Genomic DNA, 58,958 nt, shown 5'->3' with positions numbered 1-58,958 from the left:
ACCCCAGTACCATGCAAACTGTGGGCCTTAGGACTCCGATCTGAAGCAGGGACTCTGATCTGACGGAGGGACTCTGATGTGAAGGAGGGACTCTGATGTGAAGGAGGGAATCTGATGTGAAGGAGGGACTCTGATCTGATGGAGGGACTCTAATCTGAAGGAGGGACTCTGATCTGAAGGAGGGACGCTCATCTAAAGTAGGGACTCTGATGTGAAGGTGGGGCTCTGATGTGAGGGGGAACACTGATGTGAAAGGGGATATATGAGGGAGGGGTTCTGATGTGATGGGATAGTTTGATGTGGGTGGGGGTCTGATGTGAAGGGGACTCTGATTAGAAGAGAGGGATCTGATGTGAAGGGAGGACTTTGATTTGAAGAGGGGCTCTACTGTGAAAGGGAAACTCTGATGTTACATAGTTAGCCAGGTTCTAGTTGAACCAATATAAAAATAAAAAATCATCCAATGCCATATACACACCCCTCCTCTTCCCTCAGCAGACGGGGTAGCCTCGGTTAGGGGGGGACTATGTGGTTCGGGGGTCAGGTCATCACGTATGACAATCTCCAGGCCCTTTCTCATGGCGTAGTTGTGCAGCACGCAACATGCACCGATGATCTGGCACACTAAGTTTGGGGAATACAACAGGGTCCCCCCGGAATTAGCCAGGCATCGGAAACGGGACTTCAGGATGCCAAATGTGCGTTCCACCACTGCACGGGTGCGTATGTGTGCATCATTGTATTCTCTCTCTCCTCTGGTTTCTGGATTCCCGAATGGAGTCATGAGATGGGGCCCAAGGGCATATGCAGAGTCACCTGGAAGGGAAAAGACAGGAGGATGTTAGTCATGCATGTGCCCCTCGTGATGTCTGCATCATGGGGTCGGACAATCATGCCTGACACCCATGTCACTCACCAACCAGCCAGCTGTTCCCGTACACGTTCTGTTCGAATTCTGTTGGGATGGTGCTTTGACGGTATATGTAGCTGTCGTTGCTGGTACATGGGTGTTTGGCACGGACGTGCCATATAAGGCATTGGGCATCAGCTATCACCTATACATTGATGGAATGTCACTGCTTCCGATTGCGGAATATGTGCTCTGTGTCTCAGGGGGGCCGTAGTGCCACATGGGTGCAATCAATGGCCCCCACGGTGCGTGGGAATCCTGCAATTTCGTAGAAATCCCGCATTGCCTTCTGCCGCAGGTGCTTCTGGGTGGGTTTGATGAAGTGGTAGGACATGCGTCGGAGGATTGCGGGGACAACCTGGTGCACACATCTGCTCATGGTGGATTGTGACATCCCAGCCACGACTTGTACGCTGAAATGATCCACTTGCAAGGAAATGGAGTATTGCCAGTACCTTGACCAGTGGCTGCACTGCATGTGAGGGTTGTGTCTTGCTGGTGATGTCATCATGCAGGGTTGTGGCTATTTCCAGGATGGCTTCAGCGCTGAATCTGAAAATGCGATACACCTCCAAATCACCCATGCCAAAGACGTTCATGCGCGTGCGGTATGTCCTCTCCCGTGCCCTCCTACGTGGCGGTGGACCCATTAGTAGTGCTAGGACCACGGCTGCCATGTGTTGTCCTGCAAGTGTGGTTGCTCAGCTCGTCCTTAACGGTGCTGCTGAAGCTACTCTCCAGCTGACTTGTGCAAGTCTGGTGCAAAGTTACCCCTGCTTTATGAGGGGTAACTTTAGGCCGGGCATACAGCTTACGTGCACCGCACGTAGCCTGCACCGGACGTGCGTATGTACGTGAATCGGCATATCTCCCTCATTTGCATAGGAAATCAATGGGTGCGCCACATACGTTCGGCGTAAATATGCGCCTTACGGAAAGTTACATCGGTCAGGAGAAGCCTATTTTCAGGCGTGTCTAGTTCTGTGAGTACGGCGCAAAGATACGACGGCGCACATTTACATGGCGTATCTAGAGATACGTCGGCGTAAGTCCTACCTGAATCTGGCCCATTGTCTATGGACATTGCTATGTTTCAGTTTTTGGAGCCATCTAGTGACCAAATACTGGTAATGAGATATATATTTTTTTCCTGAGAGAAGCACAAAAGGACTAGAGAGGAAGTGACTGTTGTTTGGAGGAGAAGGTTGACCCTTTTTACCCAGGAGGTTTTGTGACCTACCCATGAACACTTCTTAAGCAGTGCATACTGGGTAGGAGATAAAAAGGAGCGGCCATTTTTAAGGGGCTTGGGATCGCGTGGACTGCCGGAGAGGACCTGTGGGGAGGTTCATTGGAGACAGCGGCACACAGAAATTGGGAGCGCGATCCTGGTTGTTTGGGAAGTAATCTGAGGGTGCCCCGGAGACGGTGGCCGGATTGCAGAGACCCAGAGACACTCATCCGAGCATTGGAGGACCGGATCCATCCAGCGGAGCTGAACGGAGCGACTGGCCCAGCTGATGGAGAAGCAAGTTGCAGTCACCGGACAAAAGTTACTACACAGAGCTCCGATCCAGTGGGTGAGCGGGTCACGGCCCACAGTTTGTTAAGTTTCACACGCAGTTACTCATATACAGGCCTCACTGGAATTTATAGTTACACAGAGGAGCAGAGCAACTGACATTGAGAAGGCTTGAGGCCTATCTACCGTGACGTCTCAAGCAATGTTAAAATAGTTGTTACAGCTACACCAGGAGCACTTTCACTTCAATTTAACTCACCAAAACTGTGGATTACAAATCACAAGGAGCTACTTTAGCTAGCGAAGAACATTATTGGAACATGTGACACCTCCGCACAGACTTATGGGGAAGGTTACTTAAGGAAAGGGAGGGGCTGATCTCGCTCTCTCTGGACCAGTGTTGTAAGTAACGGCGTTAAAATAAACTACGTTACCTAACGATGCACCTTTTGAGGGGAACGAGTAATCTACCTGATTACTCTTCCCCTCACGGTAACGCCGTTCCCATTACTTGGGCGGCGTTACCGCAATTACTTCTACCACCACTAGATGGCAGCAGACTGGGTCACGGCGGGTTATGTGGCCACAGGCCTGAGCTGGCCTGTGATTGGGTCATGGTGGGTCATGTGGCCACAGGCCTGAGCTGGCCTGTGATTGGGTCACGTATGAAGATTTGGCCCTGTATCATCACAACCTTCATATACATTCAGCTATATTGACCCTCTAGGCGTAGGCTCATTAGGGTTCAATTCATTCGGTAAGCCTCTGCTCTATTGGTGGCGGGTATTATACTGGTGTGCATCACGTTAAAGAATGTATCACTACTGATCTAGAATCATTCATCCAGTCTTACACATCCATCAAGTTTTTTTCACCATTCAAAATTTTGGACTACATATTCTTTATTTGTCCCTTTCTTTTCTGTTTACACATCCGTCACTGGACTTATTTGATATTAATATTTTATCACTATTCAGCGCTACTTGTATGTTTTGTCTGTTATCCACCTTTGTTCACTGATTTTTGTAGCTGCTCACTTATCAGATAGCGTGGATTTATTTTGTTTTGTAAGCACTACATAATGAGCTAGTGTTTTTTTTGACCAGGTCTATCTATTCCCATTGCTATTTGCATTCTGTTTACATGTAAACTGGATCTGTAAGCTTGACTATCTCAGATATTTATGGTCCTTGTAGATATATTGAACCACCACAAGATGGAGCCTGTATGCCATTATGGCTGTATTATATCAACTAACATAGAGGGCCAGATTCACGTAGCGCAGCGGATCTATAGATCTGCTCGTTCTACGTGAATTTAGATCCGCTCCCGCAAGTTTAGGAGGCAAGTGGCTAATTCACAAACCACTTACCTCCAAACTTGCGACGGCGGACCCTAAATCCCCCGGCGGAATTCAAATTCCGCGGCTAGGGGAGTGTACTATTTAAATCAGGCGCGTTCCCGTGCCGATTTAAATGCGCATGCGCCGTCCGGGGAATTTCCCGGCGTGCATTGCTCCCACTGACGTCGCTAGGACGTCAGTGGTTGCGACGCTTACGTAAACGACGTCCATCCGTATTCTAGAACGACTTACGCAAACGACGTTAAAAAAATTTAATTCGACGCGGGAACGTCGGCTATACTTAACATTGGCTGCGCCTGATGAAATCAGGGGTAAGTATACGACGGGTACGCCGCTACGGAAACGTCGTAAGAAGACTGCGTCGGGTCCGCGTACGTTCGTGAATTTGCGTATCTCGCTGATTTACATATTATTTATCGTAAATCAGCGGGAACGCCCCCGGCGCCATTTTTAAATCGAAAAAAAGATCCGACAGTGTAACACAGTTACACCTGTCAGATCTAAGCCCTATCTATGCGTATCTGATTCTATGAATCGGGCGCATAGATAGGACCAGTTTACGTCAGAGATACCATGGTGTATCTGTAGATACACCGTCGTATCTCTTTGTGAATCTGGCCCATACTTTCCATAATGAATTTATATATGATGGAGCCGTTTATTTATCTTTGATATTTTATTACAAGTTTTGTATATGTTTATACCTATGTTTGTATATATATATATATATATATATATATATATATATATATATATATATATATATATATATATATATACACACAGATTCAATGTGATGCTGTTTTAATTGTTTATTTATATTAGTATTTTTATGTGTTAATGTGAATTGCCGTGAAATAAGAGGCCGTTTTGCATTATATAATCATATCTGTGCGATGCCCGCAATCACCTCACAGTCTGCCGGCATTGGCAGCTGTGCTGATTGTTGCATATGGCATACGAATATGTGGAGCCCTATTTTGCCCGTTTCCATACATTGTCGGCTATCAGCGGTAGGGCGGGACAGGCACCTTGGCCCGCCCTCTGCTGCACACTGATTGGAGCGGAGCCGAATGGTCGGCGTATTTAAATTTGCGTCTGCCGTCGTATAGCCACGCCCTCTGTCGAAGTCCTATGATGAAACGCGTCAGGGCGTGGCTTCTACGACGCTAAGAAAGTGACACCTGCGCTCCACCAGAGCCCCTGTAGTGTCACCGTTTGCTCCCTATCGCAGAATGCAGCCTAAGTCACGTGGCGTCGAACTGTGCATGCGCAATGCGTTCCAACGGCAAATGCGATGCGTTCCAGGGGATTCACGACACTACCGTTCAGTGAACCCATCACAATTTGGGACGGAAGTGACGAGGAAGCATACACAGAGCGGGGGGGGGTGGCCGGAGAGAAACACATACAGATGTAATGAGAACCATACAAACCGCGGGGGGGCGGGGGCATGGCGGGAAAAAAAGAGACATGCAGATATAATGAGAACAATACACGGAGCGGGGGGAGAGATAAAGAGACATGCAGATACAGTATGGTTCTCATTACATCTGTATGTCTCTTTCTCTCCCGCCCCCCCGCTCTGTGTATGGTTCTCGTTACATCTGTATGTCTCTTTCTCTCCCGCCCCGCTGCTCTGTGTATGGTTCCTCGTCACTTCCGTGACAAATTGTGATGGTTCACTGAAGGGTAGTGTCGTAAATCCCATGGAACGCATCGCATTTGCCATTGGAACGCATTGCACATGCGCAGTTGGCCGCCACGTGACTTCCGCAGCATTCTGCGATAGGGAGCAGAATATGACACTGCACCTCATCTGGAACCAGGAACTACTGTCTTCCATTGGAATACACCCAGCCAGTACGACTCTCCTCCGGTTGTTGGAGTTGGTGATTATATGCGCTTTTTATCTTATTTGAATGTACGTGCACACATTGAAGGGAATCTTATTTGTGGGGTATCTTTTTCATTCATTAAAAACGGAATTACGCTATTGCTTCTCCCTGTGTTTTTTTGCTTGATTTGGAGATCCATGACAGATGATTCAGATTGCCCTTCATGAAGAGTAGTATCAGTCTGGAGTTACTCATACATCGCTTTGTTTTTTCTGCTTTTCGGTGAGTGTGTACCCCAGAGGGGGCTTATTTTGTCCCACGCGGTGTCTTTAAGGAATCCAGGTGGAAGGTGCTTGCTATCTGTTTACTTCTGGACCCTACTATCAATGGACTTTTTCTCCTATCATACTGATACACTCTATCACTGATGTTGCACTAAGTGTAGAAGTGGTGCCTTTTTTGGGATCTACGCTAAAAACTTTCCACTATTAGCGCTGTTTGTGGTTTTACTGGACATTTTATATGCTTTTATAGTGTTTTACCATTTTTTTACATGTTTGATTTTTATTTAAACGGCTGCTTTTGTTTATATCTCTGACTGTGGTTCACGGTCTTATATGTTATCTGTAGATATCTGTTACCCATTTTTTTTTGCAGATTTTGCCCATTCAGGCGCCGGGAGGTGTATTATAGGCCTACGATACACCTGTTCTTTATAATGAGCTAGTATGCTATGCATACTAGCTTATTATGCCTTTGTCTTGCAGGGTCTTTTTTTTTTTCTTGAGGAGGGTTTACTTCCTCTTAAAGTCAATGTCTGTGACCGAACTGAAAGGCATTGGCTAAAGGAAATAGGATTTACATACAGAAAACCAAACAAAAGCCATCATTAATACCTAATCAGAAAACAACAAGGTTACAGTGGGCTAGGGGTGCAACGGATTAAAAAACTCACGGTTCAGATCGTTTCTCGGTTTAGAGTCACGGATCGGATCATTTTTCAGATCAGCAAAAAACAAAAAAAAAGACAAGACAGGGGATTTGAATGACAGGGCGTTCAAGTTCCTCCGCTCGCCATGACCATGCTGTGTGTGAACTGATTCCTTCCCCAAAGTAGAGGTAGGATGTGGAGGCGCTTCGGTAGCCGTCACAGGCAGCCTGGAGGCCGTTCCAGGGGAGGATGGAACACTGGGCACTGTGGGCAGTCAGGAAAGGCAGTGGAGCTGACCTAGGCCACCGCTGGGTGGAGCAAGATGGCCGCCGCTCCAAAAGGTAGGCCGATGCTGTGGCCTGTCCCAAGACAGGTGTATGCTGCGGATGTGCTGCGGGAGCACTCTCAGGCGCTCCGGAGGCTGATCCAGGACCAGGAGGGGAGTGAACTCCAGGCAAATCAGGCCAGGAAAGCTTGTTGCGACTGCCAAGATGGCCACCACTCCGGGAGCTAGGCCGAAGCCGCGGCCTTTCCTATGGGCGATGCAGGACCGGGAGGCCCGCGGATCACGTGTGCCGAATCGAAGGTGTTGATCCGTATGGATCATGGATCAATGAGGATCCTTTGCACCCCTACCGTGCGTGGGCCAAAGAAAAGCAATTGTGGATGACTGGATGAAACTGATATTCAGTGATTAATTACCAATCTGCATTGGGCAGGGTGATGATGCTGGAACTTTTGTTTCGCGTTGTTCCAATGAAATGTATAAAGATGACTGCCTGAAAAAAAATGCAAATTTTCACAATCATTGATGATATGGGGTTGCATGTCAGGTACGGCGGAGATTAGTCACTAAAACGAATACTCGTATGGCATTTTTTGTGTTTTACTTGTCTTCTGATATCAAGCAAAATGAATTGATTATTCCATCTATCAACATAGGTCTGAAACCAATGTAACTTTATATCATGCCACTTTATGCACAGAAGAACGTTGGACATATAATGTATCCCTGCAATTTCGAAAGAAATAAAATATATAAAAAAAATACTACATTGTCCGAACCCAGAGGTTAGAGAAATGTTTTATTCTGGAAGTTCAGTCATTCTGGACTGACAGACTAAAGTGCACAGCTTTGCCATTTGTGTCCAGCGATGACAAGACTGGGAATGTGTTTGCTATTAATAGTCCGGTGTATGAGGGCCTGCATGCTGGATCAGATTACAGATTAATGTTTCTGCAGGTTACATGTCCTATAGTCCTATCGCTAGTCCTCAGAGAATGCATCAGAACGTCCTATTCGAGAACGTGAAGTTAGGAAGACTTTTGTGTTCCTTCATATACCTGGCAATAAAATTCTGAAGGAATAAAATTGCACTGGGTTAGTCAATACATTATAAACATTTATTTTGAGGGTTCCTGAAGAGTATCACAGTCTGTGAATTAAATGCCACAGCACTGAAGGTGTACACCATAATTATCCGAAATATTATATTAAATCAGCAAAAGACAAGAGACATTCCATCCTGTTATATTGCCTAGACATCCTCATCCTGATGATGATCAAATGAGGAGAGCAATGACGGAATGTCCAAACAGCAAGGTGTCATTTTCTGTGCTTTTATTCTTGCCCAACACGGCAAACAGTAACTTGAGGCAGATAGAGAAAGCTGGGTGAAAAGGAGAAGTTGCAGATTCAGGCTTGGATAGATCAGAAGCAGTCCTGCTTCAAATAACACTCTCACTTTCGTCGCCCATCAGCCGAGGGGGTATAGTGTACCTGGACAGGCCTCTTACACCGACCTGGCAGCCAGGGTATCACTCGTAACCTTGAGAAGGAACAAGTCTATGCCACAGACTTGGCTGAAATGAAATTAGGAGCGGAACCTCTGCCACAGGCCCTTGCTCTAAAACATAGATAATGGAGCGAGTCCTTCTCAATGATAATGGTGCCTGAATCTCCCTCAGGTAGCTTTTAGTTTGCTGGTCACCGACTGACAGGTTGCCAAAAGACAAACTCCCAATGTCCGGTCACCTCGATCCCCGATGGATTGTCTAGGCCTTATTGGATTGCCTGCCTCCGGGCTCTCCTCAGACTGACTCCCCACCGAACAGCACAACTCGCTTGGGATCTTCCTCAGAAAGTTGGGAGCCCAGTGGATTACTGGGGTCCCAATACATCAATTGCTCCGGCCATCATGGTCCCGGAACCAAGGACATCTCGTAGCACGTGCGCCCCAGCCTGGTAGGCCATATCGCCGGGGCATGTGATGTGCGCACACCCTGAAGGTGGGTGCCGCACCCGGAACCAAACAGGAACTCCCCTCACAAAATGGCATCTGCCCTAGAAGTACCCTCCCCAGCATGCCCCGCGAGGGAGAAACTCCTCTGATTGGCTGCTGGCAGGAAGGCGCCTCCGCCTGGACCCCTCCGGCGCCACCTGTCACCCAGAGATGGAAAGGCATCTCTGGAACACAGAATGAAACCACAGGGTTGTCCAGCCTGGCAGAGACCCAATTTACATGAATTAACCGGATGAGAGCAAGGTAACTCTCTCATCCCCCTCTAAATGTGAAATAGCACCTGGACTGAAAGTAAACAGGCGCTACACTGTGATGATTGGGAGTTCTTAGCTGCAAGCACCCTTTTATTGTTGTACTGGTTGCTGAACCCTACCCTATATCTTATGTATCCTTCTTATTTTTAGCATCATAGAACTTAATATAATATAAGACTCAGTGTGTGTATTTTACTACTGTAATCACCACAGAGGTCAATGAAAGATGGTGCACTCACAGTGCATTGGTGAAATGTGCTAAAGTGGGTGTCGAGCTGTGTACAACAGTGCTAATCTATGAGTTGTTTATATAGTACATGCCATTAACATGCCATTGCTTCAGTGCACATTTGCCGATGACGTCGGCACATGCAGATACAGGGGATGTCTCCTAAGCCACGTTTTGGAGATATCTGGGGTAGCTACAGGTAAGCCTTATAATAGGTTTACCTGTAGTCAAAAGTGGACTGTAATGGTTTACAACCACTTTAAAACAAAGTCCTCCAGCATCGCGCTCTCACTGCTGACAGGGCTTCCATCGTCACCCGGTCTTCATTTTGAATCGGCGGTCCTTTGATTGGACCAGCTGCAATGACGTCACTCCCGCGTGCAAGCTGCTCAGGGCACAGAACTCTGAAGGAACAGCGCGGGCAATGCCGTTCATTCAGAGTGCATATGCCGGGGATGTCACCAGCCCATTCAAGTAAATATCTCCTAAACAGTGCACATTTAAGAGATATTTACTGTACCTATAGGTAAGTCTTATTGCAGGCTTACTTGTAGGCAAAAATCAACCATGGGAGTTTACTCCCACTTTAGGCTGGGTTCCCTGCATCCAATTTTACAATAACAGGAGATTTTGACAGGTTCTCTATGGAGCAAGTTCACATATTCCCGCGGCAGTATCCGGTGCATTTTGCATAAAAAAGATGTGCGTCTTTTGGTCCGTTTCAGGTCCTAATTCAGTCCAAAACGCACCGGACCCCTGCTGTGAGAAGGATGTGGGGATGGTGTGAATCCAGCCTGAAGATCTGGTTCTAAAGATCCATTTGCACTATGTTGTTTTAGTAACATACATAATTCTGTGTGCTTTAGAAACAAGAAACAAGTATTGCAATATGCGTGAACTAAAACGACCTGTTTTTTTTTTATTGCAAAGTTTGCTAGAAAGGTATATAGCAGTGTGCAGAGGGTTTATCCAGAATTTATGGGTCCGCTTTTACAGCACCCCATCCTGCTTTTATTTCTTTGCACGTGTTTTTATGACTTTTATATTCAAATAAAACCTTTCATGGTTTAATTTGACCTGCACCATTTGGAGCACTCTTTTTCTTTTTTCTTCCATTTTGTGTTTATCCTTGCCCTACAAATCCATCAGGGCTTCCCATACGATCTGCATTGGAAGTTGCATCCATCCGGTTCCCGTGATTTGTGGTATTCGTCTCATTGGATTCATACAACCATCGCCGCCCGGAGGGGCCATCTATGCAGAGATCCAGGTCCGCTGAGACCACCACGCCTTTTAGACTTGCTGTTAATACTAACAGTGGAGTCCACACCTTTTGGTAAGAGTATCCATTTACTTACCTTTCCAGTTGATGTTTTGTGATGATGATCCCTTCAGACAACTGTATACTTCACGTTTTTTACATCCACCTGTCACTTTTTCGTTGGACTGTGAATTCATTTATACACTGGTGTGTTTCAATTATTCACCTAGCATTACGAGCTTCCCAGGCTCTCACATGGACTTTATTTACATCTTTGTATATTCATTATTTGTGTTTACCATCAGTGACCACAATTTATTAGCGCTGCACTTTTGTTTCACTACTTATCCAGAATTTATACTGCGTACATTACATGTGGTGCACTGTCGATCATTTGAACACACACCTTGATGAAAAATCCCTGCAATGAGAACACAAATCGTAGCAAAATAAAAATAAAAAATCGGTAAAATGAGAAAGGGTTACTATTATGGTCTGTTTTTATTTCTGTCTCACTCACCTAATTTCTTGTTCTGCTGTTACAGGGATGAAAAGTGAGGAAGAATCTCCTCAACAGTGTTACGGGTAGGTATAAAAACATAACAGATGCATTTATTATTCCTAAGTCTATCCAAAAACAAAACAAAAAATTGTTGAAGTTGGACTTTAATACAAACATTTTTCCTTTAAAGTCTTGATATATAGTGTGACACATTGAACACAATGAGATAAACATTCCCCAGTAAACTATTTGTTCAAATTCCGAACCCAGCACTTGTAATGCTGCTGACTCCTGCTGTCTTGGAGGCGCTTTCCTGAAATTCAAGTCTTTACAGGAAAGATTTAACAGTGTAGAGTGCAGTCTCAATGAGGCTATGAGGCTGTGTGTTCCTATTGATGCACACAGTGTATGGAGACACAATCCCTGCATGCAAGGGCGGCTTTGTAAGATGCAGCAAGAGAAATCAGCTACCTTGAAATGAAATCACTAGGGCAACGCACATAGCACAACCCCAAACTGGAGCATAGACAAGGATTAAAAGATGAAGAAGTAAAGGCCACCCCCCACCCCCCCCCCACACACACACACACACTGTGGTGCGTGTGTGTGTTTTGTTTTTGTTTTTTTGTGTCCCCCCCCCCTTTTTTTTTTATTCACTTTCTCTCCCCATTCTGCGGACAGCTCCGCTAGCCCTTGGGTCTCAAGGCTCGGGCATAACGCACTGACCCCCGGCCTCGGCTTGAGGGTCAGTGTCAGTTTATAATCTATACCCTCATAATATAATTTTTTTTATTATGTATTTTTAACTCATGATTCTCAGTGTGGCATTCCAAAAGGACCAACCTCCATTGGCACTGCACCCACACACTGATGGGCAACAGCTCTAGTGCAAACATGATTGCAAATAAACCTGTCACCAGGCCATTCATTTTAACAGCAATCTTCCCATAAGATTATCCGTATGCATTTAACTTATTTTATGCCTATTATTTACATTTAAAAGTATACCTTGTGTAGACATTCAAAAGCCCTGAGACTGATGCTCGGCACCACTATCTTGGATGTGATGTCAGCTGACTCAGATATGACACTCTATAGCAGAGGTGTCAAGCTGTATCCCTCCAGCTGTTGCCAAACTACAAGTCCCATGATGCATTGCAAGGCTGAGAGTTACAAGCATGATTGTCAAAGGCAGAGCCATGGTGGGACTTTTAGTTCTGCAACAGCTGGAGGGCCACAGTTTGACACCCTGCTCTATAGTATTCCACTTTACCTCTTTCGCTGGCAGCTACATAATAGGATAAGTAGGGTAATGAAGCGAGGGGTGGAGGAGCTGGGCCAGCTTAGACAGTAATTAGACATTCCCAGAGAAAGAGAGGGCTATGGCACAGGGAGAGGGAGAGGCTGTGCAAAGGCAAATTGCAAGTGAATATAAAATAATTTATGAAAAAGAAAAACACTGCAAAAAAAGCATTTCAAATACTTAATTTTCCTGTACTTTTACCAGCATTTTGGTTGGTGGCAAGGTCTCCTTAAAACCATTTACTCAAGTAATCAAAATATCTATTGTGTAAAAATAAAGTCTTTGAATGTCATAGCTTTAGAACATACACCTGCGGCTTATGCTGCTGCGCAAAAAGACAGTTTTAAAGTTCAAACTTAATTTGTAGTCTTTTTTTTTTTTTTTTTAGATGAGGCAATTTTTTTTTTATTGATATAATGTCTTACAGGTACCTGTTTTTTATTTTTTGTTATGAAGATTTACTATGTGTATATTTTCGTAAACCTATGTTTCATATTATTTTGGGTTTATCATTATATTAATGGATTGAGATAGGTTAGACACTCTCAAACTTTCTTAACCCCTTTCCTATTGCTGTTTTTTTATGTTTAACTAAAATTAAGCACATATAAAATCACCATACATTTTACAGGCTGACTGTACAATCTGACTGTAGAATTAGATATACTAAAACTGTCATCATATGATGACCTACCTAAACTAAACTCCATCTGTATCCAATTAGGCACAGCATAGGTGTACACTGGTAGATCTAAGGGCAATTGTACAGTCAATGTGTAATGTGTGGTAGGAAATACACAGAAAATGCTATATTTTTAACAGGAAATCATGTGACTGCACATAAATGTAGAGTTCAATCCAGCCGCAGATCTGATCCAGATGAGTGATAAACTAGCAGCGATGGACTGGCCATTGGGACTACAGGAAGTTTCCCGGTGGGCCGATGGCTCAGTGGGCCGGCTTCAGTGACAGCGGCCTGGGAGTTTCTCACATTCTGCCTAATCTTGTCCCATGAGGGGGGCACCAAACTGATTCTTTGCCCCGGGAGAAATAATGTCTAGCTTCCCCAACTGGTACTGCCTTAAGAGTACCAGCCGTTCTACTCTAATAAAGTAAAACGGCTAATGGCTAGTGAAGGGGGAGAGGTGGCTTGGGTGGCCGGGGGGTGCGGGAGTTGTCCGGCCGCTGTGGGAGAAACCTGTCAAAGTGGGCCAGTCTGGATGAAGTCCAGGGCCAAATTTTTGTCCCAGTCCAGCCCTGTAAACTAGTAGCATTGGCACATAGGTTTATACACTTCATGTGCATCCACAAGCATATCCTACACAGGCTTAGCTACACACCTAGGAAAGTCCACTTTTCATTCATTGTCACAGTATGGGTGCTAGGAAGCCATGGTCATTTTACTCCCAGTAACTGCCATTTTTGTTTAGAGATCTTTTGACATTGCCTCTAAGATCAGAATGTCTCCGATCTCCATGAACATGAAGGCCCCATGAACCCCACTTAGGTTAATGCACACAAAGGACACACTTTTCCTAACACATGAAGGTTAAGTGGCTCCAATAGGACTGGCTACAAAGTACTGAGGTGACTAGGTATAGCTTGACCTCAAGAAAAAGGCTAATTTGGGGCATGTCCCGCTTGCTCCAAAGAGATTCAACTATCACAAGCGTTAACCACCCTCCTGCCCGTTGTGATGTTTTGTCACAGCTTTCTTGGCGGTTTTCACCTTGCCAGAAAATGATGTTGCTTTATGGGTTATGCCGTCAAGTTAATTTCTGGGGTCAGCATAAAACCTGTCTGGCACTGATGGTAAAGACAGGCCTCCTAGACTATGTGAGTTTGTTATATGGATGCTCAGAGTATAACTGGGACTGGCATTGGAAAGTTGTTACATTTGGAAAGTTTAATAAAGCTATGGACTTGCACTTTTTCCAACTTAAAGAGTAAGGTATTGGTTAGTCATAAATGAGCCTATGCTTCTCAGAAGTCATGCATTTCAAGTAAAAATCCCTTTCTTTCCTGTTAGGGTGGTTCATATCTATTTTTTGCAGTTTTGTGTGAAAAGTAAAGGGAAACTATATGGGCTCATTCAAGCACATGCGCATTACCAAATTTACTACAATGCGCACAGAAAAGTGTGAATCCAGTCTCAAGTATTAAAGATACCTTAAAAGACCCAATTTTATAAATGTGAGGAACCTGTGTAGAACGCAAAGCAGCTTAAGAAAAGTCACGATAACCCTGTAAAAACACGTTGTTCCTTATGCTTTAATGATATGACAGTTTTGTACGGTGTTAGTTTACTTAATTTTTCCAAGCACCAACGTGGTTTATTGTTTTCACAGAGGAAAATATTCAAAAAACATTATTTAATAAATAAAACAAAAACCTAGAACCTTCCATGTGGTCAGAACAGGAACTGATATGGTAGGTACTATAAGCTTCCACATCAAAAGGAATTGCGTTCATTTTAATGGAACACCTTCAAGTGAAGTAACCACATTGCCACCTAGTTTATCTGCAAGGTTGCTTCGGTCTTTAATATCATCCATGCCATTCACTTGCCACTCGTGTTTGATGCCTAGGAATAATAAAGATGACACTGTTCATCGATCAACAAGGGTTATACAACAAAAACACTGTAAGTATTAAAGCAGAACTAAACCCTTTTATCTATTACATCCATAGATGTTTCCATTTTAAGCCGGCCATACTTGGATCGAAATTCAGCCGGTTCAGTAGGGACCAGCCAAGTTTGATCCATGTATCGGCTAGCTGGTTGTACAAAAATCATTTTATCAATCGACTTGTGTACTGTACAACAAGCCTGTTGGGTTTTTGCCAGACGATCGGTGCCACCGAGTATAGCTGAAAACACAGATGCTGGTGACAGAGTACAATAGGTCAGCGGGAGTGAACCACCCCCCTATCCACATTGGGGGAATCGGGTCTTTTCTTTTTTTCATTCAACCTGGTTGAAAAAAAAATTAATCATGTATGGCCTACCTTATGCCACCAGCACTTCGAGGGCTTGAAGGGTCAGTTGAGAACTGACATAAGCACACTGGCAGCTGTGGCTGTTACCACCAGAGGCATGTCCTGAATGTAACTGGGAACAATTAAATCAGTGGGTTTAGTTTTGCTTAAATTACTAAATGAGCATTTAATTTAAAAGAGAAGTATGGGTTTAATTTTTATTCATACTTACCTTGGTGGATGGAGCATCAGACCATCTGTCCCCCGGCGTCTCTGCACTGAGAACCGAGCCACCGAACATCGCCGATGGCTCGGTTCTCACAGATCTCCGAGAGGAAAGCTGCTGACTGTCAGTCAGCGTCTTTCCTCTCTGCTTCTCCACGCTCATTGGACTGCTGAGCCGTGGAGGGGTGGGGTCCGGAGAGTGGCTGTCTCATCGCTTCGCTGAGACTGCCATCAATCAGGGCAACTGGCGGATCCCGACTTGGAAGCCATGATGACACGCTGCCCGGACTGATGGCAGTGATGTCAGCGGAGAGTGGACTTCAGACTGCTCTCCACTGAAAACGGGTCACAGGAGTGCAAAAGGAATTGCACTGCTGTGACCCTTAGGAGAAGCCCAGCCTAAAAAGCTCAGGTTGGACTTCTCCTTTAAATCTTCCAAACACTTTCCAGGTGCATCATAAGGGATTTGCATAGCCTTAGGCCCCATACACACGATAGAATCCATCCGCAGATAAATCCCAGCAAATGGGTTTCTGCGGATAGATCCTATGGTGTGTACACGCCAGCGGATCTGTTTCCGCGGAGAAATCTCCTCTGGGATGGATTCCAGCAGATCGGATATTTGCTGACATGCACAACAAATCCATCTGCTGGAATCCATTCCAACGGATGGATCCGCTCGTCTGTACAGACTTACCGGATCCATCCGTCCAAAGGGATTCCCCGCACGCGTCGTAATGATTTGACGCATGCGTGGAATTCCTTATATGACAGCGTCGCGCCCGTCGCCACGTCATAATCGCGGCGACGGCGCGACACGTCATCGCCAGAGGATTTCCGCGCGGATTTCAATGCGATGGTGTGTAGACTCCATCGCATAGAAATCTGCGGAAATCTTTGAGAGGATTTATCCGTGGAAACGGTCTGCTGGACCGTATCCGCGGATAAATTCTCTCGTGTGTATGGGGCCTTACAGTTTGCTGTTGTTTAGATCTGTGGTTCTCAAACTCAGTTCTCAAGTACCCCCAACAGCCCATGTTTGCAGGTTTTCCTTTATCTTGCACAGGTGCTTTAAATCAGAGTCAATTGCTTTTTGAATAGCTATTTTATCTAAGAGAAATTCCTAAAAGATGGCCTGTTGGGGGTACTTGAGGACTGAGGTTGAGATTGAACCACTGGTTTAGATTGCAACCCCAGTCTAAAAAGAAGAGGCCTGCGCCAGGAGGCTTCAGAAAAGGACCTATCATGCCTCCTGTTGAGTCAGACAAAAAATTACCTCTCACTTCCTGTTGTCTTTACTGGGAAAACGGTAAAGGGAAATTACCATAGTGAGACACAGATGACCAAAAAAATCCTAACAAAGGTTTTAACTCTTCCCTACCTAAAAAAAATAAATAACAAAAAATATTTATACTTTATAAGGGTGAAGAGTAAAAACTTCAAACCTGTGAACTTCTTCTTAATGGCATCTTTGGAACTGGCATAGATCATTTTGCTTTTCAGTGGCGCGTTGTCAGGAGCCCTAGGAGATAAAAAGGCAATAGTTTCATTATAGATTACTTCATAATTACAGGTTATTAATATTACTATTATAAAGTAAGAAAATAGGAATGTAAAAAGATGACACTAAATAATGCAATAATATGGCATCATCAATTAAGTCACGTAATGTGTTTTTTACAGCTGTCAGTGCTGGATTTCAGATATGTATACACCCTCTATGTCACTTTTGTTGTTAGACATACAGTATATTCCCAAAACCTCCAAATATGACAAATATATGCACACTGTGGCCTAGTTTGCATAAGCAGTTGTGGGACAGTAAAAACAGGTGGTCACAGCAAGCCACGTTCTTATCACCTACCAACCATTCCGCAAGCTGCAAAGGCAGCTATATGGGGTATACACATGCTGCTACTATGGAAAAAATGATCTCCCTTGTCCAGTGGCGGCTAGTGGACTTTTCTTCTGGGGGGGGGGGCAAACAACCAGCACTACCCCCCCCCCCCACTCTCCTCTGGGCAGCTTGCTGCACTGTCAGCTAGCTTTGGCTAAATGGGAAACAGGTCTCACTGACCTGCCTCCTGATTGGCAGGGAGTAACTGTAGTGTGAAAATAGTGAAAATTCATTCGCTATGGTCATACAATTTGGTGGGATCAGGGGGGTGCACTCTCTGCACCCCCGAGCCCACCCTTGTTCGAAGCCTATTAGAGCCTCTGGCTCTAATCTGCTGCTTCAAAAAAAACACCCCCGTGATAGGAATTCATGTGCCTGGCTTCGTGAAAGGGGCCGGGCACATGTATAGAAAGGACGGCGGAGGTGTTAGGGAGGGCGGTGCTCGTGCACCCACAATGCACGGGCCGCCCCTGTCCTTGTCCCTTTTAGTGGGCATTACCGCCAGCCAAACCTGGCCCATTCAAATGAAATGCATGCAATTGTGCGGTGGTGCAGGCTTTTAGGAGTTAAAACAGTCAGTGAGGAGGTGACATAACGCCTCCTCACTGCCTGTCAAAATATCTCTGAAAAGCAATTTACTGTGGCTCGCTCTTCAGAGGGTTACAGTGTGTGTGTGTGTGTGTGTGTAAACGAGCCTGAAAGATGAAATATTATTTATGTCACCTGGATGTTGAACAGAAGGAATGAGCTTAGACTTGCTCTCATCCTAGTCCAAACCCACCTGAGCACTTCCTCTAGGAAGCTGTCACTGTACTTGATCAATCATAAGGGGCTGAGGCATTCGCTGCCCCATAGCTTCATGCATAAACACCCCTGGCGAGGAATCCCTCAGCTGCTTATGATTGACATAGATGTAAGCACTTATCTCATGTGAGTGTTCCCTGCAGTGTTAACCATGATTTTTTTTATAATAAGCATATTATAATATGAGAGGCCTCTTTTCTGAGCAATGTACAATTATATTCTTGTACAATGACCCAAGTGATGGGAAAATCTTCATTCATGCTTTAGCAACCTTTGGTACTAGATCAATGGTTTGCAAATCTTTATTGAATTGATTCCCACTGGCCAACTGTAGCTTACCTTCGATAAAATTACAACTGAATGTTTTTTGGCTGCCTCCTCCAAGGTGAGTGAATCTTTGCTGTCCATGTGAACAAGCACAAACCGTGCTAAGTGCAAAAGTGCTAGGGGCAATATACTACTTTGCTCTTCATTTCCCACAGCTGTTTCTTGGGTTGACTTCAGTTTGGAGTCTTGCTATCTTAAAGTGGAGGTTCACCCAAAAACCTTTTTTTTTTACATTAGATTGAGGCTCGTTTTGTCAAGGGGAATCGGGTGTTTTTTTTTACAATCGAAGCAGTACTTACCGTTTTAGAGATAGATCTTCTCCACCGCTTCCGTGTATGGGCTGCGGGACTGGGCATTCCTACTTGATTGACAGGCTTCCGACGGTCGCATACATCGCGTCACGATTTTCTGAAAGTAGCCGAACGTCGATGCGCAGGCGCCGTATAGAGCCGCACCGACGTTCGGCTTCTTTCGGCTACTCGTGACAAGATGTATGCGACCGTCGGAAGCCTGTTGGAAGACTGTCAATCAAATAGGAACGCCCAGTCCCGAAGACCATACCCGGAAGCGGCGGAGAAGATCGCTCTCTAAAACGGTAAGTACTGCTTCGATTTAAAAAAAACTACCGATTCCCCTAGAAAAAATGAGCATCAATCTAATGTTAAAAAACTTTTTCGGGTGAACTCCCGAACTTAACTGATATACCGTACTTGTTGCTTGTCCGCAGCCTGATCTTCTCTTATAGATGACACAACTATGGGCTTTTGCCAGCTGCACCTGCCTTACCCTTCTATTTTGCAGTGAGAAGTGGCTTATATTATTAATATACACTTGTGTCCACAAAAACTGTGCGAAGCAAAACATTCAAGGGTGAGCTGCAATTGACAGACCACTAGTGACCAATATTAATGCTCAGAAGAAGAGAGCGGTGCGAAACCCATAAATTGTGTACTATCAAACAATGGAAAACTATAATATGGTCCGATGAATAAAGCTACACACTGTTCCCAACTATGGGATGTGTTTACGTGTGGCGCACATTATCCCAAGCTTATGACTAGGACTAAATTGTGCTGAAGGTAAAGCATAGTGGCACAGAAATCATGGTTTGGGCAGCCATATCTTGATATTCTGCAAGCCCCATCATCACTGTGAAAGGTAGAGGCACTGCCAGCGTCTATGTACAAATTTTGGCCGACCATGTGCACCCCATGGCGCAGGCATTGTTTTCTGAAGACCGCTCCATTTACCAGGACCATAATGCTCCGATAAACACAGCTGGTGTTGCCAAATCGTGGTTTGATGAGCATGCAGATGAAGTCTCACACCTTCCCTGGGTGCCGCAGTCACCAGACCTCAATATTATAGAGCCACTATGGTAAATATTTGAGAACAAGTTTTGGGCTTGTTTTCTGCCTCTGCCATCTGTGCGAGAACTGGAACAATTTTTGCAATTGAAAAGAGGTATCAGATTCAATTGATTCAATTATCCATTATCCAAGACTTATATTTGTCAGTTCCCAGGGAAATTCAGTTTGTCTTGGATGACAAAGGCGGTCCAACACCATATGAGGTAATGATTTCATTCTTTTACCTGGTGTTTCCATATTTTTGTCCAACCCCTACATACAGGAAATAGACAAATACTGCTCAGTGTGTTATTCTTGCCACAGTAGAAGTTTTAATTCAATACTACACCCTTGCCAATGGTGAATAAAGGAAACTATAATTTCATCTATAAGGGTTATCCAGGAAATGATGTGTGTTTTTATGTCACTCATGACGTGAAAGGCATTTCCACACCCACATTCGAGGAGAATCTTAAAAAAAAAAGGAGGCAGAAAGGATCTTGAAAGGGGAGAAGATCTTGAGACGGAGAGAGGAGAGGAGAAAAAGAGTAAGGAAGGATGTAGGAATGAGGATCAAAAAAGGCCTTTGGACATCCAGTTAATACTTCTCAAAACAAGAGTCTTAAAGGATCACTAAAGGAATTTTTTTTTTTTAGCTAAATAGCTTCCTTTATCTTACTGCAGCACTGGTTTCATGTCCTCATTGCTCGTTTTTGCTTTGATGTTGCTGTAAAACTGCTCTAAACTCCACACTACCTGGTTGTCTGTTTCCTTATAACCATCATACTGGGAGCTTTTCACGATGGTCTAAGCTGTCATTACTGTGTGCCTAAAACTTAACAGAACCAATCAGATTCATTTTAAAAACAAAACACTGCCCTGGATTTGTTTTGTTTTTGTTTTGTGTGTCTCTCTAGTTCACAGGAACATGAAACCAGTTTAAAAGTGAAACTAAACTGCAGGCACATTATATGATTGATTTGTATCTATTTGTAATCATTTTTAAAAGGAATCAGTTAACTTTTATGTCTCTATACCTTGTAAACAGTCATTTCAGCAAAAACATTTTTTTCCTTTAGTGACACTTTAAGCCATGGTAAAGTATTCATGTTTGTTTTACCTTATGGGTAATTGAAGTTGTTTGAGCATATGATTAACCAAAACTAATCAATGTTGGTAGTGTCGGTTTTGGGAGTGAGTTGAATTCTAACTGTAGTATGAGTTCTACTCCCTTTTAAACAAAGAGATAAATACTGTATCTTGTTATATCTCAACAAAACTGACTTCAAAATATTATGGTTGGATTAGTTATAGTATGTGTTGAACCATAAATGTATTCTAAATGTATTTTTATTTAAAAAAGAGTCTTGGTTAAACTATCAAGTTTGTATGTGGTTAACAAAATTGTCCATATACTATAAAAGAAGTTTAAGCTGGAAGGTCTCTTTGTTTAGAGAAGGGATCACATGTGTTTTTTGTATTATCACCAAAAAAACATTTGATATTATTATACGCTGAATTTTTAGTTAATAAATATATATATATTAGCACATTGATGTATTCATGGATGAAGAAACTTGAATTGGTTGTATTGTGGAAAGATGTAAAAATCTCCTAAACCATGAACTGGCGGATCCAGGGGGGGGGGGCAACAGGGAAATTGCCCCCCCCCCCCCCAAGACAATCACGTCACACTTGCTTGCTCCTGTGTTTTTTTTTTTTTTTGGGGGCTTTTTTAAACTGTGGGCCTTAGGGAGGCTGCTACACACAGAAGGTTTTTTTATCTTAATGCATAGATTGCATCAAGATAAATAAACCTTTTGCCTTCACAACCACTTTAAGTAGCTATATGAATGTGTGGTGATATATGTCATACCATCTGATATGGGAAGGGCTACGCATAGCCGCCCCGTATTATTGTTGATATGTTTTTTGCAAACTGTTGTTGAGTTTATGTTTTGGTCTCTTTGAGTTTATTTGTTGTATTTTTTTTATAGGTGTAATGGAAACAAAAGAGAAAAATAAAAGAGTATATATAAAAACAAAACAAAAAAAACCCTCTCTATATATTCATTTATTTTTATCCCCTTGCCTCAAAACTGTACATATTAAAATGATCCTTTTCCCCCTTTCACTAAAAATTACAGCAGCATATCACTCTGCATGCAGATATGAAATCACTTTAGTTTCATTGGTTAAACATTTCTAAGTTTCCTTACAATGACTGTTTTTCCACTTCCTGGTTGAGTAAGGCAATGGTGATGTAACCTTGGCCTCACAGATGCATCCTGGAAAGTTCCTGTAACATGTTCCCATAGTTCTAGACAAATTTCCAGGAAGGAGATGGATTCCATCTGCCCTTAGTAAAAATGGCCACAATGAGAAGAATGGAGAGGAAAAGAAAAATAAGGTATAGAAAAAAGCTCTAGGGGCGCTTCCATTTATTTACGCGTTGAATACACCGATTCATGAACGTACTTACGCCCGTCGCTGTAATCTACGCCGTTTACGTAAGGCGTTTTTCCGGCGTTAAGATAAACCACCAAAAAGGAGGCGCATCTTATGCAAAGGTATGGACGTCGGAACAGCCGTCGTATTTTACGTTGCTTATGTAAGTCGTACGTGAATGGGGCTGGGCGTAGGTTACGTTCACGTCAAAAGCATTGAGCCGTCGTATCTTAGGGAGTATATGCAACGTGATTCTGAGCATGTGCGCGCATGCGCCGTTCGTTTGGCCCTTCATTTACATGGAGTCACACTTCATTATAATATATCACGCCCACTACCTGCCTACTTTGAATTAGGCGGGCTTACGCCGGCCCATTTACGCTACGCCGCCGTAACTTAGGGAGCAAGTGCTTTGTGAATACTGTAGTTGCCTCTCTATGTTACGTTGGCGTAGCGCATATGAGCTGCGCTATGCCCGCTCAAAGATGCGCCGCTCTACGTGAATCTGGGCCACAGAGCCCACAGAATTTTGCTGTTCAGTTTACAAAGAGTCTAGAGTCGCAGCTTGCTATTCAGGGGAAGAATAGAGTGGAAGCTGTCAGCTAGTGTTCTGAATGATTTCAGCTGCAGAAAAGGGCTTTTATTCGCAATTCTCTTGTCAGATTGTGGTTTTGTGAATGAAAACCCTTTCCTTCAGCTGCAATTATTCACAATTCAAGCTAATGCCGCGTACACACTATCAGAAATTCCGACCGTGTGTATACTCCATCGGACTTTTGCTGTCGGAATTTCCGCCAACAAAAGATAGAGAGCAGGTTCTCTATTTTTCCGACGGAAAAAGTTCCTATCGGAAAATCCACTCATCTGTATGCAATTCCGATGCGCAAAAAAAAGGCATGCTTAGAATCAAGCAGAAGAGCCGAACTGCCTATTGAACTTTATTGATCTCAGCTCATCGTACGTCTTGCACGTCACCGTGGTCGGAATTTCCGGCAACATTTGTGTGACCGTGTCTATGCAACACAAGTTTGAGCCAAAATTCCGTTGGAAAAAAAAACACGATTTTCTTGTCGGAATTTCAGATCGTGTGTACGTGGCATAACAGTTTTCACTCCCTCCCCTGAATAGCAGTCTGCAGTATAAACTAAAGAGGAGAGATGAGGAGACACAGTACTGCAGAATGGAAAGGAAATGGGGGCTCAGTGCTGGCTGTAGCATGGGAATGCCCAAATTTGTGGGCCACAGAAGAGGTGGAGCTACAACCAGCAATGACAGAAAATAAAGAGTTATTTTATTCTACTACTCCTTTTTTTTGTTTTTTGGTGATAGATATTTTTTTTACTTGGGGTCTTGGAATATACTGTAAACATGCTTTAATGCAAGTGCATTATTTATGCATTAAACACGTATGATAAAAATACAAAGGAATGCATGCAGTAAGGTGCATTAAACTGCATGTGCATTGGTTTGATAGGGAAGAAATTGCAAGGAGAGATTTCCCAGGGATTGTACGGGCAAAGTAGGTAAAAATAGAATATTAAAAGAGTAACATTATATAAAAAAAAGTACTTAATAGTAATAAAAGTATGTTTTTATATAATGTTACTTAATATTCTGGTTTACCTCCTTTGCCCGTACAATCCCTGGGGAACCTCTTTTTTTTTATATATTCTTTATTTCTTTACAGGTATACAGAAATTAGTCTGTGGGAATATACCACATCCCCGAATATACATATATGTGTCTGTGTATATATATTTTTTTCCCCTCCTTGCAATTTCTTTCCAATTTCGGATGTGGCAAAGGTTTCCAGTGTCACACTCATTAGTGCTTTCTCTCTACATTCTTCTATTGGTTTGATAGGGGGCCCAATTTTCTCAGACCGTTTCTAAGAGTAGGCCGAAGAAAACCATATCATATTTGTTTAGACTTTGCTCAGGCAACACTGATATTTGGGAAAAATCACGCCATTTGTTACCACATTCTTCTATGGATAGTACCAGAAGATGAAGACAAGGTCCTCTTTCTTGGATTCCTTGGTCTCATAAGTAGCATCATACAGTCCATAACGGCAGTCATTGAGTGGCAAAAGATTAACAAAGGTCCTGTATGGATCCTCGACTGTGTTGCCAATATCTCCCACTAATATTTGCTTCTCTGTCTCCACAATGATCTCCTTCTTGTCAGGGCTGAGGCAGAACAGGACGGCCTTCTTCCTCTTCTTTACCTCGTCCGCCGTTTGGGATTTTCTCACCTTCATATCATTAAACACTTTGATGACCTCATCATTAACTGTCACGCCAGATGCCTGCAAATAGAAAAAAAACAAATGCTTTTTGTTAATGATATTACTAGTAAAAGTGTGCCTGTTATTATTATTATAACTCCTTACTTATAAGTTTTAGTTTTCTTTTCTCATCCACAGAGTTGTAGAGTATCTCCACTTAATAAGCTAGCTTGGCCAGTCAATCAGCTGACTGCAAATGTTATAATATATCATGTTTGTTTAGCGTTGGCTGGACCACTAACTCACAGTCTATGCCCTCCACTCTGCTAGTGCCTGCCAAGATGGAAATCCATGCACACCTTTAGCACATAGATACTATTACGCTGGTTCCTGTTCATTGACCTGTATCTATGAGTAACAAGATACGAATACTGTACTTACTGTAGTCTAGTTTCTAACTCATTGTAACTGTGTATATATAGTCATTCACAGAATCATGTGTCTGATAGAATATGGAATTCGTTTAGCTTCATTTCATTTTCATAAAATTTTGTTTCATTTATTAATTTAACGAAGTCCAAATTTTCAGAATCATTCGAAATTGGATTGGTCGAAAAACGATTGTCTGATTTGAATTCTGTTTAAAGAATAGCTGGTTGTTAAAGAGGGGGTTCACCCTTTAAAATTTTATTTTTTTCTAGCATTAAATTAAGCATAGTAGCGCGAGCTACAGTATGCCTTTATTTATTTATTTTGCCCCGTACTCACTGTTTAATCCTATAGTGAAGATTCCGACTCCCCGCGGGGAATGGGCGTTCCTATCCAGAGGGAAGATGATTGACGGCCGGCTCTGGCGCGTCACGCTTCTTCGGAAATAGCCGAAATAGGACTTGGCTCTTCACGGCGCCTGCGCCTAGTCTGTGCGCATGCGCCGTATAGCGCCGTGAAGAGCCGAGACATACTCCGACTATCTTCGGGGAGCGTGACGTGCCATAGCCGGCCGTCAATCACCTTCCCTCTGGATAGGAACGCCCATTCCCCGCAGGGAGTCTGAATCTTCACTATAGGATTAAACAGTGAGTACGGAGCAAAAAATAAAAATAAAGGCATACTGTAGCTCGCGCTACTATGCTTAATTTAATGCTAGAATGTTGTTATTGAGGGTGAACCACCGCTTTAAGGAGCGAGCTGAGAAGCCGTCCATGGCGTCCTTATCAACAGATGACTCCTGAGCTTTCAGCAGACTTATATACCGCAGATCTTTATGTAAAGAGGACTTGTCGTGCTCTCGGTGTGCACAGACTATTCCATTAGGGTGTGCACCCCAAAGCTCAAACATGCATGTGTGTGTGTATGTGTATTATATATATATATATATATATATATATATATATAGATATATATAGATATACACACACAGACAGACACACACTTGTAAATGTAAACAAATAATTTTAAAATGTATTAAATCATGGACTGTGTCAGTAGTGCAGTGGATGGTGTCAGTAGTTTTTTTTATTTTTTACAGATTGTTTTATTTACAATTCTTTTTGGAGCCACACTAAAAGAATCTAAACAGACCTCCGATATCTCAATTTTGTGACAAAGAAAGGGGTTGAGGACAGAGATTCCCCAGCCCTTTTGTCTGTACCGTCAGCTACACTGGACAGTGAATGAATGAGAAATGCCCTGAGCGGCTTCCTGTTCATTCAAACTCTAGGCTTTCATTATGAATGAACACAGTGAGTGATCTGTACCAATTTTAAATTGACATGTTTTTCGACTTTTAAAATAAGCTTTTTTATGGCACACTACAGAAAAAACAACCAAACTACATGGTGACTCACAATCAACTGAACGTCATAGAGTGTTGCTGCTTGTCATACAGGTTCAAACACGTTCAAGGTCACCACGCATACAGTTATAACCGGTTATGACTGCTTTGTTTACTAGGTGGGATCACAGTCTCGTTATTTAATAGACATACCTTGTATTTATCTGTATCAATTAATTAGCAGCATTTTTAAGCCCAATCACCACTATATTAAGGCCCATACACACGGTCAGACTTTTTGCCAACAAACTTCAAAATGAGCACGTTTTCCAAAAAATCCAACTGTGTGTACGAGGCTTCAGAGGGTACTGGAGACAAACTGAACACATTACCTCTACTAGGTGAAACAGCCATCCAATACCCATCATATTTGTATTCATTCAAACAGTAATTTCACGCTGTACAATAATATACAAGTTACCAGAATACAACTGTAGGTATTCCAAGATTAATTAATATACGTAGTAAACTATAGTAAATGGTAGGATAGCTGAATGGTCATAAACACTGACATCACATCAGCCACACTTCAGACCTTCCCATTGGTCAGATCAGTTCTTTCAACATGCTCCTCAAGAACCAAAAAAGAGTGGTCCTCATCAACAGTCTAGAACTCTCCTTTACCATCAAACCAGGAACATCATCCAAGCTTTATGAGAGATATGGATCCATCTTGTTCATTGACTGGACTTTGCCAAACTCACCAAACCAGACTTTGTAAAGTATTTTTCACTTTTAAAACCTTTTGTTATTCTGTTGCATTATTATCTGTCTTTTCCTTTGTAATACTCCTCTTATTATGTAAATTTTTTGCACCGTTTCACCTTTACTATTATTAAACAATATTTTGAAAAATGTTAATATCGTCTCTAATGCACTAACGCAGAACTTAAAGAATCCCAGTTTCTTTGAAGATCGCTACTATATAGTAAATCTCTGGATATACCTGTCGGTGGTCATAATTGTTATTGCTTATATTGTAAACATTGATATTTATGATAAATATCTGGTGGCTGTGATTGATTTGGGGTATAAAGGGTTAACTGTGTAGTTAACCATACCCAGTGACAATTACTCGCAGTCTGCTGGTACTTAGACAATGGTCCTGCAAGCTGTAGAATCTTTGAGCAGGGTGAGGCCAATTTCGCATATCTCTGACAGTGCGTTGTGAGTTTGACCAGCCTTTTTTCCCCTAGTTGGTGTAAGTGGCCTGGGGTCTGACACCACAGCCATCACAGATGCCAAATATGCTTAAAAATAAATTTACACACCGCACAGAAAATGCCCAATCATTTCACTATGAACACATCTAGCCTTGCATTCTTGGAAAATGTTCTGAAACTTGGTGTTCAATATAGTTTAGCCCTCTGTTAACACTACTGCATTGTATGTAAAACCAACCAATAACTACAGTTGCAAGAAAATGTTTCTGGGCTGTATAAGTTACTTTACATTTTATCTATTGTGCTTTTTTTAAAAAAAGCAATGACTGTACATTATATATTTACTTATAGTATTAGTTTACCTTTAAAGAAAAAATTTACTTCCAGGGTTGTCCACGCTATCAGCACCCTGCAGCTGCTCCTCTGTTCTGGGGATTTGAAATCCCCACTGTTCTCCCTCTTCTCTGTCAGCACTTCCAGGACGGACACGATGGAAACGGACTGGTCAGTGCCATCACATAGATAGAGATGGCTGATGGAGAAATGGGAGCACAGTGGGAATTTCAAATCCCAGGACTGCTGGATTGGCTGACATCTCGGCAACCCCGGAGGCAAGTAGAGTGCATAGGGGGGGGGGTCTACTGTTAGTTCACCTTTACATTTTTTTGTAAAGGTGATCTAACCCCTCAAAGCTGAACTCTAGGAATGATCTTAGTTTTAAATTTACATTGGTTGCTTGCTATTATACCATCTCTGCCATTTAGAGAACATCTTGTATTTGTTTCAGTGAATGAGGCACATAAAAGGGGATGATGACTTTGCAAACTCTACCTCGTCCAATTAGAGAATGCCTTTTAAAATAGGTATATAATAGAATACAAAGAATAGGATAGGATATAGGCTAGTCGAATGATAAAGCAATATAAAGATACTACAGCCCCTAGCTTTTTTGGAGATATGACATTCACAATGACTTCTGAATGATTTCATGCCCTAAAACTGGAAGGGATTATCATTTGCTACTAAGGAACATAATAAAACCGTTAGTCATAGCACAGTTATATTTCAATTATAATTAAAGCTGTTCAGCTAAGTTAAAATCTAAAAGTGTAGAAAGATATTAAAGGTATGCTCTGTATTGCATTGACAAATAATGGCATCATTGCGTTATCTTGTTAATAAAACCGTTAGAAAAATATTGGCGAGTATTTAAAATAATTGTATTAACCACTCTAGGAACTATTGTGAAATACCCTAAATATAACGAACATTCATTTAAAAAAAAAGTGCTATTGCTTTTACTCTTAAAGGGAAATCAGGAACTACCAGTGTTTTTAGTTCACTCCTGTCACAGAACGGAGCAAAAGGAGTAGTGAAATGAAAGTGAGCCAGTGCTGATGAAGGGGCCTTCATTAAAGTATACCTGCTGTTCAATGTCGGAACAGAGATGTCCAGCACCTAGGGCGAAGATGAGAACCTGCAGGGTGGGTGGTCAGTTCTACATGTGTAGCATGTTCTCTTGAGGGCCGTGGGCAGTTGGGGAAGGGGAACAGTAGTAGAGGCTCAGTAGAAGCCACTAGTTGATCATCAATCTGGTGCAGTACCAAAAGCATTGCCTCTTTCCCCCTTTGTTAGTGCAAGGTCCCAAGGTTAGTCCCCGAGTCTTGCAGTTCACTTAGATTTATTAGCCACATCATAATACTGCAAACTTTCTAGTCTACTTTATTGAAGATCATTAGTTGAAGAGATGCTGCAAACACTATATCTGGTACCAGCTATTATTCCAGAGTCAGTCACTTCCATCTCACATCTTTCTATTTCTAACTCTTAGTAGAACAACAGTAGTTAGTAGAATACTCTTATGCCGTATACACACGCTCGGAATTTCCGATAACAAATGTTCGATGGGAGCTTGTTGTCGGAAATTTTGACCGTGTGTAGGCTTCATCAGACATTTGCTGTCAGAATTTTCTTTAATTCTACCACAGAAGAAAGGAATTAAAATCCCCCATCAACATCATCAGGCAATTGTGGAATGTCTCCCACAGCGCTATTGTGTTCTGTTTTGAATCTTGGATGGTCCCTGCTGAACCATCCGAGCTTCTATCCCTGTGTAGCTGCCTGCTCCTGTTCAACAGGCACTGCTTTAAATTTAGAGGGGGTCTGAGTTGTTAATTGACTTAGGCAGATGTAATTATGGGCAATTTAGCCTCTGTTCCAGCCATGGCTGTGCTGGGAGTAACCACCATTGTTCGCCTGGGGGTGTTATTACCATCCCAGGCCAAGGGTGGCAGCAGCAGAGTCAGGGTGTATTGGGTGTTAACCTCGGCAGCCAATCAGTGGGAGTGATCGTCCCGCTGTGCATGCTGGGGAGGGGTACTTAAGATACAGATGCCATTGGACCGGGGTCGTCATCGGTTTGTCATCCCACCACCCGTGGCCCACCTGGCTGGTGTTGCGTGCTCCAGAATCCTGGCTCCGGGACCACGTTCGTCCGGGGTTGTGGTTTAACTAAGTAGGCCCAGTAATCAGACTGGGTCTGCGCTTTCAAGGTGATCCTGTGCTGTCTGTCCTGCCGGAAGAAGCCACTTGATGAAGGAAGCCAGGGGAGGACCTATCCTGAAGAGGACCATGCAAGAGGCTGGTATCTTGGGAGAAGGCCTTGAAAATTCATCAAAGGATGCACCATACACTGAGAGGCTTGATGGTGATCGCCTGTCAGATCCGAGTTCTACAGAAGCTAATCTGGAGAGATCCGGGTGCTGAATCCTGTGTCAGCGGATTCTGGACGGAAAGTGTCTCCTCATAAGGGAAAGTCTGTGGCAGAGACAGTACTTTATTCCGTGCGCCATTCCGGTTGCTAGGCCAGTGAGAGGGACCTATCCGGGTGAGCAATACCCACTCTGGATTTCAACTCTCTTCTACTACCCTGGACAGCGAGAAAATAGAGGTACATGCCACCTGAAAAACTCAGCAGCTCCTCCGGGGGTAATGTTACACATGTATGGCCAGCTTTCAATTCCCTTTTACTGCTTGCCTTAGTAAAGAATTCCAAAGTACTTTGCTAAAAGAAGAGGGGATCCAAATTCTATATTAAAATTGTAACTGTAGGCAAAATAAGAATGGTGTGTGTTGTTCATGTCATTGTGTCATTAACACAGCAGTTTTTGTTTTTTTAAGTTCCCCATTGAAATAAATATTTAGGTGGTTATAGATTCCCTCTATTAATTCCATAGATATGTATTACCTTGTCTATTCCTAGTTATCTAGTCTGGCAAAGCTCTGATAACGTTAATGGTGAAGGTACAATAATAAGGTTAGCTATTAAATAAACACACTGCTTAATAAAAAGAAATAAAAAAAGTGTCTTACTTTATTTCCAAGAAAATAGGAATGCTAACATAAAATACTAAAAGAAAATATTAGAACATATAAAACAAAAGAACAAGCAAACAAGAACATTTGCCTAAAGTTGTCCTCGGTGGTCAGCAGTATACTTCAGCTGGGCTCGATGGCAAGAGAGCCATCAGGCAAGAGAGTGACTTTTCACTCTCTTGCCTGAGTGACCCCCCCCCCCCATACACCACACTCATCTAGCTTCCTATCCAATGGAAAAGAGATAAGAGGCAGTCCTTTAAAATATCTGTCCATCCTCCAGGAAGCCTGCTGTAGTGTCCACTAGGGACAGCGTTTGTCCATGTATCATTGTCACCCGACCCTGGTCAAATCCTCAATCACAGCTGTTCTTTGAACTCAGCCCATCAGTCATCATGGCAGCATTGGCTTTTTTTTAAGCTTTATTTGCAGATGTGTTAATCAAGCACTTCCATCTTTATTACACCAGGTGGTCTGGAGCCAAGCTCTACTCCCCTTGCCAGGAGGCATGAATCAACACCGTGCTGGGTCAACTTGCAACTTCCAACTTAGGCCACCTGACTGTATCAACCAGGAAGTAAAACTCCAGAAATATGATATTAAACCATGTTGCTTTCCAACACCCATGTAACAAACTTTTATTATCTGGTGATCCGACCTGTAGAATTGTTTTTTCCCCCTCCATGTAACAGGTTAAGCTGTCCAGGAAAAGGGCTTGTGTTCATTGGGTTTTGCATTGCTATAGACTTGTATAGGGATGCTAAAACCCTCCTGAAGCTGAAAGAAAAGACCATTAAAACATGCTCTTTACACTGGCAGGATTGCGTACGATGTCAACTTTTATTCATATGGCGTAAACCAATTTTTTTTTCAAAAAAATTGAGTTGTAACTGCTCAGAAAGTGTAGGTTACATAAAGTTCAGATGACAACAATGCTGTGTGGTTTCACTGCAAAATGAACAGAATGGTCACTCTATTATAGTAAGGGGAAAAGTAACAGATCTACTGGCAGGATCAAAACTTTGTTATTCGGGGGACTGGGAAAAATGCGAAAACTTAATACTAGTCACAGACCAGGTCATATATGTTACTCACAGACTTCAACTGTAAATAATTTTTATAATTTCTCTATATGTCTTGTGATTGCCACACCTCTCTTGTCTTTGCCCCGTCATTATGACTTTTCAACATGGTCTCATGTGATTTTTCGTGTTTACAAAACAAGCTCAATTTCCAGCATGACTACCCACAAGTATGTTCTCAGATTTTAATCCTATTACTATGTTCAGGCAGTATTAGCCAAGATTAATAAATGCCTAGCCAACGTTATATTTAGATACAGAAACAACCCAATTTTACACTCGATCTCTCTCATTTGTCATTCACTTGTCACATACTTCCCTTACACAGTCAATCTGCAGCCCAGAGCAACTCAGAAAAATGCTGATGGGGGTGATCAGTTTATTGTGGAACATAACTTTAATAGTTAAAGTGATACTAAAGTCTTGTATAGAATGAAGAGGGGTAAAATATAGGATGGGAGATGAAAGTTCAGAGGAGTGAGGGAGGGAGGAGGGATGAGGTGGCCTGGTCTTCAGGCAGAGAGGAGGGGAGAGAGGGGGATTTCCCTTTTATTTATTTTATTTAATTTTTCCTTTTTATTTTATTTTTTTATTTCATTATTATGTTTTAATGTGTTAGTCTGTAAGTATTTTCTTTTTTTTTTATATATTATTGAGGATTGTATGTAAAGGCATTTATAATTATACATTTTGATATACTAATGTTAAGTTTGTTGTATGTTTGTAGTGTTGTAAAATTGAAAAACTTTGAATAAAAAATTTAAAAGTGAAAAAAAAGTCTTGTTCTTTTTTTTTTTTTACTTTTTTTTTATAAACATAACAAACATGTTATACTAACCTGCTCTGTGCAGATGTTTTGCACAGAGCAGCCCAGATCCACCTCTTCTCGGATCCCTCGTTCATAGCCCAGATGTCCAACCAGGCATAGTGGTCAACAGGAGGATATGTCATACTGTCAGTAAACTAGGTCATTCCCCATGAAGCTTTTGGAATACAGATGGCGACACCCAGAGCTTTTTTTCTCAGAAAATAGGTGCAGGAACTCAACCACGACCCCATTCAGATTTCACAAACAGTAGAAGGGTCTTAAAGGGGCATTAAATACCAGGATTGCATTACATACAGAGTGCAGAGTTCAGGGGGTTACACACAGAGTGCAGAGCTGTCACTTGTAAACACAGAAACCGGACTTCTGTGTTTACAATTGATTGTGGTGAGAAGGCACCAAAGGGTCTGGGGCCAGAGGTGGTGGAACCGAGTTCCTCCAAGTTCCCTCTGAAAAAAAGCCCTGGCGACACCACTACACCTCCCTCACACACCAGCTATTCAGGCAGTCCTTCAATAAGGATAATGGGGACTTAAGTGGAAGAAATCAGTATGCATAACAGTGAAATATCCAAAGTGTCCATCATTTCAAGCCAAGTAAGATGATCATAAATTCCCCAAAGGCATTATGGCAGAAAAATATACAAAAAATACTTATCAGTCCCTGGTAAGTTGCTCCTCTGGGAAAAGAGGGGGGGGGGGCGGTATAGAAGATTAAGAATCAGCCGGACCGTTTACGCCAGCTCCAAAAGGCTGCATCAGAGGCCATATGGTTACTCTGATGGAGTGGAACCCATCAGAGTGGATGCCTTGTACACACGATCAGAATTTCCATTGGCATAAACTCAGATGTATTTTTCCGACGGAATTCCGTTCAAGCTGTCTTGCATACACACCGTCACACCCATTTCTACGACGAGCTGAGAAAAATTAAGTTCATTGATTCCGAGCATGCGTCCACTTGATTCTGAGCATGCGTATTTTTTTCTACGTCGAGGTTCAATACAGACAAATGGAATTTCCGAAAAAAAGAGAACATGTTCTCTTTCTAAGTCCGTCAGAATTTCCGAAGGAAAAACTCCGATGGGGCACACACACGGTCCGAATTTCCGATGAAAAAATTCCGTCTGACTTTTTTCATCGGAAATTCCGATTGTGTGTACAAGGCATAAGTTTCAAGTGTTGTAAGGATTTTGCAATAAATGTATGCTGCAGACAGACATACAAGAGGAAGGAGGTTGATTTTATTTTTGGTTTGTTTAGTCAACTATACCTGCGATTCCCTCTCTTCAAAATGCAGAATATGTGAGTAACAAATTATTGGACCTAGAGGATTTTTCGTTTAGTTAAATTGCACATATGGCAGTTATGTTATGCTAGTGGTGGTTCCTGTGTCATTTTAGAAACATAGAAAAGTGACGGCAGAAAAAAAATGATTAGTCCATCGAGTCTTCCCATTTTATCTATTCATTTATTTTTTCATTAACCTTGTTGTCTGACTATTATAGATCTATGTTTATCCCAAGCCATTTACTGTTGAAACACTTTTTGTTGTTTAAGAAGTTAAGTATAGCATAGTTTAAAGTTTTTTGTGTGCAATGTGTTTAACTTAATTTTTTTGGTGGGACTATCACATTTATACATGCTTGCTCTTACACATTTCCAATATTAAATTAATTGAAGGTATTATATGTAAGCTATAACCCAGAGAGGCAAAGTATATTAGCTACAAGAATAACTCAAAAAATGTTGAGCCAAGGTATTGGCTACTTAGGGAGTGCGTTCTTTTTAGCGAGTCAGTTGCTTTGTGAAAAGGAGCAATAAAGCACCCATTATGTACCACTGCAAATTAGAAAGTATGGAATGATGTCTTCATTTATATAAATATATAATTACAAACTATTGACAGCAACAAGTATTTAAAACATTAACACACATTTACAACCAATAAACCCATTTGTTTTTGGTTAAAGCGGGAGTTCACCTGAATTTTTTTTTTTAACATTCGATTGGGCCTAATTACGGGAATTAGAATCGGGTGTTTTGATTAAAATCAATGCAGTACTTACCTTTTTTGTGATGGATGTTCTCCCGCCGCTTCCGGGTATGGTCTTCGGAACTTGGCGTTCCTATTTGATTGACAGCCTTCCGAAGGTCGCATACAGCGTGTCACGAGTTGCCGAACGTCGGTGCGGCGCTATACGGCGCCTGCGCACCGACGTTCGGCTACTTTCGGGAACTGGTGACGCGCTGTATGCGATGGTCGGAAAGGCTGTCAATCAAATAGGAACGCCCAGTCCCGCAGCAAATACCCGGAAGCGGCGGGAGAACATCTATCTCAAAAAAGGTAAGTACTGCATTGATTTCAATCAAAACACCCAATTCTGCTTCCCGTAATTAGGCGCAATCTAATGTTAAAAATAGATTTTTTGGGTGAACCTCCACTTTAAGGAAGCAAGGGGTTGACAGTCAACGTCTGTTTTTTACACATTTATAACAATTTGTACAATCAAGTAACAATCAAGCTGACTGACTTTCCTGGCATTAACCCAGCAATCTACCTAATCTGGTTCTGTGACTATCTCTGGCTTCATGGAAGACCTTCTGTGTGTCTCACTTTCTGACTCAGTTCCCAGATCTACCATTGTATACTTGTGCTCAGCTATCCTACTCAAGCATACAAGTATTTTATAATAAACATCATAGAAAATGTATTTTTCGTTTTAGAATTTTGCACTAAACAATATATATTATTTGAAACAACAGTTTCTACCAAATCAGGCAACACTTCCTAAAGCCAGTCATACATGGGTCGAATCCCGAACAAATTCAAACATTTTGTTATCTGATGGTGTCACCATTAGTTTCGAAATTCGAACAACCAAGCCTTCATGTTACTACAGAAAATAAAATTGGTAGCTGGGAATCGTTTTCTTTCCAGGTCACATCTCAGGTGTGTAGGACCTACAGGCTATGGCAAAAGGCTTCAGGTCTTCGCTTTCCGCCATGCTCTTGTGCAAGGACCCCAGCCATGGTTTTACAGGTGTCCTTTGCAAACAAATGAAACACTTTACAATGTGCATTTCTGTTTCGATTATATTTCTCACATGATTTTCTTCCATCATTGATTAGAAATTTGGTAATTTTTCCAAACCTTTTCAACATGCTAGATTACTGAAATTCAAAGGCCGCTCGAAAATCAGTCGTTGTTGCAGGCCACTAATGATGAAAAGAAAATTCTTATTTACGATTTTCTTAAGAATTTGTTTTCTGAATTCGACCCATGTATGGTCTGCTTTAGGACACCATTAGACTACATCCTTCACCTGACCAGTCATTGTAGAAATTAAGATCATCTATGTTGGATATTTTCAGCTGATACCTACAAACTTCTTGAGATGAGAAAGGTACACAAAGCATGTACACAAAAACGCTCCTATTATGTAGACCAGGGGTCTCCATACTTTCTAAACCAGGGGTCTCCAAACTACGGCCCGCGGGCCACATCCGGCCCGCCAGGCCATTTATTCCGGCCCGCATCGTGAATCCTTAGTTCCCCTGTTAGTTGTGGAACCTGCGCTGCATATTCGCCCCAGGCAATATGCAGCGCAAGTCCCGCAATCCCTCCCGGCGTCTCACTGTGTGTGTTGGCTGCTGGCTGGGACCACGGCATCCCAGCAGCCAATGAGGTGTTTAGGGCAGACCTGTTGCCGCCTCCCTGCTCCCGCCTCCCGCCTCGCTGTTAACCAGTAACGAGTGTGTAATACCAGCGGGGCGGGAGTCGGGAGATGCAGCAGGTCTGCAGTGCACAGCCAGTGATGGAGAGTGGAGACGCGCTGGACAAATGCAAGGAGGGGGGCTTATACACTTGTGTGGGGGTGGGTTGAATGGCGCTGATGGGGCACAAACATCTGGGGGCTGATGACTCTGATGGGGACACACGTGGAGGGGGTTTTTCATACTGATGGGGACACAAATTTTGGGGGACTGATGACTCTGCTGGGGACACACGTGGAGGGGGTTTTTCATACTGATGGGGACACAAATTTTGGGGGACTGATGACTCTGCTGGGGACACACGTGGAGGGGGGGTTGTAGACTGATGGGGGCACAAATGTTGGGGGGCTGATGACTCTGATGGGGACACAAATGTGGGGGGGGCTGATGACTCTGATGGGGACATAAATGGGGGGGGGGGCTGATGACTGATGGGACATAAATATGGGGGGGGGGGTGATGACTCAGATGGGGACATAAATGTGGGGGGGGGGGGGGTGATGACTCTGATGGGGACACAAATATCTGTGGGGTTTGATGGGGACACAAATGTGGGGGTGCTGGTGGCTCTTATGGGGACACAAACATGTGAGGAGGGGGGCTGATGGCTCTAATGGTGACACAAATATGCAGGCGGGGGTGGGCTGTGATGGGGACACAAATGTGCAGGGAGACTCGGATAAATGATGGGGGGGCTCTAATGGGGACACCAATTTTTGGGGATACTGATGGGGAAACAGATGAATGCGGAGACTGATGGGGACACAGATGAATGGGGACACAGATGAATGGGGACACAGATGATGGGGACACAGATGAATGGGGACACAGATGAATGGCGACACAGATGATGGGGACACAGATGAATGGGGACACAGATGATGGGGACACAGATGATGGGGACACAGATGAATGGGGACACAGATGAATGGGGACACAGATGAATGGGGACACAGATGAATGGGGACACAGATGAATGGGGACACAGATAAATGGGGACACAGATGAATGGGAAGACTGATGGGGACACAGATGAATGGGAAGACTGATGGGGACACAGATGAATGGGGAAACTGATGGGGACACAGGTGGATGGGGACACAGGTGGATGGGGACACAGATGAATGGGGACACAGATGAATGGGAAGACTGATGGGGACACAGATGAATGGGGACACAGATGAATGGGGACACAGATGAATGGGGACACAGATGATGGGGACACAGATGAATGCGGAGACTGATGGGGACACAGATGAATGGGGACACAGATGAATGGGAAGACTGATGGGGACACAGATGAATGGGAAGACTGATGGGGACACATATGAATGGGGACACATATGAATGGGGACACAGATGAATGGGGACACAGATAAATGGGGACACAGATAAATGGGGACACAGATAAATGGGGACACAGATGAATGGGAAGACTGATGGGGACACAGATGAATGGGAAGACTGATGGGGACACAGATGAATGGGGAAACTGATGGGGACACAGATGAATGGGGACACAGATGAATGGGAAGACTGATGGGGACACAGATGTATGGGGACACAGATGAATGGAAAGACTGATGGGGACACAGGTGGATGGGGAAACTGATGGATGGGGACACAGATGGATGGGGAAACTGATGGATGGGGACACAGATGGATGGGGAAAATGATGGGGACACAGATGAATGGGGAGACTGATGGGGACACAGATGAATGGGAGACTGATGGGGACACAGATGAATGGGGAGACTGATGGATGGGGAGACTGATGGGGACACAGATGAATGGGGAGACTGATGGGGACACAGATGATGGTGACACAGTTGGATGGGGAGACTGATGGGGACACAGATGAATGGGGAGACTGATGGGGACACAGATGAATGGGGAGACTGATGGGGACACAGATGATGGTGACACAGTTGGATGGGGAGACTGATGGGGACACAGATGAATGGGGAGACTGATGGGGACACAGATGATGGTGACACAGTTGGATGGGGAGACTGATGGGGACACAGATGAATGGGGACACTGATGGGGACACAGATGATGGTGACACAGTTGGGTGGGGAGACTGATGGGGACACAGATGAATGGGGAGACTGATGGGGACACAGATGATGGTGACACAGTTGGATGGGGAGACTGATGGGGACACAGATGAATGGGGACACAGATGAGGACACAGATGAATGGAGAGACTGATGGGGACACAGATGGATGGGGACACAGATGATGGTGACACAGATGAATGGAGAGACTGATGGTGACACAGATGATGGTGACACGGATGTAAAGCCTCATGCACGCTGGAAGTTTAGCCCCGCTGCATGATGCTCCAGCGTTTAGGTGCCAGCAAAGAATAGAGGAGCACCATTCAATCTTGCTGTCAGCAGTAAGTCAAATTCTATTCTATTTCTACTGTGGATTTATTTATAAATTATGTTTCCGGCCCGCGAATATGTGTAAAATATAGAATGTGGCCCTCGAAGTAAAAAGTTTGGAGACCCCTGTTCTAAACAAAGGGCCGGTTTACTGTCCTTCAGACTATAGGAGGGCCGGATCGATGGCCAGCGGGAGTGGAATTTTTTCTGTCATCAGTAGGAGTAAACCTCACCACATTTGGTATTAGATTGGGAGGAATAGTGCCCTATCTTTGGTAATATAGGGAGCAATTGTGCTCCATTATTGGTGTCAGTAGAAGAAATGGTGCTCCATTGTTGGTGTTAGATGTCAGAATAGTGTCTCATATCAGTGGGTGGATTAGTTCCCCAAGGGCCGGATAAAGGCAAGTTAAGGGCCGCATTTTGGAGACCCCTGATGTAGACCATGAAGAATAAATATGCTAAAATTATTAAACCCACAGGTGTTTTTTTCACTGTTATTCTGGATTTTCTAAACTACATAAGCAAAAATGTAAAGGTTGGATGAAAAGTGTAACGCAGTGTCATACACAAATAGTAACTTTTTTATATATATATATATATATATATAAAGGTCCGTAAATCAGAACAAACATAGCGGTAACTGATGGGGGAAAGAGGGCAGAGGGATTTGATTCCAAATGAAGGACAGTTCCTTGAAATGAAGGACAGTTCCTTCATGAGGGACAGTTCCTTCAAATGAGGCACAGTTGGGAGTTATGTCCAAGATTAGCTCCTGCCAGACATGTCTGAATGTGCTTCCACCTCTATGAAGGCATGCTTGCAGTAAGCTCAACATTTGTAATTACACATAGAAAAAAAGTTTATTTTTATATTATCACATATTGATAATGGTTTCCATCAAGGTGATCTCTTTTGTAGCCACATTTAGACTATTGCAGTGTGTTTCTGTGTGCAATGTGTGGTATTTCATGCATTGATGTGTATTGCAATAATGGTACCTATTCAAATTAAATAGGACTTCCAACGCACCACAACACAGATTTTAATGGACTTGCAGATTTCTGTGTGCTGAACAGGTACGTTTAGATGCCATTCAACATGCATAGCACTTGGTACTGCAACAGTCTGAATGGATCATAAATGTATATCTAAACAAATATTGAAAAGACTATACATTATCTTTAAAACCAAACAATCTATATGATAACCTTTTTTTCTCTATATTGTGTCTTGGGGTATCCACAATCAAAGCACACATGCTCAGCAGAGTTAAATCATTTTGCAAAGTTTATTGCCTAATTAGGAATGTTTAGATCAAGTCACTTGGCCACTGTTCCCTGATGCAAGCACTTGATAAGTCAAGGATTCACTAAAACCTTTGTAAAGTAAGATTTGAAACAGTTACATACCTCCCAATTTTTTTTTTTTTTTTTTAAACAACAAGGTTGGTCTTTATTGGGAAAAAAACCAGAAGAATGGTACATGACAAATCACTCAATAAAGAAAGAGCAAATAAGTAAAAAACAAAATTACAAAAAATAACTTAAAAATACAAGCCAACTGATCTATGAGGGTACTTTGATGGGGACACCTTATGTAGGGCGGCACTCTGATGGATAAAACCTGATGGGGACACCTTATGTAAAATGGCACTCTGATGTAAGGGGATACTCTGATGGGGTGACTGATCTGAGAGATACTCTTATGGGGACACCTTATTTTTCTTGAAATGTGGCTGTGATTGGCCTAATGTTATGTTTTATTAAAGAGAAATTTGAACTTCGGACAGAGAAAATTTTAGCAACCAGACCTCCTTGAATTTTGATTCATTACGCCTGCTCTAGTGTCTCCTCCTTAAGCCCATGTTGGCAGCCTGCACACTGCAACTATAAGTTTTCTTTGCACTTTGGTAGCTGCCATTCTCTCCTCTCTCCAGTGTTCTTTAGGTAGGGTAGAGAGGATTTGTGGTGAAAGGATAGCCCTGTATTGGAAGCAAAGGTCAGGTTGGGGGGGGGGGGGGGGAGCTCTGTACTGAGGAAGTGGGTGGTAAACTGGCCTGTGAGATATGCATTTCTTAAAGGGGTTGTAAAGGTTTGTTTTTTATTTTCTAAATAGGTTCCTTTAAGCTAGTGCATTGTTGGTTCACTAACCTTTTTCCTTCGATTTCCCTTCTAAATGTTTTTTTTCTTTGTCTGAATTTCTCACTTCCTGTTCCTCAGTAAGCTTTCCACCATCATCCGAGCCGTTCTGGCTGGGGATTAGTCAGCGTGCTCGCCTTCTCCCTTGGGACTACATCCCTGCGGGGAGACGCTGTGAACACACAGCTGATCTTTTAGAAATTAAGCTTTCTCCCAGGGCCATCTCAGAGTGTGTGTGTGTGTGTGTGTGTGTGTGTGTGTGTGTGTGTGTGTATATATATATATATATATATATATATATATATATATATATAATCTTGATGCACACGTCTGTGTAGTTTTTAAGATTTTGAAAATCCTTTTCTGGAACAGTGTGATTGTATTATCACTGCTAAGCATACTGCTAGGGGTATTTATCACTGCAAGAGGAAATGGTTTCTATTAGCTCTGACACTAACAACAGCTGCTTGGATTTTTAGAGCATGTGCTTGGTTAGAGCAGTCCAGGTCTGGTTATCAGATATGTTAATGGACTTGTGCAAGAGGCCTTATGGAACTCATGGACACCTGGCAGCCCTGTGTAAAAGTAATGGCGCACATCTCAGTAAACACTGAAAACTGATAGACCGCAATTTTAGCTGGTTATCATTTTTCCATTGACCATCTGTGTCCTTAGTTTATATAAAGTTGTCCATGTTGTGGTAGTAAGTATGTTAATTTTACTATTAATGATTTATGTAGACACAAGGGGCCAGATCCACGAAGCCCGGGCGCAACTTAATTTTTCGGATTTAAGTTACACCGCCGCAATTTTTCCAAGTTAGTGCCCGATCCACAAAGCACTTACCTGGAAATTTGCGGCGGTGTATCCTAAATCCGGCCGGCGCAGGGCGGGCCAATTCAAATGGGGCGAGTTCCATTTAAATTAGGCGCGCTCCCGCGCCGGACGTACTGCGCATACTCCGTTTCCGAACTCGCGCCGTAATTTTTTCGAACGGCGACGCACGTAGCGTAATTCCGTATTCCCGGACGGCTTACGCAAACGACGTTGATTTTTAAATTTCGACGCGGGAACGACAGCAATACACTTGCTGACTAAAGTTAGGGCAGCAAAAAAAAAAGTGTAAATTTGCGACGGGAAACTATACTAGCGGCGACGTAGCGAACGCGAAAAACCGTCGTGGATCGCCGTAACTCCTAATTTGCATACCCGACGCTGGTTTACGACGCAAACTCCCCCCAGCGGCGGCCGCGGTACTGCATCCTAAGATCCGACAGTGTAAAACAATTACACCTGTCGGATCTTAGGGATATCTATGCGTAACTGATTCTATGAATCAGCCGCATAGATAGAAACAGGGATATGACGGCGTATCAGCAGATACACCTGCGTATCCCTTTTGTGGATCTGGCCCAAAATCTTTTACAATAGGGTACAAAAAGAGGAGACTGAAAACGGCAGCATGAAATATACATAGTTAGTCAGGTTGAAAAAAGACACAAGTCCATCTAGTTCAACCCTAAAAATAAATACAAAATAATATCAAACAATCCCATATACCCAATCCTATACCCACAGTTGATACAGAGGAAGGTAAAAAAAAAAAAAACAGCAAAGCATGATCCAATTTGCTACAGCAGGGGAACAAATTCCTTCGTGATCCCCTGAGAGGCAATCAGATTTTCCTTGGATAAACTTTACCTGTAATTGTCAGTAACCAGTTATATTGTGTGCACTTAGGAAAGAATCCAGGCCTTTCTTATTCAAGTACTTAAAAAAAAAAAAAAATAAAAAAAAAAATACTTGAGGTGAAACATAAAAAATATATAAGCTATCCCTGTTTGCAGATGATTTCTTGTTAACCAATAATGATCTCACCTCCCTCTCAAACTTACAAACCTTACAAAGCCATTGGCTGAGAGCACTGACCAGAATGTTCTGGTGGGGGAGGCTCCCCCCTATCAGAACACAAAAAAAAACAGCAGGGGAGATCGCTGCACTAACATCCAATCATTAGTACAGCAGCTCCAACCGGAATTTTTTTTTTTTCATTCAACCCACTGGGTTTACGGTCATTGAAAACTAAAAGGAGGGCTGGGAGCTCCTGATCTTTTTAAATACTACAGTAATTTTCGCTCAGATATTTATTTATGTCTGTGACCCTATTGGGTATATTTTCCCTCTTTTCTTGACCCTATGATATCCAAACAAAAATGAGAGAAAAGGTTGTCATTGGCTAAATTTATGCTTTATCTTGCACCCTGTTATTTAAAGGACCTCTTCCAAATGAAGTTCAGAGCTGCACTTTAACCTTAAAGGGTCACTAAAGGAAAAAAATGTTTTGGCTGAAATGACTGTTTATTGGGTATAGAGACATAAAAGTTAACCGATTCCTTTTAAAAATGATTAAAAATTGAATTTAATCTATCATATAATGTGCCTCTACTTTCACTTTCGGTTTTAAAGGTACATACATGAAGTTCCGGGTGAGAGGTGAGTCGGGAAGACTCACAGAACAAAACCAAACAAATCCAGGGCATAGTTTTGTTTTTAAAATGAATCTGATTGGTTCTGAGGAGTTTTAGACACACAGTAATGACAGTTTAGACCACCGTGAAAATCTCCCAGTATGATGGTTATAAGGAAACAGGCAACCAGGAAGTGTGGAGATCACAGCAGAATTACAGCTACTTCAAAGCAAAAACGAGCAATGAGGACATGAAACCAGTACTGCAGTAAGGTAAAGGAAGCTATTTAGCTAAAAAACAAAATTCCTTTAGTGACCCTTTAAATGAGTTGTAAAGGCAGAAGGTTATTTATCTTATTGCATTCTATGCTTAACCACTTCCTTACTGGGCACTTAAACCCCCTTCCTGCCCAGAGGACTTTTTGTGATTCGGCACTGCGTCGCTTTAACTGACAATTACGTGGTCGTGCGACGTGGCTCCCAAACAAAATTGGCGTCCTTTTTTTCCCACAAATAGAGCTTTCTTTTGGTGGTATTTGATCACCTCTGCGGTTTTTATTTTTTGCGCTATAAACAAAAATAGAGCGACAATTTTGAAAAAAAAAAATAATTTTTACTTGTTGCTATAATAAATAATAATAATAAAAAAAATGTTATCCTCAGTCTAGGCCGATACGTATTCTACATATTTTTAGTAAAAAAAAAAAAAAATCGCAATAAGCGACTGGTTTGCGCAAAAGTTATAGCGCCTACAAAATAAGGGACAGAATTATTATTATATATATATATATATTTTTTTTTTACTAGTAATGGCGGCGATCTGCGATTTTTATTGCGACCGCGACATTATGGCGGACACACCGGACACTTTTGACACATTTTTGGCACCATTCACATTTATACTGCAATCAGTGCTATAAAAATGCACTAATTACTGTATAAATGTGACTGGCAGGGAAGGGGTTAACACTAGGGGTTGAGGAAGGGGTTAAATGTGTGTCCTATATAGTGTTCTAACTGTGTAGGTGGAGGGGGGGGGGTGACTGGAGGAGGTGACCGATCTGTGTCTCTATGTACAAGAGACACAGATCGGTCTCCTCTCTCCCTGACAGCAGCGCTGTCTGTGAGAGCCGGGAATGAGAGATGATCTCATATGTAAACCTATGAGATCATCTCTCATTGGCCGCACAGATCGCCTAGCAAACAGCCACTCCGATTGGCCGTTCACGGCGATCTGTGATTGGCTGTGTCCAAGGGATATATAGTTTCTGTGTCCATATATAACCTGTACAGTGCTTGAAATGTCTGGAGGAGGTGGGACGAATGGTGAGCAAATACAGTGGAATCTCTGATTGCGAGTAACGCGGTTAACAAGTGTTTTGAATAAGAGCACTGTATTTTTTTAAAACCCTAACTCTGATTGCGAGTGTTGTCTCGCAAAAAAAGCAGGATTCAAGCCAAAGCGGTGTGCAGTACCGCGTTTGGCCTGAGGCGGGGGCGCAGGAGCCGTTTGGAGCAGTTCTGAATTGATCGCAAAGACTCGGAAATACGACATTCCCAAGCTTGTCCTCTGGCTTTTCCGTGTGTTCCCGAGGCTCTCCAATGACCCCCTTCCTCTGGCCGCATGTGGTATTGCATGCCATTGAAGTCAATGCGGAACAAATTATTTCTGTTTCCATTAACTTTAATGGGAAAACTCGCTTTGATATGCGGGTACTTTGGATTATGAGCATTCTCCTGGAACCAATTGCTCTCGTAATCCGAAGGTTCCACTGTAATGAACTAATACATGGCAACCTGCTCAGGTTATTGTAAAAAGATTCAAGGTTGTATGTCACATCAGTGAATGACATTTAAACTATATAGGTTTAGTAATGTTTTTAAGGTCATAACATTAATAGTTTAGGTTTATCATGAAAATTTCCTTAAAGCTGAACACTAGAAATAATCTTTTAAAAACAAAAAACGTACATTGGTCCAGCCTAGTTACATCTAATTCTTCATGTCAAACTTGTAGGACTGCTGGTGATGCAGAAATTCACTGCAGCAACCTGTGCAACATACAGTCAGTACTGGGCTCTGCTCGAACAACTTACCGACTGTACACTCAACATAAGGGGTCACTTGCTTGATATCTCAGCCAATCATAGAACGTAAGGGGGTCACTTGGTTGATACCCTTGCCAATCATAGAAAGTCTTCTATTTTTTTACAGTGAATAGAGAGTATGCTCTGATTAGAAGTAGTACAGATAAAGGGCAGATGACATCAAGACCTCTTCCTCAGCCATTCAGAGAATGCGTATATTCAATGGGAAAAAAAAACAACAATAGAGGAATGGCAGAGGTGCTGAATGAGTGACCCCTTGTGTTCAGAGTACAGAAGGCAAGATGCTCTACTAGGACCTGGTGTAATGACTAGGCGCTAACATTCACACTAAACGCGTCTACCTCTTTGTCCTCTGCTCCATCTGTCAACCACTTGTCATATGAAGCTTCAATAAAAAGATTTTTGGAAGTGCAGTCTTCCGGAATTATTTCTTTATATAGGACCTGGAAGAGACTGTATGTGGCACAGGCTACTGTAGTAAATTTCTGCATTCCCAGCTATCCTCCGGATGTGGAATATGAAGAATTCAACGTAACCAAGCTGGACCAATGTAAGTTTAAAAAGAACGATCATTCTCGAAGTTCATATTAAACCAGTCTTAGCTTAGCAGTTGCCTATGATAGAATAGACATGTCCCCTGACAATAGTAGGTAAAAGCTTTTTCATTGACTGTATATTTTTTTAAGTGAAAAACATTTTCCAGCATGGAGACATGGCTTTTTAACCACTTAACCACTGAACCATTTGGCTGGCCAAAGACCAGGCCACTTTTTGCAATTCGGCACTGCGTCGCTTTAACTGACAATTGCGCGGTCGTGCGACGTGGCTCCCAAACAAAATCGACGTCCTTTTTTTCCCACAAATAGAGCTTTCTTTTGGTGGTATTTGATCACCTCTGCAGTTTTTATTTTTTGCACTATAAACAAAAATTTGAGCGACAATTTTGAAAAAAATGCAATATTTTTTACTTTTTGCTATAATAAATATGCCCAAAAAATCTATAAAAAAAAAGTTTCCCCAGTTTAGGCCAATACATATTCTTCTACATATTTTTGGTAAAAAAAAAAATCTTAAGTGTTTATTGATTGGTTTGAGCAAAAGTTATAGCGTCTACAAAATAGGGGATAGTTTTATTAATATTTTTCTTTACTAGTAACAGTGGTGATCAGCGAATTTTTCTCAACCTCAGTCTTCAAGTACCACCAACAGGCCATATTTGCACGCTTTTTTTTATCTTGCACAGGTGCTTTAAATGAGTCAATGGCTTGGTATGTTGGACAGCTATTTTATCTAAGAGAAATTCCCAAAACATGGCCTGTTGGGGGTACTTGGGGAATGAAGTTGAGAACCATTGATTTACAGCATCCCCAGTGGCCCTCTACATATCAGATATGGACCCATATTTTTCTGGAGGTTTTTCTGAAGTTCATCTTTAAAGAAATCTGCAATAAACACTGTTCAATCTTAAATAAACTTCTGAGTTAAAATGCTGTCAGCTAAAAACAAGTTGTTATAGACATCTGTATACAACTGAACTTTGTATCATGCTTTTCAATGAAGGCCTTCGATGGCTTGGGTAATAGACAAGGCAGGGTCAACGGAGCCAGAACTCGAGTGCTTCTATGCCCTGCCTATCCAGTTCTGAGACTTCACAAAGCTTTAATTTTGGATATTTAAACTTCAGCTGAGCCACGATCGTAACTGTAAACATTACATAACTCTCATAGACAGAGGAAAGAGTAATGGAAAGGTCCTCTGTGTCTGAACTCCCGAACAAGAACCATGCTGAGGATTATCCCCAATCGCTTGCCCTTTTAAGGTGTTCTTGCATAAGGAGCAGTCATTGTGGGGAAAAATAGATATAATGTTTTCACCTTGCAGTTATTCCATTAGCTCACAGAAGTACACTATATGTGCAGATTTAACAAACTGAACTTTTTGTTAAACTGCTCAGCTGGTAAATGAGAGACTCTAGAAGCTTCCAGTTTAGGTGACTCATGAGGGGTGGGGAACAAAGTGACCCCCTCTTATAGTTACCCACTTCCAGAACTATGTGAGCAATGACTGGAAGCTGACAGCACTGGATGGCAATCTGTCATTGATATTTATAAGATATAAACATTTCAAAGTAATCTATTCCCTACTACAAGGACTTTGCGTCATCTCTAAAGGCTGCTTGCTATGTGAATTGCACTTTTAACTAAACATTTCTATAAATGGCGCTTCATTCGACCAACCGCCAGACATTCAGAAACAAATCACTATAAAGCCCTTTACATTAACAAAAGTTACTTTTTTTTTTAATCCTGTAAAGAACATCAAAAAACATACATGATTAAAAAAAAAAAAAAAATCTTTAAAGAATAATTTACTAGAACAGTAGCTAATCAAACATTCTTACCATGATGTGGTCTGTATAAGGAAATCTCTATATCTTGGGTTTGCTGCTAAAGTCCACGCTTGCTAAGAAATCCAGGCAATTTGGAAGAGGGCAGAGTGTCAGGCAACTGCTGGAAACAAGAGGAGAGAAGTCGAATTTGGAGAAGAGCAGAGTCACAATGCTTAGATTTGTAGGGAGGACAGGCAGAGGGGAGAGTGAGGAAGGCAAAGAGAGGCTAGTCTGATGAACAGAAGTGTAATATAGTGCAGGGGAGGTAGGGTGGGGAGCTTAGGAAAGGCAGGCGGCCAGTCACTCAATGCCCTGCTCTTGCTCATAGCACACATGCTGTACTGACAGCTGCACTATAGCTCAGTCATTTACACCAGGGCACACTTAACTCTTTATTGCCAGCAATGCAGCATGGATCGCTGCCAGACAGACCTTCGCAGAGTGGTGGAATTTCATTTCGTGTGAATTCTAGTCTACCAGTACGTAACACATAATTGCTGGCTACTGTTTGCGATATACATTCTAATTGATTTAAACAAAAGATTAAAAATACACATGTATAGTAAAAATGTGTTTATTTTTGCTGCTCAAGTTTGAATAGAAAGTCAACAATTAAAAATTGGTACAGTTAGAGCCGGTTCACACTGGGGCGGCACGACTTTGGGAGCGACTCGGCAAGGCGATCTCAAGACGACTTGAGAGGCAACTTGCAAAATTACTTCTGTACTGAAGTCAATGCAAGTCGCCCCCAAAGTCGTATAGAAACCTTTTTCTAAGTCAAAGCGACTTGCGTCGCTCCTATTAGAACGGTTCCATTGAATAGAGCGGACTGCGACTTGTCAGGCGGCTGAGTTGCCTGACAGGTCGCCCCTGTGTGAACCGGCTCTAAAGGACATTTTATATAATATACTGTGTGTGTATTTATCTATCTACATATATAAAATATATATATATTTTTGAATAAAAAAATGTCGGTTTCTTTTTTTACTAAAGTAGAAAAAAGGCCCTTGGTGGTCCAGGAGCACGTACTATAATGTTTGTGTATGTATATTATATATATATATATATATATATATATATATATATATATATATATAACGCTTATGCCACAGTCAATGCATAATTTTAAAACATTGCTAGAAGGAAATGAAAGAAGTTTTTTGGTAGAAAAGATAATTGGCTAGCTTTTTTAAAGTTGAATTCTGCTTTAAAGGCTAACTCTACCTGTATTTTGGGTGTAACATGGTGCAATTGGGAACCCCTACCCCCCCCCTCTCCCGTGTGCTGTGACCGCATACAGGGGTTCTTCTCCACAACCGCTGTCAATTTTCATTTATATGGACGAGGCAGACGTACTTGTAGTTCTCAATGGAACACAAATCACTGCACTCAACGTCCATACCACAGTATGGACATGGAACTGGAGAAAGATTCTGCAGGAGCCAGACATGGTACCTGCAGTCCACTGATCTCCACTGCAATACTTTGCAGGTCTATTAACAAAGAATAATTAATGTACAGCGTTTTTTCTGTAAATATATGTGCATTCATTTTTTTTTTTTTTTTAAATGTGGACTTAGAGAAGATCAAATACAGTGCTGTGAAAAAAAGTATTTGCCCCCTCCCTGATTTTTATTTTTATTTGCATGTTTGTCACATTTAAATGATTCAGTTCATAAAACTAAATTTTAATATTACACAAAGATATTGCAAGTAAATATGAAATTTCAGTTTTTAAATGATAAAAAGTGCAAATGTTGCTTCGCCTTTACGCTCTGTGTTATGAGTAGTAAACCATCAACATATAAAAATCTGCCTGGCCCTATTTGAAAATGTAATCCTCCGCCAAATCATCAATGAACTGTGATTAACCACATTTTTTGGAAAGCGGAGTTAAATATCACTTGCCACACCGAAGCTTGATTATTGATCCATTCTATGCATTAGGGTAAAAACCTTCTGCATGCAGCAATCCCCCCCCCAGTCCCCTGTTACTTACCGGAGCCCAATCTCAATCTTCCAATGTGCACGAGAGCAGAGGCTCTCTTGGCTCTCTACTTCCTTATTGGCTCAGATACAGCAGCAGGAGCTATTGGCTCCCACAACTGTTAATCACAGCCATTGAGGAGAGAGCAGGGGGTTGGGCAAATTCCCGTTCTGTGTCCATGGACACACAGAGGCAGCTCTGGAGCAAGCCTGCATTAGTGCTCCCATAGCAAGCAGCTTGCTATGGGGGCACTCGGCAGGAATAGGAGCCAGGAGGGCCAATGGGGGACCCGAGAAGAGGCGGATCGGGGGCTGCTCTGTGCAAAACCATTGTACAGAGCAGGTAAGTAGAAACTTGTTTGGTATTTAATTTTTTTTAAATTTACAATCACTTTAAAAACATTTAAATTGCAGCTTATCTTTTTAGATGCCCTACTCTGCACCCTCCAGCAAGAAAACATGCTACTGTACATGGATATTTGTTTGTGAGGGGGCTGGGCAGCTGTGTTTGCACATGATTAACTTTGTCTGTACTCTGCGGGCAGATTTTCATTTTTAATTGTAACTACATTTGAACACTGTCTGTCCTAACAAACTTATGCTGGCCATACACTAGACGAAAAATCGTCCGATTGCGCTCTCGAAAACGAACATACGTTCGTGAGAGCAAACGATCACGCCATCATGTAGTAACGATATTCGAACGATAAATCGTTGGAGAACATTAATGTATCGTTTTTTCATTGAAAAAGGAAGTGACAAAAATTTTTTGACCTCTGCTCCCTGTGCTTGCGTATACGCCCAGAAAAGCAACGTACGTTCGTCAGAACGAACCTTGAGCGTAGTAAGCATCTCTACTGCATCACCTACATCAGCCCCACCTTCAATATGGATGTGGATGAGAGGACCATTGCAATAGTCATGCTTGGAGTGATGGCTATAGAGCAAGCAGAGCAGCCCCCCCCCCCAAAAAGCGAAGGTTATGGAGTAAAGAGTGGCTGAAGAACCAGGATAACTTCTCACATATGAGATTGGTTAGAGAATTAAAGGAAAACAATCCTGATGATTATCGCAACTATCTGAGGATTCCTGATGAGTCCTTTCAGCTGCTACTGAGTCAAGTTTCACCACTCATAACCAAAAAATACACAGTCTTAAGAACTAGCATCACAGCGGAGCAGAGACTGGTAGCAACACTACGTTTTCTGGCAACTGGCCGAAGTTTTGAAGACCTCAAATTCACCCCTGAAATCTCTGCCCAGTCACTCGGCCGCATCATACCCGAGACCTGCCAAGCAATCATAAGAATACTGCAAGACAAATACTTAAAGATAATAAACAGAATGGTTTTATTTTTAAAGTCTGACAAACACTGCTTCCTTCAACATTGAAGCTGCAAACATAACTGTAAATTAATAAAATAAAAAAACGTGTTTCACAGAGACGTGTAGTTATAATCATGTCCCCAGTGGCCTTGGGGACGATCCTGTTTTGGATATGGTACGGGCCACTGATTCATTGGGTGATGTTGGGATGGTTGGGTGTTTGTGGGTTTCTGCTCAGCTAAATAGGTGTTGCTAGTAAGCTCCCCTCTTAACCCTTTATTCAGTAGCTGCAGAAGTAAGGGTTCCACCAATTGTTTTTGTTCCTCTGACATGCGGCGTATTTTTTTGGCCGTCAATCCACCCAGGTCATCGCATTCATCCCTTCTCTGATTAAGTGCTGTAGTCGCTTGCAAGAGAAAGTTCCCTGTAGCCTGTTGTGTTGTCTTTCTCTTTTTTGTTTGAATCACTGCTGGTGATGCCACAGTCTGCGTCTCATTGACAAATAGATCCTGTATAATATTGCCAAATAAAACAATGTCTTAATAATTTCATACTAAAAATGTTCATATTTTTACCTTTTACAGCTCCCAGCATCTGTGGAGGAATGGAAAGCAACAGCAAAACAATTTAACGACTATTGGAATTTCCCCAACTGTGGTGGTGCCATAGACGGAAAACATGTTCGCATAACACCCCCAGCAAAATCTGGTTCCTTCTATTACAATAATAAAGGCTACTTCAGCATTGTCCTAATGGCAATCGTGAATGCAAAGTATGAGTTTATGTTTGTGGACATTGGCAAAAATGGTCGAAATTCACATGGCGGAGTAATTGAGAAAAACGTTTTTTCTCATTGTTTAAAAAAAATGGACTACTAAATCTACCATCCAAAGAGGACACAGTGGAAGGCCTTAATTTTGTGTTTGTTGCAGATGACGCATTTGCATTATCTGAACATGTGTTGAAACCATTTGCCCTTAAAAACCTTACACCTGATCAGAAAATATTTAATTACAGATTATCTCGTGCTAGACGAGTGGTAGAAAATGCTTTTGGGATTATGGCCAATCTCTTTCGTATCTTCCATACACCAATAAATGTAACCCCCCAAAAAATTGACATTATGGTTCATTGTTGCTGTGTGTTACATAATTTTATAATATGTTCTAGCTCCACCTACATGTCACAAACCATGATGGACCGGGAAGATACTCTGTCTGGGGATGTCATGCCTGGTGAGTGGCGTAACGCTTCTGAAGGGCTTTCAGACCTAGGCCGTGCCCCACCACGTCTCTCTAGTCAAATAGACCGTCAGAATCGTCTGGACTATATGCAATATTTTCTTGGTCCTGGTGCAAAACAATCTCTAAATGTAAAAATATAATGTCAGTGGCAGAATTATTATATTGTTTCTTCAGTAAAAACCGGTGTGTCATTTTTTTGTTGTCAGGAAAAACTTTAAAGATAATAACATTTGTAAAAAAAAATATTTGTGGTGTAATGTCTTCAGTATTATCATTGAATAAAACATTTTTTTCTGTTTATAGCAAAGTGAATAATAAAATAAATTTGGCTTAACCACTAGCCGACCGCGCACCGTCATTATACGGCGGCAGGTCGGCTCTCCTGGGCGAGAGCCCGTAGCTATACGGTGGCTCTTTGAGCGCCCCCGACTCCCGTGCGTGTGCCCAGCGGGCGCGATCGCCGTCGGGCACACGCGATCGCTCGTTACAGAGCGGGGACCGGGAGCTGCGTGTGTAAACACACAGCTCTCGCTCCTGTCAGCGGGGGAAACGCTGATCTTCTGTTCATACAATGTATGAACAGATGATCAGTGTTTCCCCTAGTACGGCCACCCCCCCCCCCCACAGTAAGAACACACAGGGACATACTTAACCCCTTCCCCGCCCCCTAGTGTTAACCCCTTCACTGCCAGTGGCATTTTTATAGTAATCCAATGCATTTTTATAGCACGGATCGCTATAAAAATGCCAATGGTCCCAAAAATGTGTCAAAAGTGTCCGAAGTGTCCGCCATAATGTCGCAGTACCGAAAAAAAAAAAAAATCGCTGATCGCCGCCATTACTAGTAAAAAAATATATTAATAAAAATGCCATAAAAATACCCCCTATTTTGTAAACGCTATAACTTTTGCGCAAACCAATCAATAAACGCTTATTGCGATTTTTTTTTACGAAAAATATGTAGACGAATACGTATCGGCCTAAACTGAGGAAAAAAAACGTTTTTTTATATATTTTTGGGGGATATTTATCATAGCAAAAAGTAAAAAATATTCATTTTTTTCAAAATTGTCGCTCTATTTTTGTTTATAGCGCAAAAAATAAAAACCGCAGAGGTGATCAAATACCACCAAAAGAAAGCTCTATTTGTGGGGAAAAAAGGACGCCAATTTTGTTTGGGAGCCACGTCGCACGACCGCGCAATTGTCAGTTAAAGCGGCGCAGTCCCGAATCGCAAAAAGTCTTCTGGTCTTTGGGCAGCAATATGGTCCGGGGGTTAAGTGGTTAAATTAACGGACTTATCAATTTCCTCTAATGTCCCATCTTCAGAATTGGTAGCACTCACACTACTGTCCAAACTAGATACAGAGGCTCTGGGTTCTTCTTGTTCCGTGAGAGAACGCAAGCTTTCAAAGTACCACAGACGTGGCACGTACACTTGGTCTTCACCAGCACCAGATATCTTGAAATCGTGTATTTTGTTTAATTCCTTTTTAAAATATGGTACGCAAATGTGATATTTTTTGCTTCACATAGGCCACATCGGATTTAGAATACACCACAGTGCATAGTTCTGCCAATTTACTATACGCTTCATTGCGCTTCTGCCTGTCTGAGTACTCTTTAGAGTGCACTTTCCATAATCAAGACAGTTCCCTATACATATCTATGAATTGGGGAAGGAAATGTGGGGATGTGAATTTGTCCACCATTGCTCCTGTAATAAAACACAATACATCATGATTTACTTAACATTCTACCCCAAAATCTTAATATCATATAACTATTGAACTGGTCTGCTTACCTTCAATTGTAAAGAATTTTCGGAATTTTGGTCCGTGTAATCGTTCGTGTGTTTGCGCGTTCCTCTCCTCAGAATAATCTTACGTGCCAACGTTCTGTGTGCTGGGTCAGAGTGCACCGCAGTGCAATATGGGAGTTTGCAAGAGAAGAGAAGGAGCATGCCCTTTCTAAAAGAATGAGGCTGGAAAGTTTTTAAAAAAAGGCAACACCTATGTCCCTGGAAGAAATGAAAACTATGGTGAAGATTTTGGAGAAAAATGACTATGATGGGAGACACAAAAGCTACCCTAGGCCCAATAGAAGAAAAGATGACATCATGGAGAAGGTTATCCATGTGCTTGGGAAGAAGTATGGTGTGGACCGAACAAAGGACCAGCTGTGCAAGAGATGGTCTGACTTGAAACATAGGGAGGAAGCACAGTTGTATAAAATACAGAAATTTATCAAAAAGGTAATTAAAAATACTTGCCATTAATATGCCATTTCTGCTCTCTCAGCTAGGTATGCAATCCATGTAGTCTGCCTGCAATGTCTTCATGTATGGAAACTAGATTCTTTAGCATGCATACTCATTTTTTTGGTTTCTTTTAAACACAGAAAACCCCAAGAAAGCATTTAGGAACAGCACTGTGACAACAGAACTGAATATTATTATGGTTGATGACACCATCTCCAGTTACCGAAAAAGGACCTGATGAGGATGATGCTGAACCAGGCCAAAGTATTACAGACGTTGAAGCAGACCAGGCACAGCATTCCTGTGAAACCATCACAAGCAGCACAGGCAAGCTAGATTCAGATACATTGGAGTATCTTTAGTGCGGCGTAGCGCATCTAATATGCGCTACGCCACCGTAAGATAGTGAGGGGAGATCAGTATTCACAAAGCTCTTGCCGCCGGCGTAAGCCGGCGTAATTCAATGTAGGTGGAAGGTGGGCGTGATGTATTTAAATGAATCGTGACCCCATGTTAATGAAGCGCCGAACGAACGGCGCATGCTCAGTATCACGTCGAATTTACTCCCTAACATACGCTGGCTCAATGCCTGTGACGTAAACGTAACCTACGCCCAACCCCATTCACATACGACTTACGTAAACAACGTAAAATTTGACGGCTGTTCCGACGTCAATACTTTGCATTGGCTGCGCCTCATATAGCAGGGGTAACGTTACGCCGACGTAAGCCTTACGTAAACGACGTAGCTAAATCCGACAGGCGTAAGTACGTTTCTGAATCAGCGTATCTAGCTCATTTGCATATTCCACGCATAAATCTACGGAAGATACGACGGCGTAAGAGACTTACGTCAGTCATATCTTGGACAAATTCTGGTGTATCTGATTCTTTGAATCAGGCGCATAGATTTTTTTTTTTTATCTTCAACAGCACATCATCTGACTGTGGAACAGGAATTAAATACAGTCACTGACCAAAGATTGTTATCTGATCTGTTGAAGTGCTCCTCCTGAATTAGACAAAGTCAAAGATCACTTGACCTCTGTCCAAAACCAATTTCTGGTTGTTCTTGACACACTAACTAAAATTTAAGATGTGTCTTTTTGGTTCATGTCCGTTTTTTGGTTTAGATAATTATTTGCAGAAGTTTGCACAAAAGTTCTACTATTTTTAATGTTGAGAACAAGCACTTTATTATTGTTCGTGACTCATTTGCACATTTAAAAGTCAGGCCTGGTATAGAAAAACATTTGGAGCGAAGCTGTCACTGAGATTTGAGCAGGCAGTCACTTTTACTATCCCTTTCACGCCGACGGAACGCATATATGCGTCCTCGGCTTTCAGGGGTTATACCGGGATGATGCCTGCAGCCGCAGGCATCATCCCGGTACCGTTGTTTAGAGCGGGCGATCGGCTTTCCAAACATAACAACCGATGCGGCTAAAAGCCGCTCGGTTGTTATGCCGGAGGAGCGGGAGGGGACATCCCCCCCTCCCGCCGCCTTTCGCCGCTCTGACCGGGTCTCCCGTCCCACCGGGAGACCCAATCCACGATCCGGCCCCTCCAGCGTCTTGGCGCGCTCTGAAACAAAGCCGTAAGCGGCTTTGATTCAGTGTCCGCATTGAAACCACGGAAGCGGCGTCATGACGTCACTTCCGGGTTTCTCAGATGCCAATGGCGCCGGATTTAAAAAAGTACACAGTATTCAGAATCGCCGTTTTCGGCGATCTGAATACTTTGAAGTGCAAAGGAGGGCTCGGAGGTCTTTTAGACCCCCGATCCCTCCATAAAGAGTACCTGTCACGACCTATTGCTGTCACAAGGGATGTTTACATTCCTTGTGACAGCAATAAAAGTGATCAAAATGTAAAAAAAAAAAAAAAAAAATTTAATATTAGAAAAAATAAATAAATAAATAAGAAAACAAAAAAATTTTTTTTTAAAGCGGCCCCCTCCCCGCGAGCTTGCGCAGCAAAGAAAGCGCATACGGAAGTCGCGCCCGCATATGAAAACGGTGTTCAAATAACACATGTGAGGTATCGCCGCGATCGTAAGAGCGAGAGCAATAATTATAGCACTAGGCCTACTCTGTAACTCTAACCTGGTAACCGTAAAAAAAGTTTAAAGCGTCGCCTATGGAGATTTTTAGTTACCGTAGTTTGTCGCCATTCCACGAGTGCGTGCAATTATAAAGCGTGTCATGCTTGGTATCTATTTACTCGGCATAACATCATCTTTCACATTATGCAAAAAAATTGGTCTAATTTTACTTTTTCATTTTTTTAAAATTCATGAAAGTAAATTTTTCCCAAAAAGTTGTGTTTAAAACAACGCCGCACAAATACCGTATGACATAAAATATTGCAACAATCGCCATTTTATTCTCTAGATTCTCTGCTAAAAATATATATATAATGTTTGGGGGTTCTAAGTAATTTTCTAGCCAAAAATATGGATTTTAACTTGTAAACACCAAATGTCATACATAGGCATGAAAGGGTTAAAGTTCAATTTAGGGCTGTGGAAATTAACTATTAATTCATCGATTAGTCTTTAATTTTTTGGATCGATCCAAATTCTTTCGATTGGTACTCACCTCTCCGCCGGCTTCCGGGAGTTCCGTCGGAGATCCGGTGACGTCACGGACACCGGCGGGGCTTGCCGTGTCCATCTGAAGGGCTCCTTTGCTGTGCCTTCATATCTGCATGCCGGCGGGACCTTACTATCTGCCACACGCAAGGGCTGTCACACTTCCCTCTATCAACCTGGGATTCTACAACCATCCACTGGGAGTTGTGATAGTTCCCTTCACGGGACATCTAAATGCCGACAGACTGATGTTAACCCCTCCTCATCTGGATTGAGCAGTGGTATCGTACACATTTTTATACCAGTATCATACTTAGCTACGTTTTTATGACTACTTTTGCTACAGTTTGGTATTACTCGCACCATTTTTACAGTTTATGTAGCTACATCGATTTTATCTCCAGTGCAATATTTATTTTGTTACCTACTTGAAGACTATAAAAGTTTTAATGCTATTCCCATCGAGCGCTGCCTTTGTGTGTTTTTTGTATCCGGCTATCAATTTTTCCAGTGGTTGGTAGCTGCACTGGGAATCAGCCTGCAAGGAGATCAGCTAAAAGTAGTTGGATCTGTATGTGCATTATAATTAATCGAAATTAGTCGATTAATCGATTAAAAACGATTAATCGAACAAACAAAAATTTTGATCAGTAACAGCCCTAGTTCAATTATATTGTGTTCTAGCACATTCACTTTTCCATCTTTTGACATACACTTATAGTATGGGTGACTGACATCACAAACCTCAAGGACAATCTCAAACCATGTTTATTCTGCGGGCCAATAAATACTGATATTTTTGGAAAAAAAAAAAAAAAGAAGGTTTAAAAACCATGAGAGATAATTTAAAAGCATTGCTTGATACATGCATAATGTTTATTATTCAAATTGAAAAATAACATTTTTTCCACACGATTGTAAACCCAAAAAATATGCTCTCTTGTGTACTAAAAAAAAAATTATGCTCTTTTGGTTAATTAATAAAAATTATGCTCTCTTGTGCAATAAAAAAAAAAGATATATGCTCGCTTGTTTACTCAAAAAAATTATGCGCTATTGTGTAATAAAAAAAAAATGCTGTCTTTATTAATGTTAAATATGTTCTCTTGTATACGAACAAAAAAAAACAACAAGGAAAACAAATATTGAACAGGATTTCTTTATTTTTGTTTTCAAAACAAACATTTTGCAATAAAGTTTTAATATTGCATATTTTGTGTAGTGAATTCTTTAAACATACATAAAAGGTAAAGGTGAAGAGGTTGCAGGTTATATAGTTGGTGAAATGTATCATGATCTTTTGACGTGAACGTTCTTTGATACAA

At 42.2% G+C, this 58,958-nt stretch overlaps 1 protein-coding gene across 1 annotated transcript; it reads right to left on the bottom strand.

Moving 5' to 3' along the window:
• Nucleotides 1-14,663: 14,663 nt before the first annotated feature.
• On the bottom strand, nucleotides 14,664-48,520 carry CFL2 (cofilin 2). Its single transcript, XM_040332203.1, has 4 exons — nucleotides 48,239-48,520; nucleotides 24,446-24,753; nucleotides 17,066-17,142; nucleotides 14,664-15,000 (listed from the first exon to the last, which is right to left on the bottom strand). The coding sequence occupies exons 1-4, from the start codon at nucleotides 48,239-48,241 to the stop codon at nucleotides 14,885-14,887; spliced, it is 504 nt and encodes a 167-aa protein (XP_040188137.1). The 5' UTR covers nucleotides 48,242-48,520; the 3' UTR covers nucleotides 14,664-14,884.
• Nucleotides 48,521-58,958: the final 10,438 nt, after the last annotated feature.

Source organism: Rana temporaria, chromosome 13 (assembly GCF_905171775.1).
Source record: "Rana temporaria chromosome 13, aRanTem1.1, whole genome shotgun sequence".
NCBI classification, from domain to species: Eukaryota; Metazoa; Chordata; class Amphibia; order Anura; family Ranidae; genus Rana; species Rana temporaria.
Note: the sequence above shows the minus strand (reverse complement) of the source record. Positions and strands in the feature narration are given on the sequence as shown.

Coding starts and splice junctions, on each gene's coding strand:
- CFL2 (XM_040332203.1), bottom strand. Junction 17,143..24,445: donor GACCTTGTCTTCATCTTCTG/GTACTATCCATA, acceptor TTTATCTCCTAG/GGCTCCTGACAACGCGCCAC. Junction 15,001..17,065: donor CATTAAGAAGAAGTTCACAG/GTTTGAAGTTTT, acceptor TATTATTCCTAG/GCATCAAACACGAGTGGCAA.